This window comes from Nannobrachium achirus, assembly GCF_963921795.1.
Source record: "Nannobrachium achirus genome assembly, chromosome: 1".
In the NCBI taxonomy this organism is placed as follows: Eukaryota; Metazoa; Chordata; class Actinopteri; order Myctophiformes; family Myctophidae; genus Nannobrachium; species Nannobrachium achirus.
This window is the reverse complement of record NC_137810.1, coordinates 13,903,311-13,975,399: the sequence shown is the minus strand read 5'-3', so window position 1 is coordinate 13,975,399 and position 72,089 is coordinate 13,903,311. Positions and strand designations below refer to the sequence as shown.

The 72,089-nt window shown below is 42.9% G+C and overlaps 1 protein-coding gene across 1 annotated transcript; it reads left to right on the top strand.

The window, feature by feature from the left end:
* Positions 1 to 13,177: 13,177 nt before the first annotated feature.
* On the top strand, positions 13,178 to 38,054 carry lmo4b (LIM domain only 4b). The gene is made up of 5 exons (XM_080726047.1): positions 13,178 to 13,403; positions 15,774 to 16,014; positions 26,788 to 26,884; positions 30,408 to 30,563; positions 37,637 to 38,054. The coding sequence occupies exons 2-5, from the start codon at positions 15,779 to 15,781 to the stop codon at positions 37,643 to 37,645; spliced, it is 498 nt and encodes a 165-aa protein (XP_080582173.1). The 5' UTR covers positions 13,178 to 13,403; positions 15,774 to 15,778; the 3' UTR covers positions 37,646 to 38,054.
* The last annotated feature ends 34,035 nt before the right edge of the window (positions 38,055 to 72,089 follow it).

Genomic DNA, 72,089 nt, shown 5'->3' with positions numbered 1-72,089 from the left:
CTCTAAATGAAACAGGGATGATAAGGGGGCTATTTTGTGCGTGTGTGTGTGCGTGTGCGTGTGTGTGTGTGTGTGCGTGTGTGTGTGTGCGTGCGTGCGTGCGTGCGTGCGTGCGTGTGTGTGAATGTAGCCTATTTCTTTCCTTTGTTCAGCTGGGAATTTTATTACCTTCCAATCAGGTCAGCTCCACGGCAGTCCCTTTCATGACTTTAAGGCCATTGTTTTGGACAAACATGACCGTGATGAGAGCAGAATGAGGAAAGATTAAGTCACCACGACAAGGGTGCCTGGCCCAAGGACCACCTGCACAGCTGTACTGCATGTTCGCTGCCCCTTTGATAGCTGAGGGAGAAAAAGAAATTGTAGTTGCCAAATTATAATAAAGGCAATTATGAAACTGAAATTGCCTTAACCCTTGGAATTGTGTTAACCCTGTTTCATCAGCCCGACCAACATGGACTGTCAAAAAGCCACCCTCATGGGAGTGTGGGAAAGCTCTGGACCGTTCCCACAAACACCCTTTTCACACTACCAGTATAGATATTCAAAGGGATTCTGTGCAATAGAGCGTGGTGGAACTGGTCAACGGCTATGCATCTGACAGCTAATGACAATATTGTTTATGTCAAATTACTCTAATTCGCTGTTATTAGTCGTTCTGCTTTTTAGCGGTGCATGTTTGAGAAGCAGCATGCGGTTCGCACTGATGAAAGGGGCGACTTTGCAGAGTTTCAACCTGAATAATGTTCTGCTGTAAGGAGGGCATGTAAACATCTGACATAACACTTCCCCAATGCATTCTGTGTAGCTCTCAGAGGCACGGGGAAGTCCAGACTGGTCGCACTCGCCAGAGACATTTTATGTTTCGGCAAACAGCAAAGGATATGTTCAATGTCAACGTTTCTTTGTCTTATTGACAAAGAGTGTCCAAAAAGGAAAACCTTTCACACACACACACACACACACACACACACACACACACACACACACACACACACACACACACACACACACACACACACACACACACACACACACACACACACAGGAGCTGTGAGGATTACAATTCCCTTGATGGTGAGTATGGCATCTTGCATTGGCTATCAAGTGATGATCACTGCTGCATTACTTGTATGCCTGAAAAAGGTCACACATTAAAACTCAGATCTCGGCACAGTGTTTTGATTGTGCCACTGCTGTTTTATTACTTTTCTGAACCAAAAATACATTTCATATTGTAGATGTACTACCCAATGTTGACTCAAGATGCGGATCATATTGCCTCATTGTCAAGTACTGTATGCAATTTCAAAATAGATTTGAACTGATTCCCACCCTATCTATATTTCAAGTCAGAGAGCTTATGTTAACGCCTAGCTCAGGCACACCTCACAGGGAGTTAGCTTCTTTTGCTGTCCCTGCCTTTTTTATTTGGTCAACACGGACCATTGCGGTTTACATAAATTTACAACGCAAACATGTTTCTCTGGCAATTGAGTAGGGAAAGTCTCTGCTAGCGTTTGTAAAATCTGTCATAATGACATAGGCTGCCAGATGAGCAAGCTCTGGACACAGAACACATTTGGGAAGAGTCATGCAAACTGTAGATTTGAGATTTAGACCCGAGACAGACTTAAGTAATGAAGATCTGGACCTGCACATTGACTTGGACTGCTCTGCAGTGAGACTTGACTACATTGTGACTTGACTGATTTAAGACTGAACTTGACTCAAGACCTTTGACACTGTAAAACCAAGAGTAATAGCTTATTGAAAGACCAATATGCGACTTTAAATTGTTATCACAGGCCTCTTCGCCTGCATTGTGCACCGACAAACTAATATATACTGGATATTTGATTTTAGGGAAGCTGAACTTTAAATAGATTTGAGACTTGAGACTAGCTTGGACTTGTTTTGAATTATCTGGAATGTTCTGAAAGACTTAAAAGACATCTGCTCTCAATAGAACAATATATAGGATTCAAGTTCAAATTGGTGAAGTTTCCCTTTATAAAAGCTCATGCAAGTCAGCTGTGAAATGCAAAGGGGACTGCCCCATAGGTCGAACTCCCGTTGGGTCGACTGAGGTTAGGGTTAGGGTTAGGGTTAGGTTTAGGCATAGTTTTACTGAGGTTAGGGTTAGGGTTAAGGTTAGGTTTAGGTGGTCGGACCAAAGGCAGTTCGACTTAAGGACATGTTACCAAATGCAAACTGTAGTTATTAGCAGTTATTATGTGACATACTGTTAGCTGCTTGACTTTATTTGATCTTCAGAATCATGGTTCAGGCTCTAATGACTAACATTTCTTAATGTTATATGCTATGCTTAATGCTAAAAAAACACAAAAACAGCAGCAGTAGCATAAAACCTTTTTTTAGATGTGCTGAAAGGAGTGTTGTCAATGAGCAATAAGATGGGCTTCCTAATCCCAAACCTGGCCTTAGAGACCCTCTTTCAAGCATCCACAGATTCTCATGGTCTCAAAGGGGGAGCGACACTGAACAGAGAGGCTTTCCTGTTCATTCTTCCATGTCTTAGACTTGGTGTCTCTGTGGGAAGAATGCAGCTCATCTGAGATGTCTGCAGGTTGTCAGAGAGAGAGAGAGAAAGAGAGAGAGAGGCGCAGGGTAAGGCGAACCCCGAGGCAGACCCAGGACAAACAAGAGAGGCATCTGTGAACGGAACCCATCGTCAGTCATCCTAAAAAAAAAGATCCCTTCTGCCCGTGCCACTAACCAACAAGGACCCGCATGCACAGGTCACAAAAAGACAATACGCCCTTTCATTCATGACTTGTTAAATTCTACCCCATCGTATGGCTGAGTCATTTGAAGAAAATGACTTTTTTCACTTGAAAATATACGTGATGCGGTACGACGAGGTGTAAATTAGGAGCTGTTCAGACACGTGCACACATGGACATCAAAGGGGGCTTGAGCCCCTGCCCTTTTATCCGTCTGTAAAAAGTGCCTTCTCCAGAATGAATGCAGTTTTGGTCAAAGTAATTGATTATGCTTAGTTCAGTGTGGTATCAAGCACCGAAAATAGCCGACCTCCAAGCTCACAACGTGTGGCGCTGCGACGCGTTGCGAGCTTGTAGGTCGGCTATTTTCTATATTTTCACCAAAAGGCCCTTTTCTAACACTCTCTGCACGTCCCTGGAGCTGTTAATCACTAATCTGAGAATCGCTATTGTTGGACCAAACACTAAAAACAAGTGTGCCTTTTTCATACTTACTGTATAATAGGCATTGTATGCGATGAATGGTGAGGTAGCATGCTACTGTAAATACACAGGAAAAGAGCAGTCATTCACTAAAGTGGGGTTACAGCCAAATGAAATATGCTCCCAATTATAGCAATGGGTGTAAGGGGCTAATAAAGTGAGTGTCCCTACAAGACGCCACACCCTAATGGATCCCAGCTAATTTGCTTTGACTGATGAATTTCCCCACTGCTGTAGTGTGGGGTTGAATAATTATGAAATTTATCACAAGACATTGAGACTCATTAAGGATTCACAAGGTTTCATTAAAGCAGTGTTGTTCAGGAGGCTGCACATGGTGTTCTATTTGTGTCTGCGTGTGTGTGTGTGCGTGTGTGTGTGCGCGTGTATGTGTGTGCGGTTGCGCGCGTGCACGCAGAGAAAGACTGAAATAATGTGTGTACAAGTAATTATCCAGTGATTTAGCAACTGTAGCACTTAGAATGTGATTTAGTACCACTGTTTTTGGCATGTGACTCCAATGTCATTTTTATCTTCACATGCCTGATTTATACTTCATCGCATCACGACGCATTGTGAGCTTGTAGATTGGCTATTTTCAGTGTCCGAATCTGCTGTAAGCCGGAGTATAAGCATATTGTAGCTACAGCCTGTTATCTCACACTGATATTTACCCAGCAAGCATGGTCAGGACTCGATTGGGGCCAGATCAAGTCAAACCAAAGGCATGTTTTCACTACAGTTCCGGGATTTTTCCTGCAAAATAATTAGCATAATAATTTTCAACTTGCCGGGAGTTTTGTTTTTTGGGTGTTTTCACATGAGCAAAAATGCAGGCATAGCCATAAAATACATCGTTTTCACTAAAACCATTGTCACGGTATAAGTCCGTGTTGCCAGACTTTGCGAGAGAAATAAGCAACCAGGTGTACGAAAATAAGCCCAAAAAGTGATATTATCTAGGCCACAAGACCACTTTAAAACTAAACGCATCGCCGCATCAGCTACTTGAAAAGTGATCTAGAAGCTTACAACAAATAAAACGCAACCAGAAACTATCAAATTATATATAAGCAACTTTACGGAAATCAAGCCCATAGTCGCTTATAAGTAGCAGGCATGGCAACACGCCATACAGTCTCACTGCTTGTTGAGCAGCCGTAACGGGTGCTTCGAGTCTTCGCTTCTGTCTTTCTTTTTCTCTCTCACCCGGCCTGAACGGTTCCTGAACCCTTCAAATGGATTTAACAAGTTACAAGACATATTCTTCATGCAAAAACACATAAGGTTCAGAAAGGATCGCTGCATGATGCAACGTGTTGCACTTGTAGATTATTAGCTGTGTTTTTTTTTCTTCACGCGGCACCATAAACGATGGATGACCAGAGAAAGAAAGAGACTTCTGCTGTTTGTCAATGCGATTCTAGCCTAAATAATTAATCCCCTATACAAGGTGAAGCTGTAGACCTACTTTATTTCTATATATTCCTTTACATTCAGGTCGTTTTCAATCCCAGATACAATGTTTTAAACTGTTAACTGGCTCCTTTCATGCACCTGGTTGTAAAAAAAAACGGCAAATTCGCGGCATGCGTTTTCACTGGAGGTAAATGTGTATTGTCACGGTACTTTCAGCGAAAATTACTAGGTATTTTCACGTCACGTTTGGGGCACCAAAACTTCCGGCACACAAAATAGGTGGCCGTTTTCACATGGCGTGAATTTCAAAATTGCCGGCCTATAGTTCTGAACATCACCGGAGTCACCGGAGGACGTTATCATAACGTCATCATGACGTAATTTGGCTTGCAGGGTAACTTTTGTGCGTGTGCGTTTGTGTGTGTGTGTGTGTGTGTGTGTGTGTGTGTGAGTGTGTGTGTGTGTGTGTGTGTGTGTGTGTGTGTGTGTGTGTGTGTGTGTGTGTGTGTGTGTGTGTGTGTGTGTGTGTGTGTGTGTGTTGAATTGACCGTGCCATTTATTCATTATCCGTGATCAGGAAACAGTGTCTGTACATCTCAAAACCTCACAAGCTTATTGCATTTTGTGGGTTTATGTCTCCGAAAATGAACACCTCTGAGGTATAGCCTCCACTTACTCCTGCATTGACGGTGGATTATAGTAAACTGCAATAACGTCCATGTGTAGCGTGGTTCATATCATGTCCTTCAATGAGGATCATTTTGTGGGTGTTGCTCAAGTTGTTTTTCATTTCCCAATTCTCCCAAGTAATCCCTGTCATTGCTGACTACTACCGGTTGGTCTTGTCTCCTCCGGTACATGTGACGTCACCAGCAGCTTCTTTTCACCTGACAGTGAGGACTTTCACTGTGAGGGCGTAAGAAGGCATCCTACCAACCTGTAGGTTGATAGGACGGAGATCACCCTCCCCACCCGGCCTTGGAGTGTCCAGCCAAGCTTGATGCACCATGGAGGAATCAAACCCCAGTTCTTCCAGTGGTGGGCAGGAACTTCACCCTTGCAAGAACCAGACACCCCAGGTACATTTTCAAATGGACATTTTCCCTCAAAATGCTGCTTGTCTCAGTGATGGTAAAAGATGCTAAACAATGGTTTTCAAGGTGGCGTCACACAGTGAAATCCTGGGCTGATTTAGCTCTGAGAATGGCGTCCATTTTTACACTAGAGAGTTAAATCAACACATTTTACTGTGCAACTTAGTTTTAGCTAAGAAGTGGTGGTGTTCTAATGTATGCTGCCTCTACTGAATAGTGCAGTGAGTCTCAACCTGTGGACCAGGGAACACTGTCAGGCCGTGCAGAACATTGTAAGTGGGCCACCGAATAATTGGCAACATGTTAAGATTTTAATGATAATTTAACATTAATATTTAGAACTAAATTTTACGTCATGGTATTCTTTTCTTTAAAATGTTGAGGACCACTGCAATATAGTGGACAACTTTTGCAATGCATTTTTATACTTTATGAACACTCCGGATTTTACTGTGTGTGCGGTACAGTATCTGTGTCTGTCTGTGTCTGTGTTCAATAGAAAACATAATCATTTTTCAGACTTTATTCATCCTGACAAGCGTTTGCCAGTTGTTACACTCTGTGGAAGGAAACAACTTAGCTGCAGAGGCTTTGCAAGGAATCCATTGATGTATATGGTGGTGGTGCTTATGGGGAGCTATTGATTTGTATTTAATTAAGCTCACTTATTTGCTTTTGAGTGACAAACAATTGATGAGCACGCTCAATAGCTGTGTATAAATGAAGGGAGAAACAGAGGAAGCAGCCGATCCATCCTGAAATGGACTCGTTTCACCGTGTCATGACCCAAACGCCAGCGGAGCTGAAAAACACACGAGAACCAGGGAAGAGGAAGTACACAGTGTCCATTTAACTGTGTACAAATGGAACCAAATGGGCCAGTCTATTTGGTTCTATTTGTGCACTCTTGGAGTTACAAGTGGGTAAGGGTCCATTGGGTTTCATTTGTATGCTCTGTGAATTAAATTAACTTGGGATTTGTATAGAGATCAGGAGACAAAACATTCAAGAACTCATGGACGGCTGGATTTTGAATGCATAAATTCAAAGTCATTCCATGTGTTTACTTCAAGGTCCTCTCTCTAAACAGAGAATATTGTACTATTGCCTCCGCAGGCCGTATTGATCTGTAATGTATTGATTGTGTTCATACAGAGTATTCATCACAGAAATGAATGGGAAAATAAATTGCAAGTCTAGTTATATTTAGCTGTAGGGTTAGGGTTCAGAACGGGAACCAAACCAGGGACGTGCTGGCCATTGGGAAAAGCGGGACAAGTTTCAAATTTGTAAATTATTTCGCAAAGCAAACCCTGCTTCATCATTCAAGGCTGTTGCACAAAAGTAGTGAAAACAGCAGATCTACAAGCACACAACGCCTCGCGGTGCGAGGCGTTGTGTGCTTGTAGATCGGCTGTTTTCACTAGTTTAAATCATTTCTAAAATGATAAATACAAAACAAACGGTTTTAGACATACAAGGTTTCCACCCGACAACGACAAAATATAACTCAAATAATGTCATTGGCCCACTGGCTTGTCACTTGTCATGATCTGAAATGGCAAATCTTTGAGGGCCTCTCCAACTCTTTTTCCCAAGCTGAATCAGGGGCCCAGCGTGTCCCTGAACCAAACCAAAACAAATTGTGATGCGGGAAATGAGGAAAAGGCCAATGATGACGTCGGCGCCGCCGTGTCCACGTGGCCTGAGGCGATTTGACACGCGTTGAGGCAAAGGGATTGGGGTTGAGGATGGTGGTCATCGGAACCACTTACTCATTTAGGAGATCTCATTTGGAGATGTTTCTGCGAAGCTCTCCCATCGTGCAGCAGGCGCACAGAGTGGTTCCTCTCTATCACCAGATAATCTGGAGCCTAATCTCCCCTCATCAGTTGGCTCAGCTAACCCAATATCATTCTCTCCAAAAGACAGCACGCGCACGCGCTGCGCACACACACACTCACACGCATATGCGTGCGCGCGCACACACACACACACACACACACGTGCGAAAAGGAACGTTTTGACTTGCAGGCACTTGCACATGCACGCGTGCGCTCAAGCGTGCATGCACGTTCGCACACACACACACACACACACACACACACACACACACACACACACACACACACACACACACACACACACTTCTTGTTGCAATACAAAGTCAAACATATTCCAGCAAATTGATGGTAGAAAAGTGTATATCACATGGCAATGTGGCCTGTGTGTGTGTGTGTGTGTGTGTGTGTGTGTGTGTGTGTGTGTGCGCGTGTGCGTGCGTGTGTGTGGGTGTGTGTGTGGGTGTGTGTGTGTGTGGGTGCGTGTGTGGGTGCGTGCGTGTGTGTGTGTGCGTGTGTGGGTGCGTGTGTTGGTCGTTTTTTATTAAAGCTACTGCATGCAGCCTGTGATATATGGCCATCTTGATAGCACAAGACCCCTCTGTGGCAGCTTGCCATGTTAACAGATTATAATGAAGTGTGAATTCCAATCCAAAGTTTACCATCACACGGAATGTCTCTCTAAGAAGCTCTCGTACCGAGGACCCCCCCCCCCCCCCCCCCACAGGACAAGAAACTTCATTATGAAGTAGTCACCCTGTCTTCAGTTCTGTAGACAACCCCCTGTGGGGAGTATCAACATCTGACTCTATCTCTCTCTTTCTCTCGCTGCTGTTTAAACATTGAAACAGCGTTGCACCATATTGTTGTGCCGCTGTTTTCATCTGGTCCATCTCATAATGGGGGCTGCTTTAGAAACTTCCCCATGATTGAAAGATCTCAGAGGAGGAGAGAAGAGGGGAGATGAATTTCTGTCGAATGCCCCCCTCCATCTCCATCTCTCTCAGACAGGTGCACACATAGACATCAAAGGGGGCTTGAGCCCCTGCCCTTTTATCCGTCTGTTAAAAAGTGCCCTCTCCAGACCATGAATGCTGTTTTTGCTATGGTGAAAGAAATGCAAATGCCCTCTTTCCATGCCATACCTGAAGGCAGCATTCAAGAGAATTGCCTTGTCCAAACTCTCCTGAACTTGAATGCAGCATCTATGTTGAAAGAATTGTCCTAGCTGTGTAGAAATTCATGCCGTTATGCCATATCTCTAGTATTGACTTCATTATGCTTAGTTCAATGTGGTATCAAGCACCGAAAATAGCAGACCTCCAAGCTCACAACGTGTCGCGCTGCAACGCGTTGTGAGATTGGAGGTCGGCTATTTTCAATATTTTCACCAAAAGGCCCTTTTAGAAATGTCAGCCCCTGCCTCTTTAATATTCTCTGCACGTCTCTGATCCCTCTGCCTCCAACCCTATTCCCTTTAAGCCCGATTTACATGGTTTTGCGGCGGTGTCTCACACCGAAAATAGCCGTTCTACAAGCTCACCGCACATTGCAATGCAACATGCTGTGAACTTATAGATCGACTGAAGACTTTATTAGAAGTTTGCATAGGAAAAGATCGGCTATTACCGGTGTGTGCGACGTGACACTCTGGCAGGCTTTAGCTCTCTCTGATCCCCCCACACTCCTCCTCCTCCTCCTCACTTCAACTAGCCACAATCATTTTCGCAAAAGAACTGCAGAAAAAAGAATCACGCAGACTAATTTCTCTTGCCCAGTTATGAATAGCTCATTAAAATAGGTCTGGAACAAACAAAGCTTTTCCTGTGAGGCCTCCTTTTCAAATTCATCTCCTAATTTCGCTCTGTTTTTAATCATTTAGATCAATTAATCATTCCTTGGTGGAAACAACATTCTTTGCCGTCTTCTGTGTTTTTTGTTCAACAGAGTGAGGAGCTTGATGAGAATGTCAAGAGAATGCAGCTCAAGCCCAGGTGGGGGTGCTGGCTTTGCCAATGGGAAATCAGGCTGATGAAGTGCAATCTCTTTGGAGCAGCAGGAATAATTAAACAATTAAAGTCAAGAATAAGATCATCTTTACACATCTGATGTCTTTCTAATGAAGCCAGGGCTGCTCATAATAAAACTGTTTTGTCATGTAAAACCCATTCTATACGCACTGAATCGCAAATAACTTCTGGGGTAACTTTTGGTTCAAAACTTTTCATTGTCAATGAAAAAGTCACTGGTCTTTTTTTAGAATAACCATTTTGAAGGTGCATCACAGAAGCTTTCTTCAAGGGTTCAAGAGAAATATGCCATTATCAGAACATTATTATAGTGGACATTATGCCAAGACATATATTGTTTCTAAAAAATAAACAATAAGTTTAAGGATAAAACTAAGTCTGATAATGATGTACCATGCCTACTTTCATTTACTTAAAGGACAACTTTAGTTTTTTACAACAAGGGTTCATATTTAGTCATTACAGAAAAGAAAAGATGAGTGTTAAAAGGTTTTCATTTACTTCTTTCTATCATTTTAGTGATTTTACCGATTTTGATTTGCATGCATGCCCCCAGGTTTGGGGCAGGCATGCAAATGGTTAAATATGTATTTTTAGACACAATAAGCCCATTCCCAAGATGCACCGCAATCTTTCTTGGGCAGACGTGACTTATGGGGGCTGGTGTAAATAGTAACAAAGAAATTGCTGGCTTTTTGTGTCTAAAAAGACATATTTAGCCACTTATACGCATGCCCCCAACCACTGAAATCAGAATACTAAAGCAGTAAATAAAAACTTTTTAACACTCATCTTCTCTTTTTTCTAATTACAATCTAAAATATGAACCAAACTTGTCCTTTAAGACCATTTTTCCAGATACATATTTTTTTTTACATTTTGGACAAAATAGCCAATTTTTCTTCGAGGTGCCCAGATGTCCCTAATGTCCACCACCTGACCTGTATCCATCTCAGCAGCTCAGTCAAGCTTGTGCAGAAAGATACAAGTGCTTCTTCTTGTAATTACTCTTAACGACAGACGATGGCGCCATTACGCAGCTATTCAATGTTTTTTTCCGAGGTTGGAGGAGTAATCCAACAGTACATTATGAAGTTATTGAGTGGCAACCAATTAAACTTCTGCTATATTTTGGATTCATTGTGATATTCAAAAATGACTGGATTACCTAAAACTGTGGTCGCGAAGGAAATAATGCTCTTGCAAGTAGTAGCCCACTGCACAAGAAAGGGAATAAAAAGAAAACTCTTTAGTGCTCCCTATAACGCAGCGGGGGTCTCCTCTGGAATGTGTTGGTTCCTTCCTTGTCATTGACACACGTTGCCTACATCTGAGTCTGATCTGAGTGTGACACCTTTTACACGCGCTTCTCACAGATCAGAGTTTCATGTCGCGAAGCATCCAGAAGCGGTCCATTCCTGTCCACACTCATTTTCTTCGTTATTGTGGGCTCGCCTAAAGGCGAGCACACGTATGTTATCTTCATTATTTATTTATTTCTATACTAGTCAGTATCCTAAAACTTTGGCGCGCTTCATCTCCTAAACGCTTACACCTTTCAACACCATTCAAATTTTTATGTGTTCAGCTTACTGAGGACAAGTGTGCGTGTATTTTTCTTTTTGAAATGTTTTGTAGTTTAATTATAAAAAAATAAAAATGTTTAACTTTAAGCACCCAATGCATTTCCAATGGGTCCCCAGAGTGGAGAGAAGGATAATAGACCCATGTTTATGTTAAGGCGCTGTGGCTGCAGTGTTCACACTTCAGATATGCTATCTATATCATTGCGTTCACACAGGTCTGCTCTCTGATTTGATCCAAATGTCTAAGCTGTGTGATGTATAAAACTATAGTTATAGTTAAAACTATAAATAAATGTCCCTCTCCACTCTACTGATTACACAGCTGTGATCAAGAATCAAGTCCGGGCGATGGGATGTAAATCCCATAGCCATATATCCTAGAGCCCGCAGGGACAGTCAGCCATATTAGTGGTTGTTGTTGGTTGTCAGGGAGATATCAAAACCAATGCATTTCCAAGTCAGATCCACAAACACAATAAAAGCCATGCTCCACTCCTCAGTCTGGAGTGGCCACATAGAAGAACGCCTTGGTTATAGACATAGTGGAGGACAGATGTGATCTGGGATTGTTAGCCTACAGTATATGCACTCAATATACTCCACTACAGTTGGAGTCCATTTGACAGTTGCTGGTTCCCAAACACAGAATCAAAAATGTAGATCTAGAACACATATAATATGTACAGTACAGTAAGGTTCAGTAGAGTACAGTAAAAGTACAGTAAGGTTCAGTAGAGTACAGTAAAGTACAGTAAGGTACAGAAAGGTACAGTACAGAAAGGTACAGTAGAGTACAGTACAGTAAGGTACAGTAAAGTACAATACAGTACAGTAAGGTACAGTAGAGTACAGTAAAGTACAATAAAGTACAGTAAAGTAGAATAAAGTACAGTAAGGTACAGTGGAGTACAGTAAAGTACAGTAGAGTACAGTAAAGTACAGTATAGTAAGGTACAGTAGAGTACAGTACAGTAAGGTACAGTACGGTACAGTAGAGTACAGTATAGTATAGTACAGTAAGGTACAGTACAGTACAGTAAGGTACAGTAGAGTACAGTACAGTAAGGTACAGTAGAGTACAGTAAAGTACAGTAAGTTACAGTAGAATACAGTAAAGTACAGTACAGTAGAGTACAGTAAAGTACAGTAAGTTACAGTACAGTACAGTACAGTACAGTACAGTAAGGTGCAGTACAGTATAGTAAGGTACAGTACAATACTGTAAGGTACTGTACCTTACAGTACCTTAAAGTATCCTATTTGTTGGGTTGGAACCGAGCCCACACTGTTTCGAAGGAACAGTATTTCTAGTTTATTATTATTATTATTATTTTGTATGGGCTTTTTTTTAACAGCATTTCTTTCCACCCTGTCCTCGTCGGCGTGTCCAAGTCCATCTCTGCAATCTTCTGATTGGGTGGATTTGTTATTCCGCTCAAATGGACTACGCGGAGATTGGCTGGCAGAGAGAGCTGACGTCACCCGCCTAAAAAGCAAAGGGCTTTACTGGAGATTTCTTCTCTGTCAGCGACACATGTAGAACAACCAACTGAACCGAGCATCCATCCATCCATCCACACAGCAGAGAGAGAGAGAGAGAGCTGACGACCAGCGGACGGGCAGTCAGTCACACTGTGTTGCGTGCGTGTCGCAGCCTCATCTTCCTCCTCATCTCCTCCTGCCGACCACTCACTTCTTCTTCCTCCTCTGGATCCGTGGACATTACACACAGCATGCACAGAGCTGTCATTATTACGTCTTGTTGTAATGGACTCTTTCCACTCCTCCAGACGAGAGAAAAGCCCGGCGCACAGCGAGCAGCAGCAGCAGCAGCAACAGTAAAACGGGACGGATCCGCTGGAAATACTATCTGATCACTCCATTAGCTGCTCTACTTCTTCCATGGTTTTCCAGCAGTGGCAGCAGCAGACTAGTCGAGGCGAGCTCAAGTCCTCCTGAGGTTATAGGGTTTTCCGCTGTGTTCTTCAGAACACATAACAGGACTTGAAGATCATTTTCTTTTTGTCACGACAGAGACTGTGCGTACTAAAGAGTTTACGGACTGTAATAACCAGCCTGCTTTTTTAAATAACAACAATATAAAGATATTCTTCAGCAGCAGCAGCAGCAGCCCTGTTCCAAAGATTCAACTGATTAACTTCACGATCAGATCCAGCCATTACACTCAAAAGGGACAAACGAGGTGGGTGTTTTTCATTAATTCTTCTTCTGACGTTTAGGTTAGATTAGATGTTGCATGGTGACTCCTTGTAATGCATTCTAATTATAGGCAGATTACACTGGGGGGAAGCTATGCGCTGCTTGCTTGCTTGCTCATAGTTGGTTTCCCCGACTTGATCGCTTAAAGCTGGCGTTTTTCTTTAAGAAAGAATGCTAGCGGTGAGTGATATTTGATAGCCCGTGTTATTCTTTGCTACATTATCCCTCCTCCTCGTCTCTATTCATGCTTTTACCCGACGATAAGAGCAGCGTGTGATATATCCTACCACCACAGCCTGGGCTCACTCACTGGCACTAGATCTTAGCCTACTTTTTTTTTTATTTTTCCATTAAAAAACGGAGCGGCTGCAGCGGACAGGGGCTCTTATAGCGTTTGGCCGCCCCTGATATGTTTTCTATTTCCGCGGCTCCGACATCTCATCGGTGCCCAAATTGCCTGTCCGTGTAATTACTTGAGTTGGCCCATTTAAGTTAAAAGCCTCCCCGCTCACCCTCCCCTCCCCTCCGCGAAAAAGTCCTCTCCCTCTCTCTCTCTCTCTCTCTCTCTCTCTCTCTCTCTCTCTCTGAATGAAACTTGACGATGGTCCGTCTTATTTATCTAGGGGAGTCACTTTCAGGTCGGCTTTTTTGATTCATCTCCTTTTAGATTTAATCAGCACTAAGATACGCCATGGCTTGTCCCTAAGAGCCTTCGCTAATGGGGTTACTGAATGCTTTTGTACCCCCCCCCCCCTCGCTGCCTCCCTCCTCCCCTCCCTCCCTCCTCCCCTCTCTAATTAGCCTACCTGCCTTTCAACAAAGATTTGGCTTAGCCAGCCATGAAGTCTGCCTGACAAAATTGGGGAGGATTAGAATAGAAACTAGCCTACTATACCTACATTCATCTGTGGGTGAAACAAATGCCTGCGTTGCATTAATAGATTATAACTAGGCTAGGTGTGGGTAACCTACTACAGGATTACAGCAGGCCTATAGTATATCATCATGGCTATGTATGTCTCATAAAGCCACATGGATATTGCCTTGTGTGGCTGCAGGATACTGTAGATCCTATTCCTACATTGTGAGTGCAATTTATTATTAAGGATGCCATGAAGTTGAGTGTTGGTAAACACTGGACCAACAATCCAACTTTTTGGGCGACATATTTTAATGTATAGGCCTGGCTACTCTTTTGTGGCTACCTACATTACAAACAAAAAAAAAAGAAAAAAATCTACCTGCCCAGAGTGGAAAGAAGAAGTGAAGCATAGTGTGGCAAAGTATTATTGTGCTATTTAGACATTCTAAAGACAGCTCAACAAAAGGCCATCCTGCTGCATAATAATTGTTCCCGTGGCCTCTAGTCTGGTGTTATCAGTTAACAGACATTCATCATGAGACATCCAATCAAGCAACAGCATGAGGATGGGGCTGAGATCAAGGGCAGATTAGTTCACTGAATGACCCGTGGTTCTCTTGTACCAGGAGGACAGCACATGGAACTGGCCTGGCTCGCCTGGCCCCCCTAATGAGATCAACTATTGTTGCCGCTGTGGAATCTGCAGTCTGCAGCCACTGAAAGAAGAATAAAATGTAACGCCAAGCCATTTCTGAAAGCATAATTATGATGGGGCCTGATGGTTTCATGTTGAGGATAGAATAGTTGACAAACGCAAACAGATTCTAGCAGGTTGTGTCAATACAGTGTATCGCTGTCGTCATGTTGGGGAGACAGAACTGCACAGGGTCACGACCCATGGCTGGTCCTGAGCCGTTGTGTACCAAACAAGGCCTTAACCACTTAAGCCCTATATTCAAAATAAAATAAATAGGCGATCTATAAGCTCACAACGCGTTGCACGGCGACGCGCTGTGAGCTTGTAGATCAGATCTTTTTTTCCAAACACGGGTACGGCCAGGTTGGAAGTGGTTAAAGGACCAGGTCACCTCTGGGACAACCAGATCTTATTTTATTGTTGTGTGGGACACGATCAACACAATCCTGAGTTATTTTTTGTGTTCAATCTGTGTTTTTAGATATTTTAGTATTTCAGCATGCTACAACTGGAATGCATCATATGACCAGTTGTAGCATGCTGAAATCGGCTGAAATACTAAAATATCTAAAAACACAGATTGAACACAAAAAATAACTCAGGATTGTGTTGATCGTGTCCCACACAACAATAAAATAAGATCTGGTTGTCCCAGAGGTGACCTGGTCCTTTAACTACTAACGTAGCAGGTAAAACTTTTGGACTGGACGACGTGCATTTAACATTCTGTGGAGAAACATGGCTTCTACGGTGCACGTAATATTCGTTTTCATTCTGTTTTTGTTTTATTTCAGGGACAATGGTGAACCCCGGAGGCAGCAGCCAGCCACCGCCGGTGGGCACAGGTTCTCTCTCCTGGAAGCGGTGTGCAGGCTGTGGGGGCAAAATCGCAGACCGTTTCCTTCTTTACACCATGGACAGTTACTGGCACAGCCGCTGCCTCAAGTGTTCCTGCTGCCAGGCCCAGCTGGGCGAAATAGGCACGTCGTGCTACACGAAAAGCGGCATGATCCTCTGTAGAAACGACTATATCAGGTAAAGAAAACGACCGTTTCCTCACTAAGCGCCGCTGTGTGAAACAAAACAAATCTATCGTCGTTGTCGGGTGAAAACCTCGTATGTCCAACACCGTTTGTTTTGCATTCATCATTTTAAAAATTATTTAAACTAGTGAAAACAGACGATCTACAAGCACACAACGCCTCGCGCCGCGAGGCGTTGTGTGCTTGTAGATCGGCTGTTTTCACTACTTTTGTGCGACGGCCTTGTACGATGAAGCAGGGCTTTACTTTGCGAAAGAACGTACGCATTTGAAACTTGGGAGATATGAGGTTTCCAGCCGACAACGACGCTATATATCTTTTTTCTTCTATTCAAAAGAAATGACAAAATGTACATGTTCTCTTTTTTTTTTTTTTATGTTTTTGTTTGTCGTTTATAACACTTTTATTTGTCAGAAAATATATAATACTTTTTCCTTTCATTAATTCATTCAGAAAAGGTTGAGGTTGAACGGTTTCCTTTTTGGTATTGTTATTTTTGCAACATGTATCTCATCATCCGGGGGCCGGGCTCATTAAAACGGTCTGGTTGAAGTAGTGTCCCTGGACTCTGCCTAAAAGAGGTCACAGACATGCATGTTGACAGAGCCGAGGAGTTGTTCTGCACACCATCTGCACGTCTGTTTGTCATTCATGGCTAGCTGAAGGAGAGGGGCAGGGTCTCGCACGCTTGTCGTTTTCTCTGCCGACATGCTCGGGACACATGAACTCTCTCAGGGGCTCTCGTGGAATTCGAGGGGGGTCTCTCTCCTCCTCCTTTTTTTTCTTCTTTTTTTTTGGCGAGTTTCTTGGATCAGAAAGGTAGCATTTAATTAGTGAAAAGGGGCTTTTAAAATATTGATGCGAGCGTGTCGGACCTTGAACCAGAGCTGGGTGACGACACTCTCATTCTGATAATGTGGAATAGTCTGGAGTGACAACTTGACCATTCAACAATTTGACCCCTGAGAAGGACAAGCAGCAGCCTTCGTTGTAGCAGCAAACACAAGCACACTTTACCATGATTATTCATCGCGACACTAAACACACAGTCAAATCCTTGGTGTCAATTTAACTCCCAAAGAAGTGCGGGTTCCATTTGTACACATTTTTGGAGATGGATTTACAGTAGATGTAACCGTGCTGCACACACATTTCAGCCTGTATTTGCGCTTTCAAATATAGTTCTGGTATTTCCTGTCTTCCTCTAAAACCCGGCACTTTGTAGATCTTTAAAAAAGATGAACCTGTTTTCCTTACTGTAGTAGATGTTTGTGGGCGTGCGCGCAGCTGCAGTTTTACTTACATTAACGGCCACAGTGAGTTTGCCAGTGAATTTTTCCACCAGCTGCACTCCAAACAATTCAGGAGGTGAAAATGAACATGGCACACAGTTATTAAACCCTGCGCTAGACGAGTCGAAATCTAAAGTGTGCCTGTGTGTGGCGCGCTCTCTCTCTCTCTCTCTCCACCCACCCCTCCACCCCCCCGTAGAAAGGCTGAGGAAAGTCAATGGGGTACTTCATTCATAATGGGAATATAACCTAATTAAGCCATTTAGGCCTAGAATTAATGAATGCTTTAGCTATTGAAAAATAGCAGATATACAAGCTCACAGCGCGGCACTAGCTTGTAGATCTGCTATTTTTGAAAAATGATTTGTTTCCTCCTTTGAATATATCTATTTAAAAGCGAACATTTGTAACTCAAATATTTGCATCTGGGTGGTCCCTGGAACAACATATTTTGAGATGGGGGGGTCTGCGGCCAAATAACTGTAATTTTGGGGGTCCTTGACAAGAAAAGGTTTGAGAACCACTGATTTAGAGGAAGGATTTAGAAGTCAGGGTCAAAGATCGGGTCAAAGATATTCAAAGACTTGCACACATTTTCATGATTTTTCAAAAATTAGCAGATCTACAAGCTCGCAGCGCCGCACTCGGTGCCGCGCTGTGAGCTTGTATATCTGCTATTTTTCAATAGTTAAAGCATGAAATAATGGTTAAAGTGGTTCAAATGTAACGCGACTCGGCTCGGGCGCGTTCCCGGTATTTGGGGGTTAAAATCGGAAGGGGTAAAATGTGGGTACACCTTTTCCACTTGTAAATGAGAGCATGGCGGCTCGCTGGAGAGGTGGAAAGAGCTGGAACACATCTTATATGGAAGCATGAGATGTCTGCGGAGATAAGCAGGGGGGGGGGGAGGGGGCGGCAGGGGAAGGGGAGGGGAGGGGGGGAATCTGACAGTGAGTCCACACAATTAAATGCTTTAATTATTCTCCCCCTCCATTTCCTTTAGTCCTGATGGGTTTTATCTAATGAGATCTGGTCTCTGGCTTGTATCCGCTCCCAATGACGTGTCCGAAATGAATGAGAGCCACATTGCAAACAAAACATTTAATTAACCAAATTGGCTTTTGAGAGAGAGCAAGAGAGAAAGACGGAGCGAGATGGGGGATTATTGCGAAGGCCAGTTTGCCTGTGTGTGTGTGTTAGTGTATTTTCCCTTTTTATTTTCATCTTAAAGGGCCAGCCTCTTTTTGTTTTTTTGTGATGGATTACAAAGCCGACGTTCTGCTTTACAGCATACATTTGGGGGAGTTGTATATATTTCTTTAATGTTTATTAATACGAGCGATATGATAATGCTCAATCCGATTGATCAGGAGGACGCTTGAGTGGAAATGCATCACATTATGGCTAATGGGATGTTCGCCTGGCCTAGGAGGACGATACCCATCTCTCATCAATCACGCCGGGGATGCACAGATGCCACGAATGCCACAGGACTAGCATGCATCTCTGCACGGCGCGGTACAGCCTCCTCCCTGGTGCTAAGCATATTAACCCTGGTGTTTCCCAAGTTGGCTTTCAGAATGTTCCAAGATTTTTCAAAAAAAAAAACAAAAAAAAAACAACAAGCTCACAATGCGTCAGGAGCTTGTAGATCGGCTATTTTCAACATTTGTCGTAGTACATAGTAGGGATGGGACGATATGAACATTTCATATCACGATTATTGTGACAAAATAAATCACGATTTACGATATTATCGCGATAATCAAAATCCATTATCCTGGGGCGGAACATTTGCCAAAAAATAGCAGATCTACAAGCTCACAACGTGTCGCAAACGCCACACGTTGTGAGCTTGTAGATCGGCAATCTTTTGGCAAAGACATTTGATAGAGTGAAAAAAAGACTATATCAAGTACATAATATAATTATAGAGGGTTTAAGTGGTACCGGATATGCAGCTCGGCAAGTAAAAGGTGAATTGATCCCAGTGCATGACGGAGGACGATATCACGATAAATTAAATCTCCACGATACGATTATCGTGAGTGTTTTTTAATCACGATATACGATAATATGGCTTATCGTCCCGTCCCTAGCATATAGGGTGTTTTACCTCAAAGTTGGTGTTTGCTCTCTAGTGTGGGGATTTAAGGGGAGCAAATGCTAATTTCGTGCAAATTTGTCTTAAAGCGCAAAATTTTGCACAGATGTAGCCCAGGGCTTGCTCTAATGATTTAGCTAGGGCGCCCGAGCCGACGACCTTCGGGGTCACCACAGCGGCCAAATCAAGTTGGGCTCCCATTGACTTTCTATACAGCAGTAAAATACCCAGTAAAACATTTTTTTTCTGGGTATATAATTACGATCTGAGGGGTCTAACTTGGGGTTTGTCATGATGCTGAATCCATTGCAGGCATTTGTTTTGCACAAAAAAACATTCCTTGGGCCAGAAAAAAAGGGTTTTTCTGGGTATTTTCCTCCTGTATTGAAAGTCGATGGGAGCCCAACTTGATTTGGCCGCTGTGGCGACCCCGAAGGTCGTCGGCTCGGGCGCCCTAGCTAGATCATTAGAGCAAGCCCTGGGCTACATCTGTGCAAAGTTTTGCGCTTTAAGACAAATTTGCACGAAATTAGCATTTGCTCCCCTTAAATCCCCACACTGCTCCTGAAAGGTGTTGTTTTGAAGGTTGGAGGTTGGGTGTTATTGTGCCGGCTGCTGGTGGAGGAGAGAGAATTAATTTACATGTGGCTGCTGCTGGATTCAGGGAAAATGCCGTCCCCCCCTTTAATTGAATAAGCCTAGGTAATTAAATGGCACTTTTCCAATGGAACGTGTGAGGTAAATCTAATACTTGGTTATTTAATATCACTTTGAAGTCTGCCCACTCAAGCACTATGACAGCACGAGAGAATGTGAACTATTAGGGCAGGGAAGAAGAGAGAGAGGGGGAGAAAAAAAAGGGGGGATCTCAGAAATTAATTAAATCGCATGCAATTTAGGGGAAACGTTTATCTTGATTTGTCATAACAGAATTAATTCAAGGCCTTCAATTCACTTGGGGCCAGATCTGTTACTCTGAATTATCCAAGTGTAATTTGGCTGATCCCCCCCCCCCCCCCATCCCCTACCCCTATCCTCACCACCAACACCACCACAGCCCCCCCACCCACCACACACACACACACACACACACACACACACACACACACACACACACACACACACACACACACACACACACACACACACACACACAGGGGTGTCGCACCAAATTCTGGGCCCTGGGTACAAGGATTCACTCACATTTTGTGCTTTAACTATTACAAAATAGCAGATATACAAACCCGAGTGCCGCGCTGCGAGCTTGTACATCTGCTATTTTTTAAAAATCGGGAAAATGTGTGCAAGTCTTTGAATAATTTAAGATTTTTTGATAAACCTATATTTCTATTGTCAGTGGTGCTCAAACCTTTTCATGTGAAGGACCCCAAAATTATATGTATTTGTCCACGGACCCCCTTCTCAAAATATTTAGTACCAGGGACCCCACAGAAGCAAAATTTGAGTTACAAATATTCGCTTAAAAAGTACATATATTCAAAGATTTGCGCACATTTTCACGAATAAAAAAAAAATAGCATATCTACAAGCTCCGAGTGCCGCGCTGTGAGCTTGTAGATCTGCTATTTTTTCAATAGCTAAAGTATAAAATAATTCCAGGCCCCTCCACCTTGGGCCCTAGTAACTCCGTCCCACTTTCCCACCCCTTTGTGACGCCCCTGCACACACACACACTCCACCCTCCTCATCCAACCTTCCTCTAATGCAGCCCTTGCCATTATGCAAAGCCCCCGCTCAGTATCAATATGGCCGAGTGCTTTTAAGGTGCTTTGGCTGCTGATGTAGGGAGGCATTTTTAATGGACTGTGTTGCAGAAATCATTGTTGTGGGGGTAATTTTACCCCGCTCAAAGGCCTTGGTGAATGGGCTCTGCATTTACCAGACAGCACAGCAGCCCCTAACAGCGAGCCATGCTATATTTCACCTGGCCGAGGTCTCTTTGCCGAAATGAAATCCAATAGTCGTCGCCCCATAGACAAGTCGAGGACGGCTCCAAATTAGTTTTTTATTTAACCCTTTTAGGCCTAAAATTATTGAATGCTTTAACTATTGAACAATAGCAGATATACAAGCCCGTGCTGCAAGCTTGTAGATCTGCTATTGAAAACTTGTGCAAATCTTTCAATATATATTTTTCAAAGCAAACTTTTGTAACTCAAATCTCTGCTTCTGGGGGGGTCCCTGGAACATCATATTTTGAGATGGGGGGGTCCGTGGCCAAATAACTGTAATTTTGGGGGTCCTTGACATGAAGAAGTGAGAACCACTGATTTAGAGGAAGGAATTAGAAGTCGGGTCAAAGATCGGGTCGAAGATATTCAAAGATTTGCACACATTTTCACGATTTTTCAAAAATAGCAGATCTACAAGCTCGCAGCGCGGCACTCGGTGCCGCGCTGTGAGCTTGTATATCTGCTATTTTTTAATAGCTAAAGCACAAAATAATGATTAAAGTGGTTAAAATCTAACACGACTCAGGCACGTTCCCGGTTTTTGAGGTTTAATGAAAGACGTCGCTCGTGGTAGTAGTGGGCTATTTCAAAGTCGGATCCCCCGGTGTGGTGAGCGGATTGGAGGGAGGGGAGGGGGGGGGGGGGAACAAATAAATCAACGTGGCCGCTCTCTTTACGTTGCTCTTGACAAAGCCATCCTCCTCCCTCCCGCGTCTGTAAATGATCTCACAAGAAGAAGGCACACTGCAGGCCTGGGAACCACGCAGGCTGATTTGGAGTAGCGTGGAGGGCGGGGGGGGGGGGGGGGGGGGGGGGAGGGGGGGGATGAAACCAGATGTGTCACTGCAATTAAAGAGTCCCCTGGCTTTAATTACGCTGACCCCGGGGTTCCTTCTTCACCCCTTGCACGGGAGTTCAATGGAAGACGAGGCCATTAGAGTCCAAGTGCAAACTGATAGCAACTTAATTGAGCACCTGAAGGCTCGGGGCCTTTAAATCAACTCGTATCTTAGAAGCCCCGTCCCCTTGTCAAATAATTAACCCATTTAGGCCTGAACACATTATGACGCAATATTTCATGCTTTAAATATAAAAAAAAAATAGCAGATATACAAGCTCACAGCGCCGCACCGAGTGCCGCGCTGCGAGCTTGTAGATCTGCTATTTTTGAAAAATCGTGAAAATTAGAATTTTGACCCGATTCTATAAGTGTCTTTTGAATCCTTCTAAGATTTTTGGAAAAAACCTAGGTTTCTATGTCAGCAATCTGGCCAGCCATCGTCAAAGAAAAGGTCCTTTTCACTTAACTGGAGCTCAGTTAGTCTATGAGAGACTACTATGTCAGTGGTGCTCAAACCTTTTCATGTGAAGGACTCCCAAAATTATATTTATTTGGCCACGGACCCCCATTTCAAAATATCTAGTTCCAGGGACCACCCAGAAGCAAAATTTGAGTTACAAACGTTCGCTTTGAAAATACATATATTCAAAGATCTGCACACATTTTCACGACTTTTTCAAAAATAGCAGATCTACAAGCTCGCAGCGCGGCACTCGGTGCCGCGCTGTGAGCTTGTATATCTGCTATTTTTCACTGGTTAAAGCATTCAATAATTCTAGGCCTGAATGGGTTTTAACCTGGGTATATGAGTGGTGCCCGCTGGTGAGGAACCGGGGCTGCGGCAGCAGAACTCCTGTAGCCTCTTCCTTTGTTGTTGTAAGAAGCCCAGACGTGCACGGCACACACTAGGGATATGGGACGATAAGCGATATTATCGTTTATCGGGATAAAAAAACACTCACGATAATCGCATCGTGGAGATTTAATTCATCGTGATATCGTCCTCACGTCATGCACCGGGATCAATTCACCTTTTATTTGCCGAGCTGCATATCCGGTACAACTTAAAAGATACTTATAATATACGTACTTGATTCAGTCTTTTTTTCACTCTCTATCAAATGTCTTTGCCAAAAAATAGCAGATCTACAAGCTCACAACGCGTCGCTTTTGCGACGCGTTGTGAGCTTGTAGATCTGCTATTTTTTGGCAAATGTTCCACCCCAGGATAATAGATTTTGATTATCGCGATAATATCATAAATCGCGATTTCCTTTGGCACAATAATCGTGATGTGACATTTTCATATCTTCCCATCCCTAGCGCGCACACACACGTACACACACACACACGCACGCACGCACGCACACACACGCACGCACACACATGTTGTTATTACTATACTCGTGAGGACATCAAAACTTTAGGATGGCAATTTTATAATTGCTATTTAGAAGGGGGAAAAAAGAAAAAAACATTGTTGCCAATCCTAAAAAACTGATTTATACTTAGTTGCATGCCAATGCCGCGCACCGAAAATGGCTGCTCTACAGGATCAGGACCATTCTGCAATGCATTGTGAGATTGTAGATCTGCTATTTTTTGGCACTGGCACCCAAATTATGTACAAATAAGGGCATAATTCTATCCTCAATACCTAAAACCTAACCTCTAAGCCCTAACCCCAAGATGCACCTAATTGTAAACGTAACCATAAAAAAACAACTATTAAACCATGACACAGTTCTCTTGTGAGGACCAGGAACACACACACACACACACACACACACACACACACACACACACACACACACACACACACACACACACACACACACACACACACACACACACAGGGGAAATATGGGAGCTGAACAAATCAAATTTTGTTCAGTTTGCGACACGGGCGTAAGAGAAAAGCAAATTGACAAAAGTCTAAAGTTTTGCGTGTCCAAGACCGGATAGACATTAGTGTTTGGAACGACGCCTTTTGATTTCGTAAGTGCGATTGCTTGCGTCCCGTCCCCCCCCCCCCCTTCTCCCCCCACCAAACAAACGAACACGGACACAGTAGTCTTTTTAAAACAAAGGCTTTGTGCTCGTCAACGGCGCCGTGTTTGTCCCCGGCAAAGGCACAATATTGGCAATGTTGTGACAACAGTCTCCAGTTAATTAGTTTCTGAAATTGAGTTTTGATGGAGGCCTTCCAATCGATGCCAAGACGAAATTTGCTTCTTCCAGGGCCCTTGCCTATTGAAAGCTATTTTAGTGTCCCTTTTACAAAGAACTCCCCCCACGCCGTTTTGTCAATATGTTTTAACAATTACGTGAAGGCCGCGCTTTGGGTACAAGAAGCATTTTATCCCTCTGTCAGTTTCACACTTTATACTCAGTGGTTTATTTGCATGCAGCAGCAGCACCTTAAAGACTTCTCCTTCAACTCCTTCTGTGAAGTATCGTCGCTGTCCGGCAGAAACCTTGCATCTCCATATTTCATCCTTTATTATGTATGTATTTTTCTTAGATTAATGGCCTATTTCATGCTTAATCGTACGACAGTGTCATGCAAAAGTAGCAAGAACGGCAGCGCCAAGAGCTAACATGTCACAACTTGTTGTGAGCTTGTAGATCTGCTATTTTGTTTTTAAATGTTCACTTATTCTGACTTTCCTAAAATAGGGATGCAAGGTTGAAAGTGGGTTTTATAAATAATAATGACTACTTCTGAACACGGATTCCTTTTTTAATTTCCTGCAGTTTTTTTTTCCTGTTGTTTTGGACATGGAAGGGTTTTCCCCCGACTGCGACAATGTGCTCTCAGAATGCAAAAAAGGCCACTCTCCTAACATTTCATTGTCTTTTTTGAGCGGTGGTAGACCGCTCCATAGCATGGCTGTGTGTGTATCCGTGTATGTGGGTCTGTAGCCTGCCCTGAGGTGTATGTAGCCTGAGTACCACTGAGTGACCAGAGACAGTGCTGTTAGCCTGAGCATCAACTGCAATACACACGCACGCACGCACGCACACACACACACACACACACACACACACACACACACACACACACACACACACAGAGTAGTGCTGTTGCGCAGCCTCCACGACCACCGCTCCGTTCACACGGGTGTGATTTTTTCTCCTATTCTTCCTTGCTACTTTTTCTTTTAGCCAAAACATCTTTATCAGATTCACACACACACCAATGTTAACCACTCCCCCCTATCCCTTTCTCTTTCCATCCTCCCCCCAGCCCCCCCCCCCCCCCCCCCCCCTCTCCCGAGCATGTCAGATGCCGTGGTCTTATTTGATTGCTTAGGAAAAGTGCAGTGATAGAGCAAACACCCAGTGAGATATGATGACAAATGGGTCCAGATCCCAGTAAATTACTTTCTGCTCAAATCGAAATTTCATTCAGTTTGCTGCTCACCAAGATGAAGTAATCTAAATTGTGGACTCAGAAGGAAGATAGAAGGGAAGCTGGAGCAAGCATTTCATTATCAAGAGGCAGCGAGAGAGAGAGAGAGAGAGGGGAGAGAGAGAGAGAGAGAGAGAGAGGGAGAGAGAGAAGGTTACGGACGAAAGAGATGAGCAGAAGCAAATCTAAAGTGTTGACACCATGATTGAAAAGGTTAACCCATGCACATTATATATCAACCCGAGTAGCTGCGGGTTTCTAATGGAAACGCGGCACTGACAGAGCATTCACAGAGGTCCTAATGGCAAAAGCACTATGTCTCCGCCTCGATGTACAATCAAATCCTCTTAGGCCCTGATTGCTTATGTTCCAGGTTATTATTACGTAGCAAAAAAAAAAGAGAAAAAAGTGCACCAAAAGTAATGTGCAGTTTGCCGTGCTGTAGCTGTTCATGGAAGTGCAGTGCAGTGGTGGGTGTTGTTGCTGTGATGTATTTTCTTTTGGTATATGACTGTCAAGTCGGTCTGCATTCCTTGTTCTGGATTTCTATTTCCTTTTAGGTGAAGGACTGAACCTGCCCTTTGGCGCAGTGGTTCTCAACCTTTTCAGGCCGGGACCCCCCAAATAATCATATTTTAACTGGGGACCCCCCACCCTGACGAGCACTAAGAGTTGAGGCATTACATTTTGTATAACACGGTTCTATTGGGAAAATAGCAGATCTACATGCTCACAACGCCTCGCGTTGCGAGGCGTTGTGAGCATGTCGATCGGCTATTTTCACAATTTCAGGTTCTAATATTTGACAATTTGACCAATGTATAAATTGTAATTTTAGATGTATTAAAAAAGTCCTTAAATTGTCACTTTAGACATGTGTAGATACCTCTATTCACTTAAACTTTATGTTGGTTTGTTCACTTTTGAGTGAGAAAACAATGTTGCACATTAAGTTAATCATCTGGAGACCCCCCCAAAATAATTTGGGGCTCCCCTGGGGGTCCCGACCCACAGGTTGAGAACCACTGCTTTGGCGGACACCAAACTCGCCCAACGTGTGTGGTTTGTGTTGTTTGTGACTGAACGCCTGTTCTATACAATGTTGCTGTAACACTTGCTTTCTTTGTATTCATTTTGTAGATTATTCGGAAACAGCGGAGCTTGCAGTGCGTGCGGTCAGTCCATTCCAGCCAGTGAATTGGTGATGAGGGCACAGGGCAATGTGTACCACCTTAAGGTAATGTCCATGACGATGTCCATAACGTATGGGCTAATTCTCAACCTTGTTATTTTCCATGTTTGATGTTCATTAGGCCAGCGGTTCTCAAATGTTTATATTTCAAGGTTTTGGTCATTTATCGTCTAATCAGGCTTTTATGAACACCCTGAACAGTTTTTAATTTGCTTCATTCAATATTTAGATATTTGATGTAAATGTTAACCGGCCCTCCAGGCCCAGGGCCTCTCCCCATACACACCCATTGTAACTTCAAACTCTATTTTAACCATGATAGATCATCAAAAACACACATTATTTTTCTGGTGACTCATACTAACCTCCTAATACGTGAGCAGGCCGTGCTTTTTCAATAACTTTTTTCATTTGCGTGAATTTCATTTTAATGAATCTATCATGGTTAAAATCAAGTTTGAAGTTACAATGCGTGTGTATGGGGAGGCGTCCTGCAGGAGGAGGCCTGGTAAAATTTACATCAAATATCTAAATACTGAATCAAGCAAATTAAAAACTGTCCAGGGGTGTTCATAAAAGCCCCATTAGACGATAAAATAACCAAAAGTTTTTTGAAAGTGAAATATCCTTTAACTCTGACAGTATACAAATGGAACCAAATGGACCCATTAAGGTCCATTTGGTTCCATTTGTACACTGTCAGAGTTACAGACTTGCATGGGTCAATTTAGACCCCCATAAAGGAACCCACAGACTCCCTGGAATCCACTTTGAGAACCACTGCATTGGGCCACAGACCCCCATTTGATACATTTTTTGACTTGTGTAAAAACCATAATCTACACTGCAAAAATGCCAGTGCAAATATGTAACTCTCAGAGCATACAAATGGAACCAAATAGACCGTGAGGTTCTAGTTGGTTCCCAAACTATCAATCATGTAACTGCGGTCCCCTCTTGAAAACCCCCAACGTGAGAAACTGACTTTATTCATTTGTTTAGCGGGACACTTTTCGCTCAACGACAGTGCCTCCTTGTCTTTTTGTCGGGTGACAATGGTGGAAAGAGACGCGTGACGAAGTATTCATTAGCCTTTAATGTTCCGACTAAGAATGATAAGAATGATCATGATAAGACTACGAGGCACGATAAGCGGCACTGATTAGCATTCATACATTGAAGGCCTTCAAGGTCAAGCATGTGGTCTATGTTTTAACCCACAGCTGGGTCAACAAACCCGCTGTGTTGATTGTTAAGGATCAGGGGCATAGTTCTGCCGATTTAAAATGACTCCAATACGGAACTAAAACTTCCTATGATTGGCCGCTAGTTGCGCTGTTTTCCCCCCCGGCCGATCGCAAAAAGAATTGCCCTCCATTGGATCCCATTCATTTTCCCCTTTTGTTTTCTAACCTTAATTAACATTTTCATGAATACTGTATGGTTCCTATCGCTAGTTAAAAATTGCCTTTCAATCACCATCATATTCGTTTTGTCGAAATGTGGTCCAATGTATTTTAAAATAAATGATAAAGTTGCGGGGGGGGGGGGGGGGGGGGGCGTGGCCAACTAAACTAATACCAGCCGGCTGTGTTCTTCTTCGTGTGCTGTATTTCGGGAGGCTCCGACCACATTCTCCCATGTATCCCTGCGTTGCACGTGACTGTTGGCAGCCAATAGCATCTCTGATGCCTTTACAATTCTATGATGGCGACACCCATTCCAAGGGGTAGAAAGGGCCATTTGCGCTGCATAGAAACCAATGGCTTCGCATCGTCCATATTTTTCTACAGTCTATGTTAAGGATAGGGCTGTCACGATTATGACATTTTACATGACGATTAATTGTCACTCAAATAATTGCGATTAACGATTTAATTGTGTATTTGTCGTTGACAATTACATTTCTGTTTGGCTTTTAGGCTTTGAAGTTGCACATGGCAGTTATGACACATAACCTAAATATACAAAGAAATGACTGACATATTTGACAACTTTACACTTTAAAAAGAACATTGATAGTGGAAATAGCCGATCGGCTATTTCCACTACTTTTTAAATGTTTAAACATATTATATAAACACTTTTCAACATGTAAACGATTATGACGATTATCCCAAAATAATTGCGATTATGTCAAATAATTGCGATTAGACGATTATGCAATAATTGTGACAGGCCTAATTAAGGTTTTCTGAAAAATACCTACTGTAAATAAACCTGCATGGAACATGTCAAATACCTCGAGGAACAACCGACACACGTCATTTCCTTGTCAAGTAACACGATCCTTATAATAACCACATGAACCTGTTCAGGGCACTTCGAGAACACACAGACGTTTGGTGGGAATACACAAACTTTCTTCAAAACAAAACATTCAGCGAAAATAGGAAGACATTCACCCTTTGATGAGGTATAGAGGTTTTAAGTGGTTAATGGGGCCGTCACGGTTATGACATTTTACATGACGATTAATTGTCACTCAAATAATTGCGATTAACGATTTCATTGTGTTTTTTGTCGTTGACAGTTACATTTCTGTTTGGCTTGTAGGCTTTGAAGTTGCACATGGCAGTTATGACACATAACCTAAATATACAAAGAAATGACTGACATGTTTGACAACTTTATACTTAAAAAAGTCGCGGTGCGACACGTTGTGAGCTTGTAGATCGGCTATTTCCACAAATTTTTTTGAAAGTGTTTGAAACTATATTAACATTTCTCAACATGGAAACGATTATGAGGATTATGCAAAATAATTGCGATCACCTCAAATGATTGCGATTAGACGATTATGTAATAATTGTGACAGCCCTAGTGGTTAACTGCTTGCCTCGCACTCATTGTGTCTGTGTTTCCGTGCACGCGCACACACGTGCACATTCACTCAAAGGTATCATTACATAACTGGATCGAGTTATGCTGCCTCATGGTCCGAGGGGGACCGTGTTTGTGTGTGTGTGTGTGTGTGTGTGTGTGTGTGTGTGTGTGTCCAGGGGCGTCACACCAAATTCTGGGCCCTGGGTACAAGGATTCACTGCGGGCCCCCCATGAATGTTAACTATTGAAAAATAGCAGATATACAAGCTCACAGCGCGGCACCGAGTGCCGCGCTGCAAGCTTGTAGATCTGCTATTTTTGGAAAGTCGTGAAAATGTGTGCAAGAAACCTATGTTTCCATGTCAAGGACCCCCAAGATGATATGTATTTGGCCACGGACCTCCATCTCAAAATATTTAGTTCCAGGGACCCCCCAGAAGCAACATTTGAGTTACGAAGTAAAAAAATACATATAAGATTTGCACACATTTTCATGACTTTTCAAAAATAGTAGATCTACAAGCTCGCAGCACGGCACTCGGTGCCGCGCTGTGAGCTTGTAGATCTGCTATTTTTCAATAGCTAAAGTTACTAGGGCCCCTCCACCTTGGGCCCTAGTAACTCAGTCCCACTTTCCTACCCCTTGTGACGCCCCTGTGTGTGTCTGCGTGAGTGTGTGCGATAGAGATGGATAGAATAGATCCTCTTCATTGTGTCTCTCTCTCTCTCCCTCCCGCGACAGTGTTTCACGTGTTCCACCTGCCGGAACCGGCTGGTCCCCGGGGACCGGTTCCACTACATCAACGGAAGCCTGTTCTGCGAACACGACAGACCCACGGCGCTCATCAACGGCCACTTGAGTTCACTGCAGACAAACCCCCTACTGCCAGACCAGAAGGTAAGAGCTGTCCCTGTTAGCCATGGAGACATGAGACCTCACTGATAGGGCTGTGACAGGGCTATGACATTTTACATGACGATTAATTGTCACTCAAATAATTGGCGATTAACGATTTAATTGTGTTTTTGTCGTTGATAATTACATTTCTGTTTGGCTTTTAGGCTTTGAAGTTGCACATGGTAGATATGACACATAACCTAAATATACAAAGAAATTACTGACATATTTGACAACTTACTACTTAAAAAAAAACGTTGATAGTGGAAATAGCCGATCTACAAGCTCACAACGCGTTGCGATGCGACGCGTTGTGAGCTTGTAGATCTGCTATTTCCACTTTCGGACATTTTTCAACATTCACGATTATGACGATTATGACAAAATAATTGCGATAATGTCAAATAATCACGATTAGACGATTATGTAATAATTGTGACAGCCCTATGTTAGCCATGGAGACATGAGACCTCGCTGCTGCCCTGGTGGAGCTAGAGGAGCAGCCATTCCCAATAGGGATGGGACGATATGAGAATTTCACATCGCGATTATTGTGACCAAAGAAATCGCGATTTACGATATTATAAAATATTCCCAACATCCATTATCATCCCGGGGCGAAACATTTGACAAAAAGATTGCAGATCTACAAGCTCACGACGCGCGAAGTTGCGACGCGTTATGAGCTTGTAGATCGGCTATTTTTTGGCAAAGACATTTTGATAGCGAGTGGAAAAAAATACGTATACCGGTATTATAAGTACCTTATAATAAAAAAAAAATGATTTTGGGGGGGTCCCTAGATGATTAGCTTAATGAGCAACATTGTTTTCTCACTCAACAGTAAACAAACTAACATAAAGTTTAAGTGTATAGAGGTTATCTGCACATTTCTAAAGTGACAATTTAAGGACTTTTTAAAACCTCTACAACAGGGATGTCAAACTCAAATACACAGTGGGCCAAAATTTTAAAAATGGTACAAGTCGAGGGCCGGACTGGTTCAATGTTTATTTAAACGTGGGCTTGCAGTCACAGGCCCTCGATACGCGCCAATGCACTAGCAGTGCATTGTGGGACTATTATGGTGGTGCATGTGTAGCAGAGTGACTCACTGCCTCAGGCTGATGGCATCAAAAAGTCTAATATTTCCCCAAGTCCATAGGGATATCCCTTTGGTCTGATGGTTAAGATGTTGGACTTGCATGTGGGAGACCTTGGTTTGAATCCCAGGCATTGCATGTGCAATATACCAGTGGGCCAGTTCTAATAGTAATTAAATATCATTTAAGTTTGACATAATGTGCTCTACAATGACAAATTAAACATTGACCAAATTAGCCGATCTACATGCGAGGCGTTGTGAGCATGTAGATCTGCTATTTTCACAATAGAACCGTGTCATACAAAATTTAATTCCTCATTCCTTAGTGCTCGTCAGGGTGGGTGGGTGGGGGGGGGGGGGGGGGGGGGGGTCCCCAGTTCAAATATGATTATTTCGGGGGTCGCGTCCTGAAAAGGTTGAGAACCGCTGATCCAGAGGTATCTCTGCTCGCTTTCCTGTCCGTGGCCCAATTTCAAAGGGTCAGGCGGAAAACTCCCGAAAAAAGGCTAGTCAGTGCAAGGTTATCATCAGTCAACAGGAGTAGTTGACAGAGAGGGAGAGAGAGAGGAAGGGGAGGGGGGGGGGGGGGGGGGGTTCTGTTATTTCTCTGCGCCCACATTTTTCACTCTGATTATATTGATGACATTGATTTCGTCTTTACTGCGAGGCAAGGAATAGATATTAAATGTTATTGACCGAAGATGAATTTAAATTTATTTTAGACCAGGCCGATGGATTTTTCCATCATTCTCTGTGCAGTGTGCGGAAGACATGGGCATGGGGGTGGGGTGGGGTGGGGGTTGGGGGGGAACACAGAATCTGTGAAAGTGATTCAGAGTGCCTTAAGTGTACACAAACAATCCGCTATAGGCACAAGCATTTTTTCTTCCTCACGCATTAACCACGTTAACCCTGCCATCCCTATTTTGGGGACATTTTCAAATATCTTTTTGGAATTGCTCATATTTTCAAAAATAGCCGATCTGCAAGCTCACAATCTTTTCGCCATGTGATGTGCTGTGAACTCTCAGATCAGCTATTCGTCTCAGATCTAGCTATTCGTCATACGATGAAGTACCCTTGTTTCCTGTTGAGATTGGCACATTTCACCCGGGTTTTTTCATCTAACTCACGTCACTTTTGTCTGCTGACCTCACTGAGCAATGAAATGAACAGAAAATAAAACAATTCACAGGAGGTAAGCAGTGATCACCCCATGATGTGCACTGCAATGTAGTTTAAAATGCACTACATTGCAGGCGTTTTTTGAGAGTGAAAACATAAGAAGAAGACACATGTGTCATGTGTGATCTGGGCAGCTTGCCCCAGGAAATGTGCCAAGCTCAATAGGGAAGAACGGTATATAGAGCCTAAGTGGTTCCCTTGCTCCCTCCAACCAATCACACAGTATTCGTAGTAGTAGTTGATCCACGATTATGGCGAGAAACAACACAACACAACGCCCGCCTCCATTAGCAGCTAGTTTTGTTTTATGTTTGTCTACATTAAAGGGCGCATTCGTCAACCGTATCAACGTGAGCGCTACCACCTGCTCCGAGTTATTACGCGCGGGGGCCCGAAAATATGTATCCAAGGCCTGAGGTTCATCACAGACACCCAGCCACAGCTAGTATATCATGCAACATGTCATCACGGCTCGCCCCTGATTTGATCTGGATGCCTCCGGTGAAAGCAGAAACAGAGGGACTAATCATATATGGAGGATAACTTCATTCTTCAGGATAGCTCCCATTCTGCCAGCAGGGTGATAGAATCATTCCAGCTCTCACAACAAGCAGCTTTATTGATACCTTGTCGGCACACACTGTACAGAGAGATTGTGTGTGTGTGTGTGTGTGTGTGTGTGTGTGTGTGTGTGTGTGTGTGTGTGTGTGTGTGTGTGTGTGTGTGTGTGTGTGTGTGTGTGCGCGCAGTGGCGTCAGTTCAGAAAAAGCTAAGGTATGGCAACATGACTGGTGTCTTGCATGAAGACACCAGTCATGTTGCCATACCTTAGCAACAGGCATGATACATTTATTTTAAGCAGTACGTTTTATTTTTTTCCCCCCGTTTCTACAGTTTCTTGGGCTGGATATGGCAGCCCGGAATGGTTGTTCAAGTGCAGCTAAACTTGGCATGTTAGTGAACGTGCCACAATTAACAATAATGCATTGCACCTGTGCAGCTGACCTGCGGAACCTGGGAATATACATTTTTTTTCAAGATGGGGAGAATACAACCACCTTGTTAAAATGACCATTTGGTTAAATTTTGCATTTGTAGTAATTTTTATTTAATTTAACAACATAATAACCAGCGCAGATAGACAAAGAGACATTCATGGATTTATATTTAAAAGTATCTTTTATTCCCCTTCCCCCCCCCAGGGTATGGCAGCTGCATACCCCTGCCATACCCAATTGACGCCCCTGTGTGTGTGTGTGTTGTGTGTGTGTGTGTGTGTGTGTGTGTGTGTGTGTGTGTGCGTGTGTGCGTGTGTGCGTGTGCGTGTCAGAGTTGGACTGAAGGAGGAATTATATTGTTGGGAGCATGCATTTCACCTTGAGTGGATATGTGAGTGCTGGGAGAGGTGGAACTCCATTAAGCCCCCCCCCCCCCACACACACACACACACACACACACACACACACACACACACACACACACACACACACTCTCCCTCAAGCCCTCCCTTCCTCCACATTACAGGCCTTTTAAGGGCTTGTCACTTTTACAAATCAGCTCTTAAGAGTGCCTCACATTCAAATTGAAAGCCCGTTGCATTATCTAGCTTAATTTTAAATGTCTGTTTAAGTCCTTCACTCCCCCGCCTGCCCGCCCGCCACCCCTCCCGCGGTGTCTGTTGTACCGCGGCTTGCTAGCAGTAAATATGAGGCCTCATTGTTTATTTATGGTCTAACATCAATTGTAGTGAAAACTACTGAATTATTGATGCTAAAATGCAATCTGAATATTGGCCCTGGCGCTTTAATTATAGCGGAGAGGGAATTATTAACCCGTTCAGAACGGGTACACCTTGTTGTGTATCATTATTTTATGCTTTAACTATTGAAAAATAGCAGATATACAAGCTCACAGCGCGGCACCGAGTGCCGCGCTGCGAGCTTGTAGATCTGCTATTTTTGAAAAATCGTGCAAATTTGAATTTGGACCCGATTCTATAAGTGTCTTTTGAATCCTTCTAAGGATCTGGCCAGCCATCGTCAAAGAAAAGGTCCTTTTCACTTAACTGGAGGTCATCAGTTAGTCTGTTCTTGAGAGACTACTATGTCAGTGGTTCTCAAACCTTTTCACGTGAAGGACCCCCAAAATGATATGAATTTGTCCACGGACCCCCATCTCAAAATATTTAGTTCCGGGGACCACCCAGAAGCAAAATTTGAGTTACCAAACGTTCGCTTTAAAAATACATATAGTCAAAGATTTGCACACATTTTCACGACTTTTTCCAAAAATAGCAGATCTACAAGCTCGCAGCGCGGCACTCGGTGCCGCGCTGTGAGCTTGTATAATCTGCTATTTTTCACCGGTTAAAGCATTCAATAATTCTAGGGCCTAAATGGGTTAAATAAACAGAGACACCTCCCCTCCCTCCCTGGCACAGCAGGGGTTGAGAGCCAGGCCTCGCGTCGCGTTGTCGTGGTCTCCGTGCAAACCAGTAGAACCATGTTCCCGGTGAGGACCTTCATCAGACATAGGTTGCCTTTCTTTTGAGTTTGTGTAAACAGCGGCTGTGTGCGGATGCATGTAGAGAGTGTGAGTGCACCGGCGTACATTCCTCCTGGTAGAATAACCTGCGGTGCTGAGAGAGGCTTTCAAAGTCAATACAACTTACATATCTCCAGCAGTGCAACATAACAAGCAAAGAGAGAGGCCGTGTGTGAGAGAGAGAGAGTGAGAGCTAGGTAGGGATGGGACGATACGCGATATTATCGTTTATCGTGATAAAAAAAAAAACACTGGCGTTAATCGTATCGTGGAGATTTAATTCGTCGTGATATCGTCCTCGGTCATGCACTGGGACCAATTCACCTTTTATTTTGCCGAGCTGCATAACCGGTACCACTTAAACCCTCTAGAATTGGTAAAAGGTACTTATAATATACTCTTTTTTTTCACTCTCTATCAAATGTCTTTGCCAAAAAATTGCAGATCGGGGCGCCCGCTGGCTTAGTGGTCAAGGCGCATACCACATACTAGGCTATGATGCCTGCTGGCGTCGCCGGTTCGATTCCCGATTCGGACGACCTTTGCCACACGTCATTCCCCATCTCTCTCCCCATTTCCTGTCAGTCTACTGTCCTATCGAATAAAGGCATAAAAAGCCCAAAAACAAATCTTAAAAAAAAAAAAAATGCAGATCTACAAGCTCACAACACAGTGAGCTTGTAGATCTGCAATTTTTTGGCAAATGTTCCCACCCCAGGATTATGGATTTTGATTATCGTGATAATATTGTAAATCGTGATTTCTTTTGTCACGATAATCGTCCCATCCCTGTGTGTGAGAGAGAGCGAGAGAAAGCGCATGAGAGCGAGGCTGAGGAAGCAATGGAGAAAGCCGTGGTGGAAAGCAAATGAATGGGTCGTTGCCCGCGTGGACACGCATGGCTCATCTATTGGCCATCATTTTGATTATGTGCGATTTCACGGTGACACAATTGGTGTCGTCTAGTGGTGCTCGTGGTGGCAGCACCCGGACATTTGATGCTCATTTATTAAGTAGGCCCTCCCCGGCTTCTCCCTAATCTCCTTCTTCAGGACAGACAAATTACCTTTCTCATACGGAGCGGCCGTGAACCCAGGGGAACCAGACCCTCCCGGCGTCAGTCACTTTAATTAGCCCCCAAGTAGGAGTTTGCAATTACTAATAGACTTGACGCCCTCCTAGTGGATTGAGGGATGAAGGGAAAAGTAAATTGCCCCTTAGAAAAGCGTAAAGGAAGGAAAAGCAAAGGGAATAGAAAAGGGCGGTGAGGGGGAAAAAGAGAGAGATGAAAAAGTTGGCCTGAATGTTTGGTGGAAAGCGAGACAGATAATTGCCTTTATTCCGCCCGTATCTTTTACGGTTTTCACAGGAACTCTGTGTTGCCTCCCGCGGTTATGTCGGAGCGTCGTTAAAATTATACCAAAGAGAATCGCTTCATGCGTTGCACCTTTTAAAGTTAATGCAAAGGAAATGGGGCAGCAGATGGTTTCCAAAGCCTCGCTGATCAATAAATTAAATGAGGGCTTTACTGGATCTGACGAGGAAAGGGGGAATAAAAATAAAAACCCGTTGATGGAATCTTCCGCAGCTCACAGGAATGATGTGGAATATGGCGGGGTGTTTTTAGTGAGTGAATGCTTCAGGGAGTTAAGAGGACCCTGCCTCTTCTCTTGTTACTGCCATCTCACCTTTTGTCTCTCTCTCTAAACGGGCTGTCACAATTATTACATAATAATTGTCTAATCGCAATTGTTTGACACAATCTCGATTATTTTTCATAATCGTCATAATCGTTTCCATGTTGAAAAATGTTCATAAATATTGTTTTAAGTAAAAAATAGTGGAAATAGCAGATCTACAAGCTCACAACTCGCGTTAGGGTTAGCGACGCGAGTCGCTTGCGATGCAACGCGTTTTGTGCTTGTAGATCGGCTATTTCCACTGTCAATGTTCTTTTTTAAGTATAAAGTTGTCCAATATGTCAGCCATTCTTTCATGTGTCATATCTACCATATGCAACTTCAAAGCCTAAAAGCCAAACAGAAATGTAATTGTCAACGACAAAAAAACACAACGAAATCGTTAATCGCAATTATTTGAGCGACAATTAATCGGCATGTAAAATGTCATATCTTGACAGCCCTATTATACTCCTCCAGACCACACTGTCTCACCTTTTGATGTTTTTTTTGTTTTTTTTTCCCCCTACTTTTTCTCTTCTTCTTCCATCTCCTTTTAGGTGTGTTAGGCCGGGTGGGGGGCGAGAGAGAAAGAGAGAGAGAGAGAGCGAGAGAGAGAGAGAGAGAGAGAGCGCCGTGCTGGAAGCAGGAAGCGTGCCTTCATTTAAACCCTTAACTCATTGTCACCCGAGACGTCTCGACGTGGATCAGCACCCCAAGGCCTGTTCTTCTTTTTTCTTTTTTTTCTTTTTTTTTGTCCTTTTTGCTGAGCTCCAACGCTCCTTGCGTCCATCAACCCCCGTGTACCCAGGAGGAGCACCTTCTCCTCCATGCTACTGTACCTACCTATACTCCGCAGTCCATAAACCCACAGACACTCAAAGCCTCTCAGTCTTTGGCTTCCCCCCCCTCCCCTCCCAGAGGTTACGGGTGGATTCTCGGCTGGCCACAAATGATGCCCCCTGAACTGGACTACTACCGAGGAGGAGGAGGAGGAGGAGGAGGAGGACACTGCTGCCGAACCTGGAGTAAAAAAAAAAAAAGATGAAATAAATAAATAAAAGAGACTGGTCAAAGAGCCCGAGCCGAGCCGCCCCCAGAGGGACTTCCTCTTCTTCTTCTTCTTCTTCGGGGGAGACAAAATGAGATGCCACGCGGTGGGATGTTCGTTCTGGGTGAGCAAGCGAGAGAGAGAGAGAGAGAGGAGAGCGAGAGAACTGAAAAGAGACACACACACACAAAAGGGTACTCGAACGACGAACGCAGGGCTTTTTGAAATCTGCGTTCGCGCAATTTGTTTAAAGACAATTTTGGGGGGTGGGGGAGGAGGAGGAGGGGGAGGGCGGGCGGGAGGGAGGGAGGGAGGGAAGTAACCGGGGACCTTGAAAAAGAAAAAAAAAAAAGAATCTTTTCCTTTTTCTATCCTCCCATTTCCCCTTGAATCAACAACATGGTGTTTCCACTTTCTATATTTTAAATGTTGTAAAAGGAGGGGATGTTGTTTTCTTTTGGTGGTGTAATAATGAAAAGTCGGGGGTTTTCAGAGACAGACAGCGAGAGAGAGAGAGAGAAGGAGCGGGGGAAAAAAAAATCTGTGGCTTTTTTTTGTGGAAAAACAAATCATGAACACTCGCGTTGTATTTGTATAACTACCATGTATGTACAGTATGCATGTAAATGTCGTTGTCAAGGCGTGGCTACCGTACATTCTGCCCCTCAAACACACAGTCCAGTCTTTACCCCCCCACCCCCACCCTCCCCGAACCCATGGCAAACTAAAGTCTGAGTTATACTCAGCTGTGCGTAGGTGTCACGGACCGGAAATAGGCCGTCTATAAGCTCTTGCTATGTGCTTGTTAGACAGGGGCGTCGCACCAAATTCTGGGCCCTGGGTACAAGGATTCACTGACTGGGAACGCATTGTTACGCATTATTTTGTGCTTTTTACTGTTGAAAAATAGCAGACATACAAGCTCGCAGTGGGATCTTGTAGGTCTGCTATTTTTGAAAAATCTTTGTGTCAAATCCTTCTACGTTTTTTTTAAAAAAACCTATGTTTCCCATCTCAAAACATTTAGTTCCAGGGACCCCCCCCCCCCAGAAGAAAAATTTGAGTTACAAATATTCACTTAAAAAATACATATATTCAAAGATTTGCACACATTTTCACGACTTTAAAAAAAATAGCAGATCTACAAGCTCGCAGCGCGGCACTCGGTGCCGCGCAGTGAGCTTGTATATCTGCTATTTTTCAATAGCTAAAGTATAAAATAATTCCAGGCCCCTCCACCTTGGGCCCTAGTAACTCAGTCCCACTTTCACGCCCCCCCCCCCCCCCCCCCCCCCTTGTGACGCCCCTGCTTGTAGATCGGCTATCTGTGGTGCGCGACACCCACGGGCAACGAAGTATAAACCAGCCATAAAGAAAACATGCTCCTAGTCAGTAAAATGTAGAGATTTTCACCAACATATAAAATGCTGAATGAAAGATAAATTTATTTGTGATATTTTCCGAGACATTTGCTCCAGTATGGTGTATTTAATTAATAAAAAGAAAATCATCGAGATTTAAAAAAAAAAAAATGAGAAGTTTCCTGGTGATTGCTTGACATAATGAGCAGACAGGAGATCATAACTGCGTTACAGTAGGTTTACATCATGTTTTTGTAATTGTGTGCTAAATATTGCCATCTCATGCAGTTCGATTTCTTTTCATCCTTGCCGAACATCAGTGTTAAGCCCTTTGCACACAGGACAGTTGCGTTTTTTTCGTTTGCTGCATGAATAAAACGCATTGGATTTGGTGTGCAATGCTGTGCGGAATCGGCGCTGCGGATCCCAAAAGGAGTCATAAAAGGAGTGAAGAGTTTTTTACCGCATGCGACAAGACGCACGAATCGAACTGGGTTCGATCGAGAAAAAGACGCACGGCCGCAGCCACTCGTCGCACGGCCAATTCGGATCCGGTGTGCATGAGGTCGTAGAGAATCATTGTTTTCTTTTTAAAAAGTGAAATTGTCCGTTTTATCCGCACGGATAAACGCGCCTGTGTGCAAAGGGCTTAAGTCGAACAATGCCTTGTTTTTACTAATGAAGGATTCCTTGATTTTCATGAATGACTTATATAAACAACAATCAGTACAAGAGGTCTCATCAATTGAATGGTCAAGCATTTGTTTTTCATGCCAACCTTTTGATTCCAGTAGTATGTGACCAGTGTTTAATATTCCAAATGCGCCGGCGTCGCCTTTCAATCTCCTGCACGGCAATTATCAATGGCCACGACGAGCGTCTAAAAGGAAAAATGGATAAACATGTATCACTCTTCTTCCTGCTCAAATGAGCGTTTGCCATTCATCACCATAATGCCTGACAGAAATAGGGGAAAATGTCCCTTTGAAGATTCAATTACTGCAGAGAGGGAGAGAGGTGTCTCTCTTTGGCGGTCACAAATTGAATGGGCTATTTGCAGAACAAATTGGTGTTTGAAGTCTTCGCAAGTCCTAATGGGCCCGAGGAAGGAGCCCAGTAACTGTGGATGCTCTTATGTCTGGGTGTCTGAGTGTGCCCCTGGCTAGCGTGTTGTCACTGAATCCACGGTTGGTCTGTAGGATGTGACGCAAAACATAACTCATGGCAGATATTACATACATTAGATCAGTGATTCCTAACCTGTGGGCTGTGAGGATGCTGCATAGCCAGACAATATTGCTGCGTGGATATTAAAGGCAATTTTTCTTTGCAATGGCAGATTCGTCTGGCTACGCGAGGCTAGATACTGCACGTGGGCCCCCAAATAATTGGCAAAACACTACGATTTTAACGACGATAATTACAAAAATAGCCGATCTACAAGCTCATTACACGTTGCTGTGCAAGACGTTGTGAACTTGTGAGTGTGTGGATCTTCTATTTTTGGAACATTTGTTACATCATCTTAAATTTTGATTGATTGGAGTTGTTGGAGATGCTCGTCATTCTCTGAGATTCTAGGTTGTCAGGTCACACCTCTCCTGGAGTGCTGGAAGTTAACGGCATTATCATCATCTTATATCATGATATTAACAATATCATTTTCATTTCTAATCTCATCATTTAATTAGTACATAATATCCATACAGTACAGTATGTTAGCTGGTCTGTCAGTGCCATCTACACTCTGCTAGAGAACTGCACTGCAAAACCCTGAGTGTTATTTGAACTCTTAATGGAACCAAGTGGACCCATGTGTACACTCATGTACAGAGTCAAGATGCACAACGTTTTTACTCTGAGAATGTCATAAACACCCAGGAGTTTGCAGTGTTGATCTGAACTACGGAAGCGTGACAGTAGATGGTCTTTACACTTTCACTCACTCAGAGAAAAATCTTGCAAAGCTGAAGAAAATGCTACTTTTGCGTTGGCTGCCCATTAGTCTCATGGCCCATTATTCCGACATCCCAATAGTCTGAAAAATGTTAGGTTAGTGTGAGGTTAGATGGTCTTTACTGTAAGAAACACATTTTCACTCTGAGAAAAATCTCGCAAAGCTGAAGAAAATGCTACTTTTCCTTACCACATGCCACGCAGCCTTTTAAATCATACCATGATTCTCATGGAATGTGATGGTTTTCACACTTACATTAGTGAAACTATAAAAAACAAAAACTCTTTGGAATGTTACGACCTCCAACTCCTGTAAATGTGGAATTATGGGGGGACTGTATTGACAGGGTCAAACTCCACTATTATTACCATTTTGTCAAAACGTATGTGCATATTGCCACAATGCACTTACATATATGCATAAAAGTGATATTATCGCACTTAACAGGAAATGGAATGACCGTGGTAATTGCATTTTTATTCATGTGTAATTCATAGGGTGCTTGGCCTCCAAGAACCCATTCAACCTGAAATGGAAATGACTTTAGTAATAACCATGTACAAGTGAGTTAAATATCAGCCTCACTAAAATGTAAATAAAGGGGAGTCATGGCTTGTGGGGGGAAGCCGCACAGTAAAACTGGCGTCTCAATTTGACTTGTCGGGTGGAAACCTTGTATGTCGTTTTGTATTTATCATTTTAAAAATGAACTAAACTAGTGAAAATAGCCGATCTACAAGCACACAACGCCTCGCAACGGAGTTGTGTGCTTGTAGATCGGCTGTTTTCACTACTTTTGTGCGACAGCCTTGTACGAGGAAGCAGGGCTTTACTTGATGAAAAAAGGTACACATTTGAAACTTGGAGATACAAGGTTTCTGCCCGACAGTGACGATATACTTGAGTACATTCAAAGGTACAACAAAGTGCATTTTCTTATTTACAGTATACTAGTAAGACGCCTCAGGGCGACAAGCGACCTCGACCTGAAGGGCCACAGTGATGTGGACATCAGGGATGTGGACATCAGGGATCTCCATATATGGACATAAAAGGGATTTGTTCCCCTGGCATCACAGGGATCTCTCTAACAGGGCATCATTAATATTGATGACATCAGGGAACTCCATATATGGGCATAAAAGGGATTCTGTTAGTGTGACATCACAGTGACATCAGAGCATGATGACATCATGATGACACATTTTTACGGTCTATGGGTTTGCCCATAGAAAAATGTGTACAGGTCTACACGGACACGGACAAGCAATGACATGTCTCATGGTAAACTGTGACCTTCGGTCGCAACAATCAATACATTACTGTACTGAAATTTGGAACAACACAAAAAGAAAAGGAAAAAATTGCAAAAAATATATATGTCACGTTTTTTTTGCGTCTCAGAGAATTAGGGAAACGGAGCGCTTGCCGTGCCGCACGGGGCGGAACAAGCGGTCGCCACAACAACGTCCTCCAGGCGGAGCCACTCGATTGTCCACGACATTGCAAGCGGCGCGAAGGCCAGCGGACCTTGGTCCTGCTCTTCGCCCCCGAGCGAGTGGCCGCGAAGAGCGGGCGGCCGCGCGAGTTACGAAGCCGTGGTGAATGCAATCGTTATATTTATGCCCAGGCCGTAAGGCCTGGGCAAGCCCACGATAAACGCCCTGTCCAAGTGACTACAATGGAGCTAATGGCTAAGCTAGGCTAGGCTAGGCTAGGCTAGTAAATAAAGAAAGAGAGTCGCAAACGAGTGACGTCAGCGCCTTCACTATTGAATGGCTGCGTCGCCATCTGGTGGTGATTAGTGTGTGGTGAACTACAAAACGAGCGCTCTTACCACAGTCTCACTGAGTTACCCAAAATGACTGTAACATATATATTGAAGATGGCAGATCTACAAGTTCACAGTGCACATGTTGTGAACTTGTAGATCAGCTATTTCCACAATTTCTATTGGTTAATTAATTATATATTATATATGTGTGTGCCAAGAGGTCCTTCCTAGAAACTAGGTTAGAGAAAACTATAGGCCTAGTTCTATTTTTGAATGAAAGTCATGTGCTTGTAAAAAAAACAAAAACACTCCCAAAAGGTCCTGCAGTACTCGAGTAAATGTACTTAGTTACTGTCCACCACTGCCGGAGTGCCCTAGGTCAGGACCCCCCATTTTTAATACCATTACTGCATCAAACTATACTATAAAAACTGAGGCAAAAATGGTGAAAATAGGCTATCTACAAACTTGTAGATCGTCTGTTTTCACAATATTTATCAGTGGAACCGAGTCAAACTTAATGTAACGCATCAATACCTACATTCCAAGTGCTTAACAGGGTGGGGGGGTCCCCAGTTCAAATATGATTATTTGGGGGGGGGGGGGGGGGGGGGGTCACTGCCTGAAAAGGTTGAGAACCACTGCGCTAGGGGTCCATACCGTTCCCCTCTACACCAAATATCTTCGCCAAAAATAGCCGATCTACAAGTTCACAAAACATTGTGAGCTTGTAGATCTGCTATTTTCCCAAACCTTCACCTATTATGATGTGCTCAGAATATATAGGGATCAGGGATGCTAGGGTTCATGTAGTTCAATATGGATGTCACATTGTCACGATCACCATCATCATTTAGTATTGTTGATCATTTTAAATAATTTTACACCTGACTGTAATATTCCATTCATAGAATTAATTTTAGTGATGTTTGGATGCAGTCACTATAATAATCTAGCACCACCTGGTTCCTAAAGGAGTAGTTCACCCCCAAAATGTATTTTTTTCCTTCTATTTATTACTCACTCCATGGAGACTTGAGTTCAATTTTATCTTTTGGTTTTTGTCACATTCCTAAGACTAACATTTTTGATTATTGTAAATGTACCCCCATTGATTCCGGACGGGCACCCAAGAAAAAAAAGTCGTTTTGGAGGTGAACTACTACAACTTTGTTTTTTTACAACAAGGGTTCATATTTTAGATTGTGATTAGAGAAAAGAAAAAGTGAGTGTTAAAATGTTTTCATTTGCTTCGTTCTATTGTTTTATCATTCTATTGTTTTACAGCAACACTTCTAGCCCCCATAAGTCACATCCAACCATGAAAGGGTGCGTTGTATCTTGGGAATGGGCTTATTCTGTGTAAAATGACATATTTAGCCACTTGTACGCATGCCCCAACTACTGAAATAAGAATCTCTAAAATAGAAAATAGAAAGAAGTAAATGAAATAATTTAACACTCATCTTTTATATTCTCTAGTTACAATCTAAAATATGAACCCTTGTTGTAAAAAACTACAGGTTGTCCTTTAATTCATGTCATTTATGTATTTAGAGTGAAATGAACAGTGAGGATTTGACTGTGAGGGCTCCCCTCAGGGCCGAGGTGCCATTTGAATGTGACCGGGGAAGCAGGAATGATCCTTTAAGTTGATTTGGGGTTCTAGTTCACTTTAAAGCAACCTCTCAGTAATCCAAATCTTAGCTGCGCTATATGCCATGCAACAGTATGGTGGCCTTTTCCATTATGAAATCCTCTTAAGCTGTTTATTCTCTCTCTCTCTCTCTCTCTCTCTCTCTCTCTCTCTCTCTCTCGCTCTCTCTCTCTCTCTCTCTCACACACACACACACACACACACACACACACACACACACACACACACACACACACACACACACACACGCGCGCACACACAGTGGCGTCAGTTCAGAAAAAGCTGAGGTATGGCAACATGACTGGTGTCATGACACCATGACACCAGTCATGTTGCCATACCTTAGCAACAGGCATGATACATTTATTTTAAGAAGTACATTCTATTTTTCCCCCCGTTTCTACGGTTTCTTGGGCTGGATATGGCGGCCTGGAATGGTTGTTCAAGTGCAGCTAAACTTGGCATGTTAGTGAACGTGCCACAATTAACAATAATGCATTGCACCTGTGCAGCTGACCTGCGGAACCTGGAAATATACCATTTTGTCAATATGGGGAGAATACAAGTGTGGAGAAAGTGACCATTTTGTTACATTTTGCATTTGTAGTTATTTTACTGTAATTTAACAACATAATAACCCATGGACCCATGGGGTATGGTAGCTGCATACCCCTGCCATACCCAATTGACGCCCCTGGATCACACTGTGTATGTGTGTAATATCTGTCCCATACACACACACAGATGCAGATGGCTCCCGGTTTCAAATGCAAGTCGCTGCATGGACAAGCTTGAATTGCTCAGTTTTTTCAAACTCCCTCAAATTCTTTTCGGTCCAAATACCATTTTACACATAATCCATATGTGAGGAGTGGCTTTGATGTGCCACAGCAGAATGAGGCCTAATGGATCTCACCCACTACAATGGAGCACTCTTAAATGGCATGTCTGCCTGAGGGAAATCACTTTACTTCAACTTGAGCTTCTTCCTCTCCCACCAGGGACCCCTCGGATGCACCACAACCAGATTACTTAGGAACAGTCGCCGACTCGCCGCGTATTTATTTGTGGACCGTTTATGTTTGTCTGCAGATAATTCCGTTCTGCTGTAACTTTTTCCTCCTTTCTTTTTTTCATTTAATCAATGTTTATCTCCGTTTTAATTATAAAGGCGCATGCTTGACTATCAGAGCAGAACAGCAGTATCTCGTTTTGTTTCGTGAAAAGGGCCGTTTTCACGTTTCTGTTTCACTTAATTTATTTGTTGCTGTTACTTCACAAATGTGTTGACAGTCTGCAAAACAAATTATGTCTGTAGTGTTGTTTTAAGGAAATGACTAGTAGCTGTATTCTGCTCATTATTTGTAACTGTGAGCGTGTATAAATAGATACATCTGCCGGGACGTGCAGAGAATGTTAGAGAGGCAGGGGCTGAAATCTCTAAAAGGGCCTTTTGATAAGAACATCGAAAATAGCAGACCTCCAAGCTCGACGCGTTGTGAGCTTGGAGGTCGGCTATTTTCGGTGCTTGATTTCTACACATTTCTTGATTTCAACATAAGATGCTGCATTCAAGTTCAGGAGCGTTTGGACAAGGCAATTCTCTTGAATGCTGCCTTCAGGTATATGACATAGAAACGGGGCATTTGCATCTCTTTCAGCATAGTAAAAATCGAACCTCTGTTCGAAGTGGAGCTGTGTGTGTGTGTGTGTGTGTGTGTGTGTGTGTGTGTGTGTGTGTGTGTGTGTGTGTGTGTGTGTGTGTGTGTGTGTGTGTGTGTGTGTGTGTGTATTGCAGTTGAAAACAGCGCCCCTCCCTTAACATGTGTGGTCATAAAAGGTACTTCACCACATTCTTGAGGCTACATACGGACCCACATAGACGGGGCTACATACGGACCCACATAGACGGATACACACACGGCCACGTATAGGGAGCTCCACACAGCTCCAAAAACTGCATTCATGGTCTGGAGAGGGCAATTATCACAGACAGATATAAAGGGCAGGGGCTCAAGCCCCCTTTGATGTCTATGTGTGCACGTGCCTGTACCTTTGTACGCTCACAGAGTCAAATGAACACTGAGGATTTTAGTGTGTAGGCATTGCCCAACAGAAAGCGTCTGAGGTCTGAGCCAAGAGTCTTTTCTCTTCAAATGCTTCTTTTCCCCCGTGGCCTTGCTACTCCTCTATGCTACAAGCATTTACCATTACCACCAATACAGGAGAACTCAACTTTGCATTGTCGTTAATACGTTAAAAGCCGGTTGGCTCGAGACCCCTGGTAAGTATTACTGCCCCCCCCCCCACGTTAGCCCCACTTTGTGTGGTATTATAGATATACATTATTAAAGCCTGGGTCTCTTTGTCACGTCCAGTCCTGGTATCATAAGCTCAGTCATTGTTGTCAAAATGACCAATGTCTGCAAACCTTGGACCAGGGACGTGCTGGGCCCTTGATTCAGCCCGGGAAAAAGAGTTGTAGGCCCTCATTGCGCGCTATAGAGAGACATATAGCGCTGCTGCTACTCAAAGATTTGCCATTTCAGATCATGACAAGTGACAAGCCAGTGGGCCAATTACATGAGTTATATTTTGTCGTTGTCGGGTGGAAACCTTGTATGTCCCAAACCGTTTGTTTTGGATTTATCATTTAAAAAATGATTTAAACTAGTGAAAACAGCCGATCTACAAGCACACAACGCCTCGCACCGCGAGGCGTTGTGTGCTTGTAGATCTGCTGTTTTCACTACTTTTGTGCGATTGCCTTGTATGATGAAGCAGGGCTGTACAAATTTGAAACTTGGAGATACGAGGTTTCTGCCCGACAGTGACGATTTACTTGTTGGCCGCCCATCCCCCAAAATGGAACAAAGGCAGACAATTTATTTTTCCTAATGGCCGGCCGTTCGGGAGTTGTCCCGCTTTTCCCAATGGCCAGCACGTCCCTGCCTTGGACATAAACAGTGGTGGATGAATTACTCTGCTTTTTTTTACTATTGCTAAAAGTAGCAGTACAAACTATGTGTATTTTCCTCTGAAATGTACTGGAGTAGATGTACTGTATAAAAATAATATATATGACATTTTAAACAGTAAAATTGTATTCAAGTACAGTACTTAGTAATGTACTTAGTTACTTTCCACCACTGGACATAATAAACATTAACCATCTTCACAGCCACACGTCTTGGCCACCGGCCTTGTAAGCAATTGTTCAATAATTAAAACTCTCCTTTCACTCTTCCTTGAACCACATCGTCAATTAGCGGGTGGTGTAATAGAACGGTGTTATTGGGTCAGCATTGATCAAGGTCACGGCACCGCGTTAGAGGAGGGTGCAGTCAGTCAGGAAGGAGGAGGAGGATGAGCCGGGCCCCGCGGTGAAACTGAGAGGCCCTTAAAACCCATTTAGGCCTAGAATTATTGAATGGTTTAACCAGGGTGCCGCGTCGTGAAAATGTGTGCAAATCTTTGAATATATGTATTTTCAAAGCGAACGTTTGTAAATCAAATTTTGCTTCTGTGTGGTCCTTGGAACTATAATATTTTGAGATGCGGGTCCATGGCCATTTTGGGGGTCCTTCACATGAAAAGGTTTGAGAACCACTGACACAGTAGTCTCTCAAGAACAGACCAACTGAGCTCCAGTTAAGTGAAAAGGACCTTTTCTTTGACGATGGCTGGCCAGATTGCTGACATAGAAACATAGGTTTTTCCAAAAAACCTTAAGAAGGATTCAAAAGACACTTATAGAATCAGGTCAAAATTCAAATTTCCACGATTTTTCAAAAATAGCAGATCTACAAGCTTGCAGCGCGGCACTCGGTGCCGCGCTGTGAGCTTCTATATCTGCTATTTTTCAATAGTTAAAGCATAAAATAATAATACGCTATAATGTGTACCCATTCTAAATGGGTTAAAGACGTCCATTATGGCGTGAAATCTGGTTAGTAGTCGAGCCCGTTTCGACGGCCCTTCAAGGCATCTGCAAACAACTTAAAATAGTGCTTCTGCCAGGGTGCTCAGTTACTTAGTGGTGGTGTTCAATAACACAGGAGAGGGACATGCAAATATTGGTAAGGCAATTAAGGGCAGTCTTGTTTGCCCTGGAGTAGCAGGTAACACTATCCTCCCCATTATGGGTGCCGTGAACTCTGGTGCAGGGAGCACAGGGGTGTCGCTCCAAACTTCTGGGCCCTGGGTACAAGGATTCACTCGCATTTTGTGCTTGAACTGTTGAAAAATAGCAGATCTACAAGCTCGCAGCGCGGCACCGAGTGCCGCGCTGCGAGCTTGTAGATCAGCTATTTTTTTTTAAATCGCGAAAATGTGTGCAAGTCTTTGAATATTTCAAATCCTTCTAACCTATGTTTCCATGTCAGTGGTGCTCAAACCTTTTTCATGTGAAGGACCCCCAAAATGATATGTATTTGGCCACGGACCCCCATCTCAAAATATTTAGTTCCAGGGACCCCCCCAGAAGCAAAATTTGAGTTACAAATGTTCGCTTAAAAAAAATACAAATATTCAAAGATTTGCACATGCACATTTTCACGACTTTTCAAAAATAGCAGGTCTACAAGCTCTTGTAGCTCTGCTATTTTTCAATAGCTAAATAATGAAGGCCCCGGCTCCACCTTGGGCCCTAGTAACTCAGTCCCACCCCCCCCACCCCCCCCCACCCCCCTGTGTGACGCTCCTGGCAGGGAGCACATAGGAGGAGGCATCGCTTTTTACTGTTAAAAGGGTTTACCTCCTGATGACAGGCGGCTCGCTTTACGCTTAGGTGTCCTTCGTTGTGCAAATGTACTTGTAATGTAAACCCAGGAGTCTGTCATTCTGCTCCTGGAGCCTCTGTTGACTAAAAGTGAAAACACATTTACAGGATGTATTGTTTTTGTTTTTGTTCCTTTTTCTTGCCTCTTTCTTAAGGTTTCTTCCTGGAAAGCTGGATCTCATATTGCCGAATACATTTACTTTTTTTTTTTTTAAAGAGAAGAAAAAGGAAAATCAATTTCTGCATTTCTGTGAATTTAAGGAGTGGAGAAAATGGTCTTTTTTTAACAACAAAACATAATTAGAGTTAAATTAGGAACAGTTAAATTCAATGTGTGTTTGCAATTTTACATGCTTAAGCCTGGTATTGATACAATCTATACTATAATTTTGCGAATGTCTGTCTGAGTGAGTGTCTGTCTGTCTGTCTGAAACAGCGTTTCTCCTCAGTGGCTGGAGCAATTGATCTGAAATCGCATCACAATTAGCATATGAACACACCTAACATAACTGTGAAGCCCGTTTGTCACTTTCACAAATCGTATGCTGTATATTAGCATTTTTATTGTGTATCTACTATCTATTCTGCATCTAGCTTGAGGCTCATCTATTCTGCATCTAGCATGAGGCAACATGTTTAACCAGCTCTCTCTCTGTGTGTGTGTGTGTGTGTGTGTGTGTGTGTGTGTGTGTGTGTGTGTGTGTGTGTGTGTGTGTGTGTGTGTGTGCAGGCAGGCGGGTGTGTGCGTGGGCGGGTGGGCGGGCGGGCTGGGGGGGGGGGGGGGGCATTAAACGAAACGGGTATTTCTTACATTGATGCTCCTACATATTATCATGCAAGCACCAGTTAAAGTTACTTTCCATCCCTCATATACTGTATGCACAGTGCACATCCCATAACCCACACACTGCACATCATTTTGGAGCTCATATCTTTGAACGGGTAAGGGCTAGTTTACAATAAATTACGAAACATTATCGCTGGTTGAATATAATAGCAATATTACGAACGTCTCAAAATAGGACCCTCTGTTTTAATTGATAATTTGATTTCAATGGTTCACTTTGAACCTTTTCAATTAGAATAAACAAACAAACAAACAAACAAAAAGGAATGACCAAATTGCAGGCATCAGTGTTATATTTAGCCCTACACATTTTTACCAGTTGGACTCCTGAAAAGAAATTCTTGTTCCATGTCCCCCCCCCCCCTCCCTTCAGAGCATTCTCTTCAAGAATGTAGTAACAATAATAATGCATTAAGAGGGCTGCAGCACTCAAAACACTCAGTGCTTCCTCTCACAGTAAGTGCAGAACCCGTTTGCCTGCTGTTGAAAGCATCTTACGCAGTGTCCTATGGAGAATAGCTGCCCTCCCTCCCTCCCCACCACTCCCAACCACCTACACACACACACACACACACACACACACACACACACACACACACACACACACACACACACACACACACAAGAAAACCGTGAGTGTCAATTCTAACCCTGAGAGAGTAAGAACGAACCTGTACTTATACTCTGTCAGTGTCAGAACTGACATTCTGGGTTTTGTGAGGGCACATTTAGGGCTGATTCATACTCCACTTTTAGAGCCGAATTTATTTCGGTTCGGTTCGGGGAGTCACAAAATCTTGGTGGCACCGAACTGCTGAATTAATGACGGTATACCCGGCTACCGCCCCCGAACCTCTGAATGATGTCATATTGTAGTTTAGACAGCGCCAAACCGAAATAAATTTGGTTCTAAAAGTGGAGCATGAATCGGCCCTTACATTATGTCTTATCGAAAAACAACACAAAGTACATTTACTCAAGTACTAGCCTACTTTAGTAACATTTTCAGTTAAATCCATTCAACCGGGAAAGCATTATGTGTAATTTAATTTTAGATTTTTGCTTTGGCTATTAAAAAACATAACAGATGTATACAAGCTCGCAGCGGGTCACTTCATGCCGCGCTGCGAGCTTGTTGTACATCTGCTATTTTTGAACGTTTTGTTTTAAATCTCTTAAGTGTGATAACTACTGCGTACGTCCTTCCACCATTCATTCTACACACATACCCAAAAAAGTCCCTCTAAACTCGGAACCGCAAAAGACATGACGCCATGGTTTCCGCGGGGCCAGTGTTGTTTTTGACAGCAAATTTTGTTTTAGTTTTAGTCATAGTCTTTTGAATAAAATGTCATTTAGTTTTAGTCATAATTTAGTCACCTGAAAAGTTTTAGTTTTAGTCAAATTTTAGTCGACTAAATATAAGATAAGATTTTATGGCGACTAAATAAACAGTTGATTTTATAGTCAACTAAAATGTATTTTGGCAGGCCTTGATGGCATCGTAATGACTGATTTTACACTTGATTGCGTAGCTGAAAATAGCCGATCTACAAGCTCACAACATGTCGCAGCGCGACACGTTGTGAGCTTGTAGATCTGCTATTTTCAGCACGCAACACCTGAGACCAACCAAACATAAAATGAGACTCTTCTCTAACGTTTTAACGTCTAGTTTTTATTTCGTTGACGAAATTGTCAATATATTTAGTCTTATAACTTAGTTTCTATTTAGTTTTTATTTAGTTTTTGTCAGTGAAAAAAACGCAGTCGACGAACATTTTTCGTCATAGTTTTTAGTCGACAAAATCAACACTGCGCGGGGCCCTGGGCTCCTGCAGCTTCCTGGAGCCGTTCCCATCTGAGATCCACACTGTCACTGTGAGCCTGCCTGTCTGCTGGAGATGCCAGCATGGGGCAGCTCTGAGCAGGGGGGGGGGGGCTAAATCCTCCCTAAGAACACCAAAAGGTCACCAAATGCTGTTTGTTTGTCATCCGTTGGAGAATGACACGCTCCAAAACGAGAATAGCCTGCGTATTAATCGTAATTTCTGCCCGCGTGCCTTGCAGTCATCCGAAACTCTTGGGTGGGTGTGCTTGTGTGTGTGTGTGTACTGTATGCGTACATACATGGTGTGTGTGTGTGTGTGCGTGTGTGTGTGTGTGTGTGTGTGTGTGTGTATACTGTATGCGTACATACATGGTGTGTGTGTGTGTGTGTGTGTGTGTGCGTTTGTGTGTGTGTGTGTGTGTGTGTGTATGTGTGTGTGTGTGTGTGTGTGTGTGTGTGTGTGTGTGTGTGTGTGTGTGTGTGTGTGTGTGTGTGTGTGTGTGTATATATATCGTCGTTGTCGGGTGAAAACCTTGTATGTCCAAAACCGTTCGTTTTGCATTTATCATTTTTAAAAAGGATTTAAACTAGTGAAAACAGCCGATCTGCAAGCACACTGTTTTCACTACCTTTGTGCGACGGCCTTGTATGATGTAGCAGGGCTTTACTCTGTGAAAAAACATAAAAATTTGAAACTTGGAGATAAAAGGTTTCTGCCCGACAGTGACGATATATATATATATATATATATATATATACCTGCCCCTTCCATCTAGGCTTGTTCCTGTCTGGATTTCGTGACTCAATTAAAGGATAAAACACTGGCCAGATATCTCATTATCTTTCCGTAATATAACCAGTCAAGATAAAGTGTGCAGCTCGCGATAAGTAGAAACATTAAGAATTTCTCTCAGAGAGTATTTAAAGTTGGAACCATTAAAGCGCAGTAAATCAAGTTGCCAGTTGTCTGGGGAGAGGCCTGTATGACTTGGCGTTATCTCTGCAATTACATGGAAGGGAGGGGGATCTGTGAACGATCTCTCTGTCCATTCCCTCTCCCAAAACACATGCACATGCACGTGCACACGCACACACACACACACACACACACACACACACACACACACACACACACACACACACACACACACACACACACACACACACACACAGATAGGATTGTGAGAGACAGAGAGAGGATAGAGAGAGAAAGACATAATCTGAAAGAGAGAGAAAGAGAGGGAGAGGGAGAGAGACAGAGAGAGAGAGAAAGGAGTGAGGAGAAGAAAAGAAATACACAAATACACAATATTTCCTCACTGTTTGGATTTCATAACTGGACACGGCCTAGAGTGTTTAAGCCTGATTTATATTTTGTCGTGTGATGATGGTCGTTTGCTGAAAATAGCAGATCTACAAGCTCACAACACATTGTGAATGTGACACACTGTGAGCTTGTAGATCGGCTATTTCCGGCAATCTTTGGTCATGTTCGCCGCACAACCCCATTGTACAACAGAGCATAAATGAGTCATTATTACCCCAACCTCCCTTTGGACGTCATAGATATGAAATTAAGAATTAGGATTTAAAAACAAACCAAAATAAATCATTCTCAACAGTCTGTGACGACAGTTTCATAGCACAACTAAGCTCTGTTTATTTGAGCAGGTGGGTGTTCTCTCCAAGTGTCGCAATTTCATCCACAGCATTCTCCCGTCACGTCCGACATGCACACAGCACAACTGTTGCAGGTTTGCCACAGCTATTGCCGTGATTGGTCGAGCGCCGTTCCCCTCTGACTCAGTCGTCAACGCCATTACCCACAGTGCACTCTGGTATAGCACAGTACACTAGGGCATTCATGAATAGTGATTTTTAGTGCGTTGTGAGCATGTAGATCTGCTATTTTCACAATATTTATCTGCGGAACCGAGTGCTTGTCAGGGTGGGGGTCCCCAGTTCATATGTTTATTTTGGGGGTCACGGCCTAAAAAGGTTTGAGAACCCCTGGTATAGAGCATTAACAAATTCATCCACCAGGGGCATTGACAACTCATTCTTATGACTTCCTATCTAGCCAAGCTTTATAAACTATATAATTTTTAAAGAGAAAACAATGAAAATAAGCGAATATTCGACTTGAACGTCGAATAGTGACTTTGATATTTGAATATTCGAGTGTTTGGTGAATGCCCTACAGTACACTGGATCTCACCATTGCACACAGACAAGAGAATTCCATCCGTCCGAGTGCCATTTCATTCTGCCCCCGTATCCCATGACCTATACATGTAATTATGGGACCAGTTCAAGCAGCTTCAAATGGACCCTGAAGATTGTCCCGCGCTGTCCCCCTCGGAAACCATTTTCCCGTTTGAGCATCTCAGTCCACTGTTTCTTCATATATGTCACAAAGACTCAGAGTCTGTGACCTGAAACAGCCGGAGGAATGCGACTTCACAGGCAGTTTCCTCGGGGACTAATGCGTTTTTGGAGCGGCGACCATCTTTTTTTCCCCCTGTTTAATGAGCTCAGTCATAAATAAATGCATGGCCTTAATTAGCCTGCATGTGGTGGGGGGCAATGGAATTAGTGCAGTGCGGGGATGGAAGGCTCCATGCCCGAGTTCTTCTGGAAGCTGGTGATCTGGGCGTGGGGAGGTGGCCTTTTGAGCAGATGCTCTCCTCGCTGAAGAACTCTGTGTCTCCCTCCTGTTACCTAATCTATTAAGCTGCTCCTCACCGAGGACCCCCTGGCCGGGGTTAGGAGTTTAGAAACGGACAGGAAGCAAAATAATTAGCTCTGAAAGATATATAGTACAGTGAAATACATGTTAGAAACTCAGCTTAGGACCAGGTCAGGCACGTGCACACGTAGACATGAAAGGGGGCTTTATCCGTCTGTAAAAAGTGCACCGTGAATGCAGTTTTCACTATGGCGAAAGAAATGCAAATGCCCTCTTTTCATGCCATACCTGAAGGCAGCATTCAGGAGAATTGCCTTGTCCAAACTCTCCTGAACTTGAATGCAGCATCTTATGTTGAAAGAATTGACCTCTCTGTGTAGAAATCCATGCCATTACGCCATATATCATATTGACTTGTTTATGCTTAGTTCAGTGTGGTTTCACACACCGAAAATAGCCGACTGCGCTGCGACGTGTTATGAGCTTGGAGGTCTGCTATTTTCGATATTTTAACCAAAAGGCCCTTTTAGAAATTTCAGCCCCTGCCTCTCTAACATTCTCTACACGTCCCTGGACCAGGTATTGGTAGCTTGTTAGCTTCTGGCGTGGCAGTATGGCACATTATGACTTATGGGTTCATTCTCTGCTTGGTCGCGCAACTGTGTCGTGGGACGCCAAGGTTTTAAAAACCTCGATAACACCAAGAACATCGATTTTACTGAATGTACACCATCTCACATCAGTAGCTTTCTGCAACCATTTGTTCATTCTAATTCTAAACAGCATATATTCAAGGGCAGAGATAATGTATGGATTCCTGAATTAGAATAGCTTCTGTTCATAGCTATTGGGTCAGCTACTGTACAGCACACAACAGGACATTTATTTATCCATGCATGTACTTATCTCAGCCAAATGATGACGTGATGTGATGTTACCAGACACTCATCCAGGGACGTGCTGGGCCCCTGATTCAGCCCGGGAAAAAAGAGTTGGAGAGGCCCTCATTGCGCGCTAGAGAGAGATCTCTCTCTATAGCACTGCTGCTGCTACTCAAAGATTTGCCATTTCAGATCATGACAAGTGACAAGCCAGTGGGCCAATTATTGTACATGAGTTATATTTCGTCGTTGTCGGGTGGAAACCTTGTATGTCCAAAACCATTTGTTTTGTATTTATCATTTTAAAAATGATTTAAACTAGTGAAAACAGCCGATCTACAAGCACACAACGCCTCGCACCGCGAGGCGTTGTGTGCTTGTATATCTGCTGTTTTCACTACTTTTGTGCAACGGCCTTGTATGATGAAGCAGGGCTCTGCTTTGCGAAAAAATGTATATGTTACAGTATGTTTGGGTAACTCAGGACGTTCATTGTAAGAGCGCTTGTTTTGTCGTTCACCACACACTAATCACCACCAGATGGCGACGACAGCCATTCACTAGTGCAGGAGCTGACGTCACTCGTTTGCGACTCTCTTTCTTTATTTACTAGCCTAGCTCGGCGGTGTTTAGCCATTAGCTTAGCCATTAGCTTAGCCATTAGCTTAGCGGCCACTCGCGCCTGCGGCGCTCGGGGGCGAAGAGCAGGACCAAGGTCCGCTGGCCTTCGCGCCGCTTGCAATGTCGTGGACAATCGAGCAGCTCCGCCTGGAGGACGTTGTTGTGGCGACCGCTTGTTCCGCCCCGTGCCGCACCACGAGTGCTCCGTTTCTCGACCGTACTGTTTCTCTAACAAACCGTGACATATACATTTGAAACTTGGAGATACAAGGTTTCTGTCCGACAGTGACGATTTACTTTGTTGGCCGCCCAGCCCCCAAAATGGAACAAAGGCCGACATTTTATTTTTATTTTTTTCCTAATGGCCAGCCTGGACAGGCCGGGAATAAACCGGCCGTTCAGGAGTTGTCCCGCTTTTCCCAATGGCCAGCACGTCCCTGCACTCATCAGACGCATTCATTGACAGTACCCAGGTGATCACACAAACAATTGACCTAACCTGGAGCGTGCTTGGTGTGGATTGGGTGGACTAATGGCGAGGGCCACTATATTTCCACCTTCTCTCCAGAGGGCCACGTTGCATATTGCATTTACGTTCTACTTTGTTATTTTTTTTTTTTATAAGTTATTTTTTTGGGCTTTTGCCTTTATTGACCAAGGGAGGTCCAGTAGACTGATAGGAAATGGGGAGAGAGATGGGGAGTGACATGCGGTAAACGTCATCCGGATCGGGAATCGAACCGGCGACGCCGCGGCAACCATGTCTATGTGGCGGTGCCTATGTAGTATGCGCCTTGACCAGTAGGCCACCAGACGCCCCCAGTCATTCTAGTATCTTATACGAAATAAGCAAAAATAGCAGATCTACAAGCTCAAAACGCATCGCGCTGCGATGCGTTTTGAGCTTGTAGATCGGCTATTTTTGCTTCTTTTGAATTGGAATCCTGAATATTTTATTTCTATTTTTAAATTGGAATCCTTAAATCTAACATTTTGATTTAATTTCCAACGCATTTAGTTATATACTTATGTTAACTTTATGAACCTAAATACAAATACATTGGACATACAAAAACCAGTAAGACTCCCTAATCGGGAGATAAGCGACCGTAGGTCACTTATCTCCACAAATAGGGCAAAAATTTGTTTTTCCAAAATCTTCCTGATCCATGTTGTAGACATAGTGATTTTCGTGATTTTAGGGCAAAATCTGTAGGAGCAGTGTCCAAAAATGTGTTTTTAAAAATCGGCCTGAAGGTGGCGCTATATGGGACAGATTCATGTTGATGGGATGAGTGTAGACATACTGTGTAGCAATTTGCGTGATTTTAGGGCCAAAACTGTAGGAGCAGTGGCCAAAAATGTGTTTTAAAAATCGGCCTGAAGGTGGCGCTAGAAGAGGGCCATGTGAGAAATGAGGGGTGGGGTCTCCGCGTTGCCTTGGCGGACGAATAGGTACCGGCCCCGGCTCTCCCGGACGCTCCTAGCCCGAGTTACGGCATTTTATGTGAGCTGCAGTGGAAGGGGTCCTCCACTGGGGGCGTCACCACTTTTGCATCCGTTCTGGAGCACCAGGAGTGGGTGGTCCCCAGGAATTCCCTGTGAGCAGCCCCGTTGGGGTGGTCATATTGTAATACTACTATACCAGTCATTAAGCTACTAAGATAGTAGCAGGTCATGTTTGGTATTGTAACAGCTGAAATCAATAATATATCAGTATTCCGGTATTAACCTGTGTAAGTGAAGGTGGGGGCCTCATGTGGCCCCCGGGCCGCCAGTTGCCCATATATGCTCTGATGACTAACTGGCCACAGTCTGACGAAAGCAAAGAGACGACTGTCACCTCCCGTGACCGGGAACTTCCCATCGTCCCCAACGTTACTGCTCTTGACCATTCCGTCCGTCTCCCTACACTTCGCCCTCTGGCGGCCAATCAACATTCGTCAAAAACAATTTGCTGAGAGTGGTCCTAGATGAGGATTGTGGGAAATACATTAGTGGCGGACATTAATAATATTGCTGTTACTGCCGCCGCTGGGACCGTGTGTGCGGCTGGCCGCCGGGGTCACCTGAAACCGAAGGTCACTTTTTTTTTTTTTGGTCCAAATTATTAAGTGCTTCCCCGCTAATCAGATGAGACACGGCACATACTGCCAGTGCACATAGCAACCCGGTTTATTTATAGGCTCCAAACTGAAATGACCAGTTGGTTTAATTTAATAGTGAGCAATAGGATTATACACAGAAACAAATTACCTAAGTGGGGGTACTCAGATACCAAAATCTTTTAACAATGATGGAAACCACGGACATGATGTCTCGCGGTATTATTTCATTACTGGGTTTAGCCCCTGCATCTGTCAGCTATAGGCCTGGTTGCTGGACGGGCCCAGCCTGTGTCCAGACTGCACAGCTGCTGGTGGCTCACACAGCCCAGCCCAGCCCAGCCCAGCTCAGACCTCCCACGCTCTGAGGTCGGCGGGAGGAGAGAGAGGCAATGTTTGCAGTCCATAGCAACTACAGGCTCTTTGCCATTACCCAATTACAGTTCGATTTCATACCCCCCCGTTCGGTAGAAACTAAGTCAGACGTGAAGGTTTCAAAGTGTTTTTTTTTTTATGAATGTCAGGAGACATTCAGTGAACGGATGTTTATTGAACCGACAGTTACTACACGATTGTCTGTTGTCTGTTATTGCCTCTGCTGCAAAAGGACAGTGCATTTAACCATTCAAGTGCTATTTTTTACATTGGCTATTCAGAAGAAGAAGAAAAGCCTCGCTGTAGATCGGTTCATCAACCCATTTAGGCCTAGAATTATTGAATGCTTTAGCGATTGAAAAATAGCAGATCTACAATCTCGCAGCGGAGTGCCGTGCTGCGAGCCTGTAGATCTGCTATTTTTGAAAAAGTCGTGAAAATGTGTGCAAATCTTTGAATATATGTATTTTTAAAGCAAACGTTTGTAACTCAAATTTTGCTTCTGGGTGGTCCCTGGAACTAAATATTTTGAGATGCGGGTCCGTGGCCAAATAAATATCAGTTTGGGGGTCCTTCACATGAAAAAGTTTGAGAACTATTGACATAGTAGTCTCTCAAGAACAGACTTAACTGAGCTCCAGTTGAAGTGAAAAGGACCTTTTCTTTGACGATGGCTAACCAGATTGCTGACATAGAAACGTATAGGTTTTTCAAAAAACCTTAGAAGGATTCAAAAGACACTTATAGAATCGGGTCAAAATTCAAATTTTCATGATTTTTCAAAAAATAGCAGATCTACAAGCTCGCAGCGCGGCACTCGGTGCCGCGCTGTGAGCTTGTATATCTGCTATTTTTCAATAGTTGAAGCATAAAATAATGATACACAATACCCGTTCTAAATGGATAGATAGATAGATACCTTTATTATCCCAGTGCCTATCATGTTACCTATAATGACAACATTGGAACGCATCGGGTTACAATGGTTAATACACTGAGGTGTGAGGTCTGTATATAAGCCAGTGCACCATTTAATCTGCCGGAGCCCTCCTCCTCCAGCATACAAGAACAAGTGGAATACGTAAAGAGGTTGCAGTAAACCATTTCTCCAATAAGAAAACTTGGGTGGTTGGTGACATGGTTTATATTTTTTTTATCCATCAAGAAATGCAATTAGACTTCAGCCTTAATATCTTAGAGGCTGTCACATTCCCAAACTACTCTGCTATGCCTGCCAAGTGCAATCAGAAATAACTCTGTCCCTTCAACTTAATGAAAAACAAGTACTTGGCTATAAACTTGTAGTCATCCTCCATCCAATCACATTGTCTTGAGTAATTAAAATGATTAGCTTAATTAGCTTAATTAACTAAATTTGACTACAGGACATGGCCATATGGTGAAGAAAAACAAAGATGGGAGCTAATTAAAGTTAAAATAATGCAGGTTTTAATTAACTCAACCCTTAGGCATCAACATTTTCAAATTTATCCAAGCTGATAATTAAAAAGTCCTCTTGCCCAAGCAACATTTTCTTCTCTGAGCTAATTAAATCTGGAAATAAATTAGCAACATGACGCTCCAAATATTAATTCCTGCTAGAAGATGACTTCACTTTCTAATGAAATTAATTAGCTTGCACTGGACCTTCAATCAGATTCCAGGGGCTGTCCGTGAGCATAGACCTCATGTAATCTAGCGCCGGGGCTAAGGGCCCTAGGGCGGAAATTTACAATTGTAATGAACACTCTTTAGCTGTGCGCCTCTCTTAATACACCGAAAATGAACATGTAGATCTATTTATGCCAAGAGCTTCCTCATTTATAAAGGAGTGGCGAGGGCAAGCTAGTTAAAACTTTATTTCATTTTATTTTTTATTTTCCTTTTATGAAAGAATGTGCACAGAAACATAACCACAGAGCTGCCAGGAGCACGGCCAAAGCCCAGGCTTTCACCAGCGTGCAGGGTTCCACAGGCTGTGCCTGTGTGTGTGCCAGCCTATTACAGAAGACCCTTGTGAATTCACCCCCGTACACTCTCTTGGCAGCTTAAGGGGGGGTGCAGTAAAACGGATCTGTATGCATTCTCAAAGTACATCCTTATTGTCCTTATTGCCTGTGCATATCTAATTTATATACTGGGGCGGCGCTGTAAAACACACTACATTATCAACCATTAAGGGGCTGTTTAAACACGGACCTGCATTTTCTCCGGGTTATCTCGTCCCCGATGGAGTTTAAGAGACTGCAATAACATGGCCTTATTGGAGGCTGGCATGTGTTTAGCATATGTTTTTTCGGTGGTCGTAAGAAGCAGCGTCGGGAGTAAACGGGACTTAACTGCATGGGATTGAAAAAAGCATTTTATATTTGCATTTCTTTTCTTTTTTTTTAAAGCTTCAGGCATTCGGTCAAGGAAAATAATTAAATTTTGCAGACTTTCATGGCCTTGGATGGTCAGGTAGTTTTGACTAGTTTCTAGGATACAGCAAGTGTGAAACTATGTTAACAGCACATATTATAGTGTATATTTATTTCTCATGTTTTTTCTCCAGCCAGAGTGAAAACGTAGCCAATAGCCTCACTGACATTTAACCACTTAAGCCCTATAGATTTAGTTGACCGACCGGGGTCCCTCAGGGCTCTATTAGCTTCTCACCTTTTTTTCTCCCTCTACACCAAATCTCTTTGCCGGAAGAAGCCGATCTACAAGCTCACAACGCATTGTCTTGAGATACGTTGTCAGCTTGTAGACATAACGTCAATGTCCAGCAGAAACCTTGTGTCTCCAAGTTTCACTTTTTTTTTTGGGTAAATTAAAGACCTGCCTCATCTTATAAGACTGTTGCACAAAACTAGCGGTGCGAGGCGTTGTGTGCTTGTAGATCTGCTGTTTTCACTTGTTTAATCATAAACACAAAACAAACGGTTTTGGACATACAAGGTTTCCACCCGACAACGGCCATATAGTCTGTAGGATAATGACAAAAATCGTTCACTTTTTCATACAAGCGTGAAATTTGGTACACTTGTACAGTTTGGGGCCCTGAACATTTTCAGGTATGGAGCCATCACAAAAACGCCCCCTGGTGGCCAGGGAAGCCATTTTACTTTCCACCATTACCAATTAATGTATTTAGCACCATAACTCCTGAACCAAACGTGATAGTACAGAATAGGTGATGTCTACACCTATGTTTTGATGGTCAAGGATTACAATAATGCCATGTACAACATCATAAACTGTTCAGAAGAATAGTTAAGGGTCAATTCGTTGATGTTGTGAGGTAGTCTGCTGGTTTTGTCCAAACATTTTTCACTTTTTCATAAAAGTATGACAATTGGTACACTTGTACAGTTTGGGACCCTGAACATTTTCTGATATGGAGCCATCGCAAAAACGCCCCCCTGGTGCGGCCATGGTGGGCATTTTAATATCCGCCATTACCAGATAATGTTAACGATTCACCTAAAATCTGGTCATTATCCTCCGGACTAATAAGCTAGTTTTGCCAAATGTTTGCCCCAGAATAGGGATGCGAGGGTTCATATGGTTTAATGTACACAGATAACACCCAAAGATAATTATGTCTCAATCTGTGGCTGGATTATAAATTGAAGCAGCTGTCTAATGTTTATCACCCCCCCCCCCCCCCCCCCCTCATGCCTCTATTCAATACATTGAACCGTGTAAATGCTATCATTAAAGGTGATGTAAGTTATATTATTTTGTAAAATTCTCAAACATTGTATATCATTCTAATTTCTGAGTTTCTGTCATTTGATTTGTTATCGATGTTTATGAAACATTGTTCCGTTTAATAAACACATAGGGGTTAGGCATGGTTATAATGTGCTGTTACCCTTTGCATAATAATGCATTATGACCAGCACTTATAATATGTTATAAACATGGTTACAAGCTGTTATACGTGATTATAAAGATTTATATAAAGCGCTATAATGCCTTATAAGCGCATTATAATGTATAATATATCCTCCTTGAGCATATAAGGAGGTAATGTACCGAATGTGTACCGATTCGTGTGATGTTTGGACAAAATCTGGAGTAATATAAAAAAATAATTATGATAATGTTTTCGGGCTAAATTCGGCCTACTGGTGGCGCTATAACAGGCCGTTGTGAAAAGATTTAGGCATAGTATTTGACTTGGCATCCAAGGAGTGTTTGACGCCGATCAGGCCAACAACGCCGGAGATTAGCTGCTGACACACACACACACACACACACACACACACACACACACACACACACACACACACACACACACACACACACACACACACACACACACACTGATACACGGATGGACAGGGGGCAGTATCAGGGGTCTCCCCATCTCTCCAGCTCCTTAGTAAACAGAAAAATACAATTGTTCTTCTACAAATTGTTTATCCTGTATCCAGTGTTGTATTGCTCCAGTCACATGGCTAATGGTTTATCCTGTATCCAGTGTTGTATTGCTCCAGTCACGTGGCTGGCCACGTCCCGTATCTTTTCTGAGCGGGGTCACGCCTCTCACACGCACAGACATGCAAACAACCCCAAGATCACACCTCGACAACGTTTACAAACGCTGTAGTGTCACAACTGGGTGTTTTAACAAAGGAATGTCTGTACGCACATGAATACCATTGTCAACTCCTGTGGTGATAAGCGATGTGCTAGTGACGTCATTAAATTGAGCGTCTACCCAAACATTGAATCACCAATACAACACTGCCTGTATCCTGCAAGAGTTCTCTCTCCTAATTGGCTAAAATTGGTATCCTGCATGACCTGAAAATGTATTTTCTGATCACAAAAGAGCTGGAGCGATGGCGAGACTGTTGTCACCGAACAAACACTCAAAAGCAATAAGTGCTATTGAGTATAGCAATTATCGCTGAATAGGTGCTTGGTCTATCTACGTGTTTTTCTAGATGACTATTTCTATTCTTTATGAGCAACTGGGTTATGCATTCTAGAAAGAAGAATCATTCTTTGTCTCTCTCTCTCTAACACATGACGGCCATGCATTATATGGACCACATCTTCTCCAAAAGGGGGAGAGGAAAAGAGGCTGCAATGCCTTTCAAATTGGGATAATTATGTTTACTTGGCATAGAGGGGTTTTCAGTCAGTGCAGACATCAAACTATGAAACAGGGGAAAAGCCGCTCTTTTGATTTTGTCAGCATTTCAATAATTAATGCTCTCCTCTGGCAATTTTGATCCGATATGTAAATAACTTCCCATCCCATTATGTGGTGCATTGATGAATATGACAACATTCCAAGAGATGACAGTCCAGCTCGCAGAGTACTGGGCAAAAAAGAAGAAAGAAAAAAACACCCACTACAATACACTAATGACCCCGGCCTTTAATGTTACCCCCAGCTCAGCTGTCGCAGAATTTCAAATTAAAGGTACAGCTGGCTGGAACGACAGAGTGTCTCTGGTCTAAATGGAAGACTCACATCAGTCAGGATGTAGCCGTGATGCGCCGGAGCTGAGCTTTAAGCTAGTTATGGCTCACATCAAAGGGGCATCATGCTCGTACCCAACAGCTACCCTTGCCATTTGGATCCCAGTGAGGCCCCTGCTTTAGTTACATATTTCAAGCAGCCTCTCTTTGCAGCCTCCGCACTTAAACACCATTAAAATGGAAAATAGAATGTGCTTTCCACATTCGTTATTCCAGAGACTTGCCCTTGTTATTGTGAGCCTGGTAAACAAGTGGCATGTGCGGTAATGTAGTGCTGCGTGCACTCCTGGCTCTGGTGCAGAACTGTCTGACAAAGTGGTCAAGAATGTAGGCCAGCGGTGGACAGTAACTAACTACATTTACAGTGCTGTACAGTACATCTTATTTTGTGTCTGTATTTTTAGATGCTTGGATGACTTTCACTCCACTACATTTCAAAGACAAATGTTGTATTTGTGACTCCCAGGAAGGGGAAAAAGTACACTATGAATTGACCACTCAAGCTCTGCTTTCAATATAGTGAAAATAGCCGATGCATGATCTTGAAGATCACAGTTTTGTTTGGAAAAGTTCTACATTCCAATACAGCAATGTATTTGTATTACAAATCGCGAAGTGAGCACATGGTATGAAGCATGACACACGTGCTTGTCTCCTTGTATGTGACATCAGCTGTACTTTCTATGATGTTAGTCGTGTGTGACCTTAGTCTCAGTGTGAGCTGTTGGTACTGCATAGGGACATACACACACAATCAAACGTAGGAGCGGTTAATGTACATTGTAATTAGTTCTTTTGAATAAGCATTTTTGAAAGCGTGCACTTTTGAATAGTTACGCATTTGTAAAAGCAAATACTCTACGTTGTATTGTGGATGAATAATACTTGACCAGCATTATCTATACTTTACCTCAAGCACTGGGGTTGAGTACTTTGTCCACCACAGGGCAGTAGTAGGAACCTTGTCTGACCAAATGGTCAAAAATGTAGACTCAATTAGCGCTAGAAAAGTCATGTCTACATATCAACAAGGTGCAACCAGTGACCTTCCAGACAAAGCACCATAAACACGGGGATCACAGAACTGATAAGGACATGCTTTATTTCCTGCTCATATGTTTTTATACTCCCAGGAATAATGAATGTCAGCATTCTACACATACTGGTGTGAGGCTGTGATACACAGTAAAACCCAGAGTGTGAAAATGGAACCGAATGGACCCCTTTGAGTCACAGATGAGTGCATTACTGTGAAGGCTGCTGCCCTTAAATAATAATTCTAGACGAGAAATATATCAGCAGGAAGCTACTGCATCAAGGATGGCTAATTAACGCACATTGCTTCAAGTTATGTCATTTAGGTTAAATAATTTATGATGATGAATTAAAAGAAGAAGGAAAAAAAACGTGATTGATCTGCAGGGTTTAATGATTATGTTATTTAATGTTCAGGAGGAGAAAATCCTGTTAATGAGAGTAATATCATTAATCACACTATTATCCTAACATGCATACCTGCAGAAAAGAAGAAAAAAGAAAGACTCAGACTGACAGTGATTCTGCATTGTATTTTTTCCCTTGACACAGATTGTTCAGCGGAGCATGGCAGTGATGAACTTTAAAAGGTCATTTAAAAAGGCTTTCATCGGGGCCCCCGCGATGAAACCTTGTTGAATATTTTCCAAATGATGTTGAAACCGAACCAGTCTTTGCTCACTGACCCCAAACATATATTTCTCCCCGTGCTTTAATGACCTCCTGGCGCCATGAAAGTGCTCATTTGGAGACCTTTCTGCAGATGTACCTGTGACAAAGCAAGCTTGATTTTGAACCGCGAGCATATCAAGACTCCCCCGTTAAATGAGTCTTTACATGTCTCCAACTGCACCTCCGGTGACCTACCTTAGACACAGAAGGTTAATCCATGACAGGGTTAAAAATCCTATCTGGCCTTTCTGGTCACATAACGTCCCAATTACTTTAACCATCCTCGCAGAGCACGGGGCGAGGGGAAGGGAAGAGATGGGAGAGAGAGAGAGGAGAAATACAATAGATAAAAGTCTGTCTCAAAGTAAAAGATAAGTTCTTATCTTAATCTAATGACTCCGCGGGCTTAATTTGTCAGACCTGGCTTGCCTGGAAGAGGCTCTGAAAAAGAGGAGAGTTTCTGGTACACAGTGTTAATAGGGACATCTCTCAAGTCTCCTGTCTGGTAGCAGAGAGGCATCGTTGGAACACTGGGTGACAACAGGGAGATATGTTTCATTCTGTGGATGTGGGTTGGTATTTCTGCTAACAGTTGCTAATTAGCACCATATCACCCTCCAAGTAGCTCCACACTGTGGAGATGCCAAGTGCAGGGTATTTATAACCTACTGTAATTTTCACTGGCTCAGGAGATAAACAGCTCGGGGGTGGCCATTGGCCAAATTAATTATTTTTTTAATTGACATTTTTAATTACTTTTTGCGGGTCCATATTGGCTGTTTAGTTATATTGCTCTAAACAACAACTGGCGTATCGATTAGAATATCAGATCAATTCTGCCGTTTCTCCCAAACTTTGAGGATCAGTGTGAGCCCAGAATCGGTACTGTGAGAACATCTCTGTAGCACTTTACAATAATGACCTGTTATAAATAATTTATAAACATTTATAAGCAGTTTATAGATGAGTAATAAACATGAACAAACTGTTTATTGACATTTGTAAATGTTTAACTAAACATTTATAACTGTTTTAAACATCATTTACATGTTATTAGTAAGGTATTAGTAAGTAGTAAACTAATCATGAATAAACCATTTATATACATTTGTAAATGCTTACTAAATCATTTATAACCAATGCTAAAATTCACATAACGTGTAGGTAGGAATGCATTTACAAATGTCTGTTAAGGTGACCTTCATGTGTTGTTCATGTTTAATATACGCTTTGTAGATGTTATCAAGAGCCCTAATGTAAAGTGAAGACTATTCATTGCGACCGTGAGGTCGCAAGTTACTATACAAACCTCCACCGGATGTCCGTCCATCCATCCGTCACGTCACGTCACGTCACGTCACGTCACGTCACGTCACGTCACGTCACGTCACGTCACGTCACGCCACACTTTTGGCCCTACTCTTATCTCTGGCACTGTTGCCCCTATCCATGCCAAACTTTGCACACACTCCTTGGCTGCCAAACCACAACCTCCGCCCCTGATTTCTCACATGCCCCTCTTCTAGCGCCACCATGAGGTTGCTTATCTCCCAATTAGGGAGTCTTACTGGTTATTTACATCTGTCTGTTAATGTGGCCTCCTTGTTTGTTCATGGTTATGCTTTTAAAACATTCCTTAAATATCTATAAATCATTAGTAGATGTTATCAAGAGCCCTAATGTAAAGTGAAGACTATTCATTATTTACAACTGTCTGTTAATGTGGCCTCCATGTTTGTTCATGTTTAGCATGTTTGGCAAGTTTGGCATGGATAGGGGAAACGGTGCCGGAGATAAGAGTAGGGCCAAAAGTGTGGCGTGACGTGACGTGATGTGATGTGACGTGACGTGACGTGACGTGACGGACAGACTGACGGAGGGACTGACAGACAGCCGGGGGAGGTTTTCATAGTAACTTGCAACCTGATGGTCGCAATGAATAGTCTTCACTTTACATTAGGGCTCTTGATAACATCTACAAAGCGTATATTAAACATGAACAACACATGAAGGTCACCTTAACCGACATTTGTAAATGCATTACTACCTACACATTATGTGAATTTTAGCATTGGTTATGAATGATTTAGTAAGCATTTACAAATGTATATAAATGGTTTATTCATGATTAGTTTACTACTTACTAATACCTTACTAATAACATGTAAATGATGTTTAAAACAGTTATAAATGTTTAGTTAAACATTTACAAATGTCAATAAACAGTTTGTTCATGTTTATTACTCATCTATAAACTGCTTATAAATGTTTATAAATGATTTATAACAGGTCATTATTGTAAAGTGCTACCAACATCTCTGTAAGTCACCAGAACATGAATTCCTTTTAATTAATTACACTTACATTGCAGTTAAGAAAAAAAAGAAAAAGAAAAGACAAATTCTATATTAATTTCTTTCTCCCCTGTGGCTATCCAAGGCCATATTACTACTATGTAACGCATGCCGTTTGGGGACACGTTCATCCAAAGTGCCTGACACACCGCATTTACATTGATTTTCTTTTTAAGCATGGATGGCCCCAGTGGGAATCAAACCACCAACCTTGGCAGTGCCAGGCACTACCAACTGAGATACACAGGACCAGAGCTCATTTCATAAAAAACATGCTTCTCTGGCTGAAATCTCCTTGATTAGACGAAAGAAAATAGAATGGGAGCAATGTGTGAGAGCAAATCTCAATGGATTAATTTGAAGTGTTCACTGAATTGTGATTCCTTTTTAATTAATGATAGAATTAACCGCTTTGTTAATGCATTCCTAGAGGAAATGAGCTGCTGGCAAAAAATCTGCGATGAACAAAAGCACGACACATCTCTCTTGACATTCATACAACTTCAAATTTGCCTATGTCAGGGTGCAGTCGCTCATGTTAGGTGGAATGTGTCTTGAAAGAACATTGTGTTACGCAGTGTCGGAAGACAAGACAGTGAGCTAGGCTGGGCGGTTGTTTTGTTTGAGGCCGATAAAAGCTGAAGCGACCGAGCTGAGGCCTTATGTTTGCAAGGCAGCTCAGTATATAAACCACTCTACTCTACTCTACTCTGGTGCTATTGCACTTAATGTATTTCTGTTTTGTTTTGTTTTTTAATGGCAGAGAGCTTTAAAGCTAAATATTAGTGTTTGCCGATGAGTGTTTGTTGTCAGGGTCCACCTTAAAAAGAACATCCAAATGCCAAAGTAGGGGTTTATTTTGCAGCACCCGATCCAATCAAATGCATTATGCTGCTTTTTTTTTTACCCGTTCCCATTTCTATTCTTTGGGAAATCTTAGAGCTCAATTCCAGTATTATGACACCATTATGTAATTTGGCTGACATCATGCTTGATGAATTGCCTGATGATTGAGTAGACTAGTGCACTCTGGAAGAATCTCGTGTGTGTGTTTTAATGTCATGAAATGTCTTTCCTCACTCTCCCCGCTATCGTCTCCCACGGAATGATAGCCCACAATGTTTGGCATCAAATAAACTGCGTTCTGAAGAGACACAGCAACTAATGGTGGTGTTCCTAATTTTTTTATTTGAGAGTTTGTGTGTACAGAACGTTTGCTCTATACAACACATCTAAGACACAAACACATGCGACACTGATTTGATCCACCTAGTCATGTGTTTATCATAAAAGCACTGTAGAATGAGAATGAGCATTAGAATGGTCATTCAGTCACTATGCCAAACTATCAGGCCCACGAAAAACATTCCTCTACATAGCAAAGTCCTGATTGCACTTTAAAATATGACAGTTTACGCACTCTTACACTCAAAGGACCATAGCAGAGTTAGGCTCTTGAGCTTTATTATATTTTATCTTTTTGACTGATTAACTGTATGTCTGTGTATGCATTTCTGTCAATAAAGACGTCAATCAATCAAAAAGACCCAAATGAAACCACACACAAGAATTATTTACAAATGAAATTCAAACATCCATGACTTATTGCCCATGATACAACAATGTCAACATTCACTTCATTATCCATGTAAGTAATGATGTAAAAATATTCAAAATCTAAAAATAAAACCAGTAACAGAAGAATGGTCTGTCTGTGCATATACTGTATGCCGAAGCTGTGAATGGACAATGACATGCTTTTGCTGTTAAAAGCCCTTTTAGCGCTCCTAGTGAAGATGAACTGACAAACTCAGTGCAGAAATCACAAATAAGACACTGCACACCGTAACAAAACAGTACAAATATGTCAAACGCTTTAAGCTAGATTATTTTCTTTCTCAAACATGAACAATGGACCTATTTTGATGTGACAACATTGTGGCTCTGTTCTATTCATAATGTGTTGGCAATCCTACCGTGATCAACATCGTAAATAGCCTCTTCAGGGAAGCCAATATGGAAAATAATTTTGGTCGCAAGTACAGGAAAGCTAACTCATATCCTGGTGGAGCGAATACAGTTCTTCCTCTAGCAGGGAGATGTATTGGTGCTGTAAATCGAAGTGTTTTGACTCGCTATTCCAGCATATTTTGTGTTTCTACACCTTTTCTCTTTTTTTTTGACAGTATACTTAGAGGTGATTTTTGTGTTCAGGCAAGACCTCTTGACAGAAAATCATTTCTTTCAGGAATAATCATAGGGGAGGTGGAATTAAGTCTGTGTTGCAGGCTACATCACCACAACTGCTTTTTTTTACAACCCCCCCAGCCCACACACCCCCACCCCCAAGCCCACACTCAAATAAATCCATCAAAAAGCACAAGAAAAAATAATTTGATGTGAACTTTAACGGTATGGGGTTGCCAGATCTTTATATCCAGTCATACTTACCATTTAATGAAATCCTATTTGGAATGTGCCTCCATGAGAACGTGTCACTCCTACGATGTTGAAATATGCTGTCTTGAAGGCCTTGCAGCGGTGGAGGGGGGGGGGGTTTCAGGGTGAAGATGAATCTTCATCATTTCTGTGTCGAGGGATATAATATGATTGCACGCGTTGGGGACGCGCCATTTACAGCGCTATCTCTTGTGCTTGCGTAAAAAAAAGGGGAGGTATAAGCGCCACTGATCAAAATTAAAATGACATTTAGCAACAATCCCTAAAGATGACTTCATGTGTCCACATCGCTGCCTCTGTGCTCCCACAGTGCCTCCGGATCAGAGCCGGAACCAGAACTCTTTGCAACCTGCTGTCCCTATTTTTGGGCCCCGTCATCATTGTCAAAAACGTTTAGCGAGGACCATATCTCTTGTTGTTTTTGTATACCCTATTCCTAGTTTATATGTCGTCATTGTCCGATGAAAACCTTGTATGTCCAAAATCGTTCGTTTTGCATTTATCTTTTTAAAAAATGATTTGAACTAGTGAAAACAGACGATCTACAAGCACACAACGCCTCGCACCGTGAGGCGTTGTGTGCTTGTAGACATAGGCGCAAATCGCGGGGGGGACAGGGGTTACGTGTCCCCCCCCAGGTCCAATTGGTACCCCCCAAAAAAAAAAAAAAATCTAAAAATTTTTTTTTTTTTTTTTCTAAAAAAAAAATCTTTTTTTTGAGAAAATAATTATTGATGACATTTTAAAGTATTTAAGAGTGCTGCTGGAACAACTCAATAGATAGTCCCCCCAGGAATCCGCGGAGAAAAAGTATTGATTCCGCGGAGAACAATCCTGATAATGCGGAATTCTGCGGAGAACATTTCTTGATTCCGTGGACATTAAAAAACAACCTAAAACCAGTAAGACTCCCTAATCGGGAGATAAGCGACCGTAGGTCTCGCTAGAAGAGGGCCATGTGAGAAATGAGGGGTGGGGTCTCCGCGTTGCCTTGGCGGACGAATAGGTACCGGCCCCGGCTCTCCCGGACGCTCCTAGGCCGAGTTAGGGCATTTTATGTGAGCTGCAGTGGAGGG

Coding starts and splice junctions, on each gene's coding strand:
- lmo4b (XM_080726047.1), top strand. CDS start 15,779: ATGGTGAACCCCGGAGGCAGCAGCCAGCCACCGCCGGTGGGCACAGGT. Junction 16,015..26,787: donor TGTAGAAACGACTATATCAG/GTAAAGAAAACG, acceptor TTCATTTTGTAG/ATTATTCGGAAACAGCGGAG. Junction 26,885..30,407: donor GCAATGTGTACCACCTTAAG/GTAATGTCCATG, acceptor CTCCCGCGACAG/TGTTTCACGTGTTCCACCTG.